The 72,089-nt window shown below is 40.8% G+C and overlaps 1 protein-coding gene and 1 non-coding gene across 2 annotated transcripts; both read right to left on the reverse strand.

The window, feature by feature from the left end:
• Positions 1 to 15,424: 15,424 nt before the first annotated feature.
• On the reverse strand, positions 15,425 to 15,498 carry Trnaa-ugc. The gene has a single exon. It is a non-coding gene; the product is annotated as a tRNA-Ala (tRNA).
• A 13,983-nt stretch (positions 15,499 to 29,481) lies between these two features.
• Positions 29,482 to 39,874, reverse strand: LOC121878976 (pre-mRNA-splicing factor CWC25-like). The gene is made up of 10 exons (XM_042385427.1): positions 39,796 to 39,874; positions 36,441 to 36,594; positions 35,681 to 35,704; positions 34,625 to 34,657; positions 33,756 to 33,984; positions 33,244 to 33,472; positions 32,753 to 33,010; positions 32,256 to 32,396; positions 31,698 to 31,838; positions 29,482 to 31,426 (listed from the first exon to the last, which is right to left on the reverse strand). The coding sequence occupies exons 2-10, from the start codon at positions 36,592 to 36,594 to the stop codon at positions 31,274 to 31,276; spliced, it is 1,362 nt and encodes a 453-aa protein (XP_042241361.1). The 5' UTR covers positions 39,796 to 39,874; the 3' UTR covers positions 29,482 to 31,273.
• Positions 39,875 to 72,089: the final 32,215 nt, after the last annotated feature.

Consider the following 72,089-nt stretch of genomic DNA (forward strand, 5'->3'; position numbering starts at 1 on the left):
TGTGTAAAGTCTTATTGAATTACACTTGCAAATTCTCTCATCAGTAATGTAACACAAATGGGAACTGTCCACCTCTGTTTCATCAGGCTGGTTCCACTCACACAGGATGTAGGATATTAGTCTGTCTGTCTCTCTCTCTCTCTCTCTGTCTATTTCTGTCTCTCTCTCTCTCTCTCTCTGTCTATTTCTGTCTTTTTGTCTGTTTATTTCATTATTTTAATTTTCCTCATCTCCCACTCCTACCCTTTATCTCAGTTTCCCCTCATATTAATATCAAATAAGAGAATGGATCACACAACAGCTGGCCATTAAAGAACTTCTTCCTCTTTGATGACATTGACTCTTGACTGTTTGGGATCGGGGTCTCGTGTGGTCGCCTGTCGTAAGAACCTGCAGGTAGAGGAGAAACATGCAGGCATAACACGCGTCCACGACATACAGTACAGGGAAGGCGGTCATGAACATTATCCATAATGTAAGAATGCTAGACCAAACTCCTTGTTGTAATGGTGCTTCTACTGCTGTGTGTTGGAGGGGGGTGGGAGGGTAGAGAAAAGGTGGGGGAAGGGAGGGGGAAGGGAGAGGAAGGGGAAGAGAAAAGGAGAGGGGGGAGGGAGGGTTATATAATGTGTGTTTGTATGTCTGTGTGCTATAATGCGTAATTATCCGTGCACTAATGAAGGTGATTATGTATGTAAGTGTGTGTGTGTGTGTGTGTAAGCGTAAACATGTGTAGATGCAACGTTGTGTGTGTGTGAGTATATTTACGTGTGTGTGTGTGTGTGTTGTGTACAGTATTTGTATTTGTTAGAACTCTTCCCCCCAGCCATGCTAATGAGCTCCCTGCCTCACGTCCCCTCCACCCACACCCACCGACAATATCTCACATTTCACCCAACCAATAACACACAGAAGCCATGAAACCACAAAAAAATCACTATTAATATTTCAGTTTAATCTACTATCTATATATAAATCCTGATTATATTCATTCTATATATAAAATAGTAAGTTACCTGTTAGTTAATGTTGATTAGATTAAGTTTGATAATTTACTTAAGGTATCGTTTTGTCCGCCGGGAACCCCTAGTCGACCCAGCTGTGATTGGGTACCTGATTTCAGTTGGGGAAGGAGAACCAGTTGAGTGCAGTGACGGCCATATTGTTTCCTTGTGCATGGGATGCTTAGGTTAGGTTAGGTTATATTGGGTTAATTAAGGTTGGATTAATTTAATTCCAGTTGCGCGATAACGAGGCACACAAGCGAACATGTAAAACACAATACTAACATGAGTACAACAGGCGAAGGAGGCGTGGTAGGGGTCGTCTTGCAACATTGACCCCCAGCTAAAAAACTTGAAAGCATAATGTTGTAAATTTTACCCGGAACCTTCCCTTGAAATTCAGAAGAGGAAAAGGAGTTGGATGTTAAACACAAACATAGTATTTTTACCTTCCTGGACACACACACACACACACACACACACACACACACACACACACACACACATATATCACTGTGGAGTTGAAAATTGTATAAAAAAAACATTGATAAAACACCTTTATCCCCTAAAAAAAAAAGTAAATCCGAATATAACTACTAAAATATTCAACACATAAAATACTACCACCAAGCAATTATTTTTTCCCTTTCAATTTGTCAAGATTTAATTTTTTTTTCATCTATTTTATCTTACAAGACAAAGTAACTTATTTCATATTTACTTCCTGTGTGGACAAACTCCTTTTATTACTTTCTGGGATTTATTTATCTTTTATTATATATTTTCTCTTGTGTTTACCGTCCCAAGAAATAAGAAATCCTCATTATACTCCCGAGACGTAATGACTATTTATAAAGTCTATGTACACTAATACTTTTAATACTTTTTTTGTATATATGATAAAAAAAAATAATCTGACATAAAAGACGATTTTTTTTTACAATTATGTGGAATAATATTGAAATGTAAATTTAATGTATTTTCAATAAATGTAAATGATAATGAACGAAATTTATTGGTAGAGTAAACTATGGTATTGATTTTTAGCCAAATATTACATTAATTAGAAAGAGTTTTAACCGCTTCATAACCTCACCTGACCTCACCTGACCTCACCTCACTTCACCTCTCCCCACCCCACCCCAGGCTAAGTTGTGCCCTCTATAGGAATTTATCATCCTGGTTTGTTTATCATCCGGAATCAAAACAAGGAAGTGAAAATCCATTTCCTGAAGTCTTACACTAAAAAAAATTGATAAATGATTAGCATAATTTTCATGGTTCGTGGTTCCTGGTGTGTCTTGTTTATTTGTCCAGAAGAAGAAGGAGATAAAGGAGAGATAAGGAAAATGAGATAAAGGTAGGAGGGAGAGATGAGGGAACTGAGATAAAGGTAGGAGGGAGAGATGAGAGAACTGAGATAAAGGTAGGAGTGAGAGATGAGAGAACTGAGATAAAGGTAGGAGTGAGAGATGAGAGAACTGAGATAAAGGTAGGAGGGAGAGATGAGAGAACTGAGATAAAGGTAGGAGGGAGAGAGAGATAAAGCAAAAAAAAAGAGTAGGAAAGAAAGATAATAATCTTGCGTTAAGTTCATTATTAATACTACAGTATAATCATTTATTGACATCATTCATCTCCTGTGTCTGTAACGCTGCCGAGTGGGATACAGTTTTTAATATCATGATGACGTTAGATCAGAGGCCAGAAAACATTGAACATCTTCACAATTTCTTCTATCTTAGGATGTTTATATCTCAATGTTTTACCTTAATTTATAAAAGAACAAAAAATTCCTATATTAACTGAAAACTTCATCAGGAACTTAATTTATCAAAGAATTATTAATAATCAGCATTGTCATTAAAAACTTAGCTTACTGATAGCTTCAATATATAGTGAGTCTTATTAGTATTAACAGTTATGATACTTATTAAAAAAATTATTTAAAATCACAAAATAAAAAAAAAATATATATATATAATCGCAAAAAAAAACAATCGCAAAGTCAAAAAGGTAAAGGTATTTAAATTCTCACCTGTTATATATTCTCTTTTAACACCTGTGTATTATTTATGACACCTGTAATTACTTCTAAATCCTCTCTGTTCTCTCGCTTGATTGAAATCTTTATTTTTATTTGTAGTTTCATGGTACAGTGAAACTTCTATTTAATGGATTATATACAGGTGAAAGTCCATTATATCAGGGGTCCGTTAGATGAGGATCCTCCATCTAATGATCTATATAGAGATTCAAGAACATTATATCGGGGGTCCGTTATATGTGAAATTTTCATGTAACGGATTCTATGAAGTGAAGTCCGTTATATGGAGGTTACACTGTGAATATATATTTTTTTTTTAATATTTGTGGATGTAACAGGTAGAGAGTTAATTGGTTTATTGCTTTTTGTGTTTTTTTTGTTTTTTTTTTGCTGTTTGTTTTCTTTTTGAGTTTTTTTTTCCAATAGGTGTGTGACAGTAGTTTTTTCCCTGGATTTTCACACCTTTTTCCTCCGTGCATTTTGTGGAAAAATTTGGAATGATTATTATTATGGCCGGATAATTCGTCAAGCGGATAAGTCGTCACCGGATAATAATATCTATTTTCGAGGCTATCAAGTCATAGTTAGTACCCGGCCTGAGAATATTATCACCCCCTATCTTCCTGGCCCTGTCACATGACCCTCTATCTTGGCCATGATCACTTCCTTGTAAGGCCATATTAGGGAGAGTAGAGCCATAAAGTATCATATTGGCTGAGGGAATATTAGGGAGAATTTTTTTGATATTTTAGTTGAGTTCTGCGACGCAAGAGTAATATTTTCATCCTTCACTGTGTGTGTGTGTGTGTGTGTGTGTGTGTGTGTGTGTGTGTGTGTGTGTGTTTTATTCTTTCATGACCCCAACATGTTATTAAGTTACAAGTTTGTCTCATAACCCACCAACCTGACTAAATATCTTGTTAGGTCACTTTAATTTAGTTGTGTCTATACCGTGTAAATATTGAGACACACACACACACACACACACACACACACACACACACACATGAGGTAGAACAAATATAACAAATACTCTTATTTTTTTTCTTCTTTAAACAACTCTTGGACGATAACACCAAATACAGCCAAGAGTCAGGTTAGGTAAGAAAAGTTTAGCGAACTTTGGTCAGCTATCTTACAGGGAAAAATCGTTGACGTCACCTTCAGCTCTTCTCTCTCACTGCTTGATGTTGATGAACCACACCGCTGACACCCCCCGCTGACGGTATCTATCATCGCTGGCACTTTACTTTAGGTTAGGTTAGGTTAGGTTAGGTTAGGTTAGGTTAGGTTAGTTTAGGTTAGGTTAGGTTAGGTTAGGTTAGGTTAGTTCTGGCGGTGATGTATTGTTATTTAAGTTTGTTTTAGGTGTCTTAAAGTTAATGTGGTTTATTTCCGTTGATATTATTATTATTAGTACAGTAAATCAGACTTGTCTCAATGAAGTAATGGATACAGTAAACCCTCTCAATAGCGGATATTCTCAATAAAAGAATCCTCCCAATAGTGGACAGGGCTTGCAAGAACTAGTCTGGTATTGGGAGTTTATTTTATTATTATAATTGTTTATTATTATTATTATTATTATTATTATTATTATTATTTTTATTATTATTATATTATTATATTATTATTGTTATTAGTTTTATTATAATTCTCGCTTTATATTGACATTTCCTTTGTTTTTTGTTGATTGGGGCGACGATGTTGTCATAAAAATAAACAGTTGTGTGGTGTAACCTTGGCAGAGTGTCACGAGGCGCTGCAGTGGCTTATTTGTTAATAATACCTGCGGTGCCTACATCACTGTCCCCGCTCAGGTGTATGACATTCTAGTGTGCAATATTCAGGATCTGCAACACTGAACATGGTCAGACTCAACTTTGCAATGCTGACTATGCAACGCGTATGGTAAAGTCACTATTTAGTCTGTTTTGTGAGTATGGTGGCCGCCGCCCGACAAAGCAAACGCTGCTGCAGAATGAAATGAAAAATGTGTAAAAACTGCATCGTGTTGTAGTTTTGAAGGTCCGGGGGGAAATAAAAAGTAAGACCTCCTGACAATATAACAATTAAAAAGTTGTGTTTGAGATAAAAAGAGATATGGATGCTTTTTTATTTTATTTATTTTTTTTAATTTTTTTTTATTTATCTTATTTTATTTTTTTTATTTTTTTTAATCGTTGATGAAAAAAAAATCGCACAGAAAACGAACACTCAGGAAGAAGAGACACACTTAAGTGACATTGGCCAGTTGACTTCAGTGATGTCCAAGCTGGCGTCCTCCTGAAGACCTGAACCCACCTTCCCTCCTCCTTCGCCTCCTTCTTGGACTGCACTAAATTTATGTGCTTCAATATCACTCCTCCTGTGAATAGAAAACTTTTTGAACGCCACATAAATTGTAACAGCAACTCGTAACTTAGCGTGGATGACAGAGAGGTCGAGGGAAAGTCTGCGTGTGGCAGAGATAGAGAGTAGAGGTAACGTTCGGGGTTTATTATTGTGTGGCGTAGAGAGAGATAAAGACATATAAGACAGACAGAATAGACAGAGAGAACAGACAGACAAACAGATGAATTGAAGACAGGCGGGCAGACAGAATGAGCAGACAGACAGACAGACAGATAGACAGAGAGGAGACAGAAACCTGCAAGAGGACGAAGGTTATATCAATACCAAGGTGCTGTCTCATTGGCTTGGCAGCATCCACCTCTAGCAGCAGCAGAATTTGAGCAACTTCAGTACCATCATTCCCGAGACAAGACTGTAATCCTAGCGTCCTCATCTCTTTAATTTGGTTCAACGAGATAAAGTTTGATCTATATTCACCTACCCCACACACACACACACACACACACACACACACACACACACACACACACGTCTGAAAAGAACCCTCCATGTTTGACTGTATGGATATTAGCGAACCGGAAATAAAGGAAATATGTATTGTATTAACACTTCATAATTGAGTTATCTTTATGGCAGTACTCTCTATATTTTTTTTAGTTATTCGCCTACAGAATTGAACATTATTTAACAATACTATAATTAAATAAACTGAATATTCTCGTGTTGAGTGTTAGGTGAGACTCATCCTCCAGTGAGTGTTAGGTGAGGCTCATCCTCCAGTGAGTGTTAGGTGAGGCTTATCCTCCAGTGAGTGTTAGGTGAGACTCCCCCTCCAGTGAGTGTTAGGTGAGGCTCATCCTCCAGTGAGTGTTAGGTGAGGCTTATCCTCCAGTGAGTGTTAGGTGAGACTCATCCTCCAGTGAGTATTAGGTGAGACTCATCCTCCAGTGAGTGTTAGGTGAGACTCATCTTCCAGTGAGTGTTAGGTGAGACTCATCCTCCAGTGAGTATTAGGTGAGACTCATCCTCCAGGCGAGTGTTAGCTGAACTTAAGCCTCCTGCAGTAATACTTCACTCCCTCTGCCAATTCAGACTAGTTCACTTTTATCAATATTGTCATAATAAATAATTTTAACTTTATACAAAACATATAAGTTCACCTTTTAACAACCTAGAATTGGCCATTAAGTCACTGTAAATACAACTACAACACTTGGGATAGTATACGAGGTCACCTACAACCATTACCACAACAACAACAACCAATTAGGTTCCTTTTATAATTCCATTTAATCATGACCACTTAATATATTTTCCACCTGAATTAACAAGAATTACAATGAAAAAAAAATGATAAACCAACACAAATAAATATAGTACTATTTTCTTTACGCCACAACAACAACATATTAATTAGTATCTAAATCCATGCAAATCCTTGAAACCTTTTATTTTGTTATTCATTGTTTACTTAGCAGTGAGTGAGTGAGTGAGTGTTGTTAACTGTCTTTGAGTATACAGCAGCTGCCACCCCCATCACCACTACTTTCTTGTACCTAACCCACCCCACTCACCCTACCTACACCACCATACCCACCCCACCCACCCCACCCTACCCACCCTACCCACCCACGACGCAGTAATATCTCTTCATTCTCCGACGAGTTACTTGTGAGATAACTTCAACTCAACAACGTTAGGTTAGGTTTGGTAAACATTTAGTGTATGGTTTGGTTAGGTTTAGGTTAGGTTCGGTTAGTAGAAGTAGAGCGGACGAACGAGTAGGGATGGATAGGTCTTGGTGTCTCAGTGACGGAGAAATTGCTCTGATATTTCCACTCGTATTAACTTAATTATCTGTAGATTTAGTGTTTTTGTTGTTATGTTGTTGGTATCGTTATTGTCCTCTACGGTGATGTGACAGGTCCAGCGGGTCTTGACGTATGATGGTTAATGCCTGAGTGACAACCATCCAATGTGTCACCAAATATTACACCAGAAATATTTCACACGTGGGAATTATTTATTTATTTACTTCTATTTTCAGTATTAACAGACATCTAATATCCCGAAAAAAAAAGTGTAAAAGAAGACCATTCAGGAAGTATATCTGTGAATATTCGGCAAAAATTTATTAATTAATTTGTATGGAGGGATTTTATCAGGTCTAATAATTTTCAACCAATGGCCATCGACCTCACGACCTCGGGAAATTGACAACCGAAAACGCTTATAGGATTCGTCACTTAATTTGTTGAATATAAATATGATGCTTAGGGGTATTGCTTATCATTATTCACATTAATATATTTCAATATTAATTAATCGCTTCAAAGACACTTTTCAATACCTTTGCAAGAGCTAATTAGTGGTATTGGCCAGGTATCGCGTCACTCGCCAGGTAATTTGATATTCAATAGTAAGTTTGTACAGGTAAAAATATAGTACTACTGATATAATAAATCGGAAAGTTAAAAAAAAAAAAGTATTTACGTGTTTCATGTGACATTAATGGCCGGCTTGCATCAGCTGTTGGACCAATATCATAGACGACACTTGATGGACAGGCTATGAGAGGCGTCCCCAGATATGTGGCACTGACAACCATATGAGAAATATCTTCTTTTTATTCCATTTAAATGAAGTTTGGGCTACAAGGGGTTTAAGGGGCTTACTTACTGTTGATTAAATTGACGTATCTATACAGGTAGGCCGTGGGAGTATAGTTTACCTGTGTGCCGAGACAATGGAGGTAAGGAACAATAGTAAACAGAAAGGCAACTTGACCTAGGATAGCTGTCAAGTCCTTATTACTAGGAGGGTCCTTTGCTTAGGCTCACACTTGGTCTTCTAATCGGTAACAATATATCCACAGGAATATGACTGAAATTATTACTGTATATCTAGCACTGAATAATACCACAAACATGTCTATTACAGCAGAATATTCCTCACAGCACCAACATTACAGAGTGTAGCTATATAACACATAACAGGCTGGACGTAATGAATTTTGTTCCCACCTGACGAGACCACACAACCACATACCAGACAGTTGTGGTTTTATCTCATTATTTCCTCTAGAATTCACATCAAACTGAAATACCTGGAAGCAAATAACTTGTAGCTGTGAGAGTTAACGTGTGTCTTTTTGGTGGGCGGGGGGTGGGGGACAGTGGGTGGGTGGGGGAAACAAGTGAACGGGAAAAACAAGCAGGTGGGCAGGGAAACTCAGCTGGTATGCGACTGGGAAACAAGTGATAATAAGCGCGTGTTAGCGAGTGTTTAACAGGACTGTGGCGTCATGTCGTGGCTGGCTGTCTGTCAGGTTGATGGGCAAATAACACACAGTTTACTTCACTTGTCTGTTAAACCAAGTAAAAAAAAAAAGTATAAGGCATTAATTTCCTTCAACAGTTAATTAGTTAGATTGTTTAGTTTTTGGTTAGTGATGACCTGAATGTGTATCTTTACCTAAAATAGCAATTATATGTATGTATACTTTCAGATAATAACAGGTGTGTATGTGTACTTACAAAATATAGCAGTTGTGCATGTATACTTCCATACTACAGTAGCTGTGTATGTATACCTCACCCAATAACTATGCATGTATACCTCACCCAATAACTATGCATGTATACCTCACCCAATAACTATGCATGTATACCTCACCCAATAACTATGCATGTATACCTCACCCAATAACTATGCATGTATACCTCACCCAATAACTATGCATGTATACCTCACCCAATAACTATGCATGTATACCTCACACAACAACATCTATACATACATTCCTCTATGAATTATTGTTTACTCTTCCTATTCCCAAATGTTAGACACAAAGAGAACAGAAATGTGTAATAATAATAATAATAATAATAATAATATGTAATAAGTATATCAGCCGGCTGTTACCTGTCATCTACATATTATTACTCACTAAATAGCCAATGACCTTTTAAAATAGAACAAGAGATAATTAGGTCACTGGGGTAGTTAATTACATGCATTTGTGACTAATTGGTCCAGGAATCTGAATAATAATAATGATAATTTTTCGTGATTTTTCCACATGAGTTATACGTGAAGTGGTGTTTAAATGCTTATACACACACACACACACGAGTCGTTACAGTCACACACACACACACACACACACACACACACACACACACACACACACGTCGTTACAGTCACATAAATTTACCACATAATTGTATTTTCTTTTCCTAGTGTTGTTATTTGTGTTTTGTTTCGTCATACTGGTAAAAAAAAAGTTACGTCAATGTTTGGTGGACGATATTAAAGGTGTGTAGTTGTTAGTAAGAAAGACTGGGGTTACTTCTCACTTCTCTCACCCTCTCTACCTTGTCACCTTCCCCTACATCATCCTCCCACCTCTCCCCTCTTCCCCCATCACCCCTCCTTTCCCCTTCCCTCTCCATTCCCCCATCACCTCACTCCCCCTTCCTCCTCCTCCTTTACCCTTCGGTTCTTCCTAAATTATAACACAGAAGTGGAACCATAACATCCAGGTTAACTATTAAAAATAACACCGAATCTTATAATTTAGATACATTTTTTATTTTAATTTCTTGGAGTATTAACCTAACAAAAATATATAATATCCTATTTTTTCATTTTGTTTTTATTCAGGCATTAGATATATAAAATAATCACTTGGATATGATGGTAAGTCCCAATGCTGGCGACACCTGGCATAACAGAACAGATACGCCAAATATTTACTGTTGAATGGTCAATTATCGAGTCTTTATGCCTACCTGGTTCTCCCACCCTCCTGCACTGAGGGTGAGGCTCGCTTACTAAATTCTGTAAAAAAAAAGAAAAAAAAAATAAGAAAAATGTAGAATGGTTGATTGAGTTGGTAATGAGACTTAATATCTGGCCGTAATGGAACCTTAGTTTAAATAGGTCCACCGCGCTTCGGGTGTTGTAATATATAGGGATTCGTCTTCATTGTAAAGTGTGTTTAGGGGTGGTACAATGTCTGTGTCTGTCTGTCTGTCTGTCTGTACCTGCTTGCCTGCCTTTCGGTTGATCTGTGCCTGTCTGTCTGTCTGTTAAGTCGTGTACATATAATGGACTATGCCCGTCAGATTGATGTCCGTTAAATGGAGGTTTTACCGTACCTTACACATACTTCATTCAAGAAAGATAACTACGAGATAGATGCAGTGAAACCTCTATTTAACGGACAACATAGAGATGAAAGTCCAATATATCGAGGGTTCATTAGATGTAAAACACCCCCCCCCCCCCTTTACGAACGGATTATATAGAGAGAGAAAAGTCCGTTATATGGAGGTAAAAGTCCGTTATATGGAGGATTCATTATTTGGAGATATCCTATTTCTCATTCATTCATTTTGGATAATCGTGAGGAAAGCCACTGAGGAAAATAAAAATTTCTACAAAAGAAGGAAAAAAAAAAGTTGACCTTACCAGTAAACAGAAAGTCATTAGTGAGAGAATTATTTTTGTTTTTCCTTTAATGCTACGAATTCTTTTTGACAAGCTGCTGCCACGAAGAAAACAATTATAAGCTGTAATAATTTTCTTTTCCTTTACACAATATTACAGATGTTTGAAGGAAAAAAAAATACTTAATCATATTTCATCGTCGTTTTCGTTATAATTTACGTGTTGTTGATGATGTGATATTTCGACTAAAATATTCACCCAAAAATCATCGTTTAAACTGTATATTTTTCTGCTATTAATGAGTATTTACTGGGCTAGAATAAGCGCTTAGAGACATTAGTTATTGAAATACAGAAATATATTATGAAATGTTAACATAATACAGTAATACATTATATAGCATAACATGAATTAAATTTAACATCGAGAAAGATTGATGTAATAGCTCTTCATTTCGAGGCTGGCCGAGTGATAGTTACACACACACACACACACACACACACACACACACACACGAATGATAACGTATTATACTGATGGGCAAATGATCCTTAACTTATAATTTGCAGGTAAACTCAGATAAACTCGCAGGTAAAGGTAAGATAAACTCGCAGGTAAACATCATTAATCATTTGAGTTGTGAATGTTTTACACAAACGACCCCAAAAGGACTATTAAAAACAACACCAATGGCATCATCATTATCATGGACAGAAAAAATGGTTTGCAATTACTGTTCTAAAACCTTACTGAGAAAAAACCTGGACCAACACAAAACGTGCGCACGATACCAATGCATTGAAATACTCCTCTGCAACTAATCAGGACATTAGAAATTTGTTTTCCGTCAAAACCATTGAATCCGAGAAAACACAGCAGGTGGAGACTGGACTTAAGGACGCTGGTAGAGATACAGCTGAGGACTCATCTCGGTTGTCTTTCAGTGCCAGTGCTAGCAAGGAATTAAAAACAGATGATGAAAGTCCCGATAAAGATAATTTAAAGACTATGCTGATCAGTTTGGATAAGTTCCTTGGTTGATTCAAATTCTCCAAAAGATGACCCTCATCGTACTGATCATACAAAGTTGTCCCTACAGCCCGATGAAGGAGGACTACCTAGACTTACATCCACACAGATATACTCCGAGTTTTTACCAGCTGCTGGATCAATTGACACAAATTGTCTCTTGTACCGTGTTTTGCTCTGACACCAGATGAAACTGGACTACAGTGCAGTACGTGTAGATCTATGAATCACTATGACTTTAATAATGACACTAAATTTACACCGAATGAAAAGATTCCATCTTAATTTTCCCATCTGAAAGAATCGCTTGGACAGCACTGTGATTCTAAAGGTCACGAGAAAAAACAGTTTTAACTTGTAAAATACAGTTCAGTGTGAAGAGAAAATTATTAATAAACAGGCACAAGAATGTGTTTATCAGCAGCTTATTTCACAAACAAAAAACGGTAATTCATATCGGTCTTATGAAGGACTCGTATGCCGCTGTTGGTGTCAAGAATCTCACTCATGGCTATTCTTACGTCCTATGTATGAGGTTGTTAAAAATAGTTTTGTATCATCTGTGACTGAATCTTCCTTACCATTTGGTCTGGTAGGTGGCAGCATCTCACAGAAAGACACTCATTATGGGCATCAGAATACCCGTTTGGGACATCAGTAATACTAATCAATATGTATACTTGCGACATAGGGCTGTTGGTGAAGGAACAGGGAAGTCTATGACTAGCCATGTGTTGACTGTTTGAAGAGTGTGGGGTTTACTTTGCCTTATATAAGAAACCATTCGAGTGGAATGGCCATGGGTGGCCAGTATACCTGTCTGTAAATTGACAGCTCACTGAACACTTCAGTGAGCTGTCAAATGCAGTTTACGAGCAATATGCAGAATGATTTTCAGACTCATACAGGTAGATGGGTGGGTGGATAGGATAGAGGGAGGGATTGATAAAATGGATGGATGGATGGATGGAGGGAAGGAGGAATAGGTTGATAAAATGGATGGATGGAGGGAGGAATAAAATAGAGGGATGGATGGACTAGATAGATAGATGGATAGCTGGATGAATGAATGATATCGTGGTAACTTGGACACCAATGATATGAATTCATAATCCCAAATCAATCTAGCCTTTACGTCCGGCTGTTAGAAGTGGTTCCTCCCTTAAATTACTTGTCAATAATTAGAAAGTATTGATATAACTACAAGGTAATTGGTGTATTAATGTTATATTTAGTCTTTGTTTCTTAATTACCAACAAGGGGGCGTAATTGTTGTAATGTGTGTGTGTGTGTGTGTGTGTGTGTTGATGGTTAAAATTTTAGTAATTATTTGCATTATACGTTTTTATAACAGAAAAAAAAATAGATTGGAATATATTTGAATGGAGATTTTTTTTTTCGTCGCGGTATAACAAAAGAACAACACCCAGATGTTATTTATTATCCGTCAAACAAAAACAAAAGATGTTATCGTACGTAAAAAAAAAACAAAAAAACAATTACAGTAAACTCATTGTAATATATATATCCCAATATGAAATAAAAGACTTAACTACATATTGAATTACTCATCCAATTCATTCTCTCTTATGTATAATTACGACAATTAATTACCATCATTATTAATTATCTTCAGAATAAAGGTTAATATATAGGAAATTATTTACAGATTGAATCACCTCATTTAAGTAATTCATTATTGAAATTACCCCTAAAGTGTCGAGTTACGAGTGATACAAATGTTCCTGAAATAACATCAAGTGGTATTTAAGTTGTATTTCTCTTCCACCTGTGTTAAGGCTATATAACCTAACCTAACCTAACCTAACCTTTCCTTTCCTAACGTAACCTGTACGTAACGTAACCTAACATAACATAACCGAACGTAACCTAACCTAACCTCTCCTCTGTCAAAGCTATATATGACAGCACATAATTTTACAATAATATATATGTGTGTGTGTCTGTCTGTCTGTGTGTGTGTGTGTGTGTGTGTGTGTGTGTGTGTGTGCGTGTGTGTGTGTGTCTGTGCGTGTGTGTGTGTGTCTGTGCGTGTGTGTAAATCCATGATATGTGCGTTAATGTGTTCAGTCATAAACTAATTTCACTACGTTTGATCAGCTGAATGTTTGTAATTATTATCGTAATTGCCAATTAAGTAGTGATATGATTTTTTTATAATTTTTTGTATTTTTTGTATTTTTTTTTTATGTAGGGGATAGTATGGGAAAGGGGTTAATATTTGGGTAATATTTTTGATATATTTTCTGCATTTTAACCCCAATTTGACGCGCGTGTGTGTGTGTGTGTGTGTGTGTGTGTGTGTGTGTGTGTGTGTGTGTGTGTGTGTGTGTGTGTGTGTGTGTGTGTGTGTGTGTGTGTGTGTGTGACATTCTGATTATGGTTAGGTTAGGTTATGAACAATTTGGTTATGAAAATCACGTAATTTATTTATAATTATTTATATTTCGTGCAAGTGTTGTGTCGCCCCACCTGATATCACACCACCTGATGTTGTTGCTGCCTGCTCCGTGTTGCTACCTGCTCCGTGTTGCTCCCTGCTCCGTGTTGCTACCTGCTCCGTGTTGCTCCCTGCTCCGTGTTGCTACCTGCTCCGTGTTGCTACCCGCTGCCGTGTGTTGCTACCTGCTCCGTGTTGCTCCCTGTTGCTCCGTGTTGCTACCTGCTCCGTGTTGCTCCTGCTCCGTGTTGCTACCTGCTCCGTGTTGCTGCCTGCTCCGTGTTGTTACCTGCTCCGTGTTGCTACCTGATCCGTGTTGCTGCTCCGTGTTCTCTCGTGAGGAAGATGACCAAGTACAGGTAGAAGGGTCACACACGTGTTCGCCACAGAACACGTGTATATTGTCATTATCTGAAGAGCTTAACCGTCAGCTTTAACTTAATATCTCCTTAATCAGCTTAAACACCAACTAAGCTTCATTTTTTAATTACATTCTAACTTTTTATTAAAATAGGGGACTTATTAGACAATATTAATGCAAGTATAGTTTCCTTGTGGTCTTGGGTGGCCCACATGCGAACCAATGACACTTTAAACATAACATAAGAACATAAGAATGGAGGAAACTACAGCGGGCCTATTGACCTCTAATGGGCAGTCCCATTTACACCCAACCCCTATCGCTCATATATCAATCCAACCTATGTCTGAAGCTATCCAGCGCCTAAATCTAAATTTGTCTAATTTAAAATCATTGTTACGAGTTCGCTCCTTTGTTTAGTCCAGACTTCCATTTATAAACCTGGATCATATCGCCCCTCACTCTACATCTCTCGAGGGTGTGCAAATTAAGATACTTTAAGGTGTAGAAGCTGTCGCCAACACAACAACCACACCCTGAGTTAAGGAGTTGCCTGACCGAGTGTCAAGGAATAATCCGAGAAGACCGGACAACTCGCCAGCTGCACTGGCTAACCATTACCCCGGAATACGATTCGCAAATCGATTAACATCCAGGTTCCATATTACTGCTGGGTAGACAGGCAAATGGCCGAATGAAACTTACCCATGGTTTCACCCTGCCCAGGGATCGAACCCGGGTCCGCTCGCTTGCAAGGCGAGCATGCTGACCATTACACCACAGATCGCCATACACAGTACACTATACCTGTCACATCATGATAATTACTGCACCTGTACTTTATTCCTAAATATGAACTTATACTCATATACCTGAAATAGCTTTGGGATTCTATTAATTAAGGTAACACCTGTGTGGTACTGTTGTTACCTGGGAATTAATATACCTGTGCATATAACACCATCCATCATCACTACATATAACACCATCCATCATCACTACATATAACACCATCCATCATCACTACATATAACACCATCCATCATCACTACATATAACACCATCCATCATCACTGCAACACCATCCATCCATCATCACTACAACACCATCCATCCATCATCACTACAACACCATCCATCCATCATCACTACAACACCATCCATCCATCATCACTACAACACCATCCATCCATCATCACTACAACACCATCCATCCATCATCACTACAACACCATCCATCCATCATCACTACAACACCATCCATCCATCATCACTACAGATCGGTAAAGTAGTTTCCGAGTTGCTCTTGCAGACACACCACACACACACAAACATACTTATTTAACTCACTATTGTAAATTTTCATGGTCAGTAAATTGGCATCACTTGTTCGCGGAGGTTAATAGCTGTAAAAAAAAACCCGTGTATATAACGTGTATATAACATGTATAAAACGTGTATAAAACTCATTGTGGTAATTCTATTGTGTTTTTTGTTTTTTGCGTCTGAAGTTAAATGGACTGGAAAGACTTGTTTATTTCCCTTATTGACACATATTCATATAAAGAATAAAATCATGTAATTGTCGGGAAAAAAAATAATTCGACCCGTAAATAATCGGTTTCATTAATTGGGGAAAAAATAAGAGAATCCGCCATGCTGTATGAATAATGTAATGAATCCTCCCTTTAACGGACTTTGATCTAAGGAATTTAGTCCGTTAAATGGAGGTTTCATGTAGAACAGAGCTCGATTTAACGTACTATCCTCCCCTGTTTAGTCCGTTATATAAAGGTTTCAGATACAAGAGAACTCTACCCTCTCCTCTCTAGTCCGTTATCTGGAGGTTTCACATCTAACGGACTTCAATTTACCAGATTGTCCTCCTTCTGTTTAGTACGTTATTCACACGTCCACGAAAATACCGTAAACATGGACTTGTAAAATACGGTCAAAATACATTATGTGTGACAACAATTCCTTTTATTTCCAAAGACTTTATTTTATTACACTGCATCTATTACCAATTGTCTTCCCGCAGCTTCCTCTCGTGACCAAGGCGGGAGGATCTGTTGAAAGAATTCTTTACTCAGTATCCATATCGTGAAGAAGCAAGTGAAGATGGCTGCCTTTCCTCTCCATCCCTCTCTCTTTCTCCTTCCCTCTCCTCTCCCTCTCCCCCTCTCCCTCTCTCCTCCACCTGCCTACTGCTGCGTCACCCATCTGTCAAGAGTGTGACGAGCTGAATCCCAACTGAGGGCGACGTCTCCACTCCATCTTGAAGAATCTCCCTTGACACATCGATCAAGACTCACTCGAGGCTGTGGCCGTCTATCACCCTCGTCAGTCTCCTGCTGGTGGCACTTCGGCTGAAAATCCCCGTCAGGAAAACTTATCAAATTAACTCCTTCTAATTATCTACAGGTTCGCATTTACTGGGAGGGGGGTAGGGGGGGGGCGGACCTTATAACCCTTTGAGGACGATGGTTTAACCCTTTAAGTATGATGATTTAACCCTTTGATGATGATGATGATTTAATTCTTTGACGACGATGGTTTAATCCTTTATGGACGATGGTTTAATCCTTTATGGACGATGGTTTAACCCTACCTATCCTTCCTCCCTACCTATCCTCCCTACCTGTCTTCTCTACCTGTTCTCCCTACGGCGCCGCTACCAGGTGTTCTATAACGTAATTACCGCCCCCTTGTTATTATAAGAGCCAGAGCCACATTAACATGGTAATAGGACTGTCCTCGACGAGTCCAGGCGTGACTACTGGAACCTCGCCTCACTGTTAGTAATTTAGTGAGAGAGAGAGAGAGAGAGAGAGAGAGAGAGAGAGAGAGAGAGAGAGAGAGAGAGAGAGAAAATGAATTATTCCAAACGGTAAAAGAAAGTTTTATTTTGTTTACGTGTTGTGTGTATAATGTAATTTTCCTTTTGTTTTATTTTGGTGCCTGTGTGTCATCCACCAACACACAACTCATCCACCTACACCACTCATCCACTAACATAAGTCATCCACCAACACCATTCATCCACCAACACACAAGTCATCCACCAACACCATTCATCCACCAACACACAAGTCATCCACCAACACACAAGTCATCCACCAACACACCACTCATCCACCAACACCATTCATCCACCAACACAAGTCATCCAAGTCATCCACCTAGTTACACTCATCACTTCTCAAAACTTGTGTGACCTCATAGTTTACGAGAGCAACAAAACTTAGTGAGGGCGGCAGCCGAGTCACCAACAGTAAGCAATATATTTGATGTTTCGACTGACTTTTATCTTGTGTGAGTTACGTTTAAAGGGTTCACTTGGAGGCAGGATCCTTTTTTGGGGGGTTAAAGGGTTTTGTTTTTAGGTGTATAAGGGGTTCTTTTTTGGGGGGGGGCGCTGTAAAGGAAGTAAGATGTACAGTACCAACGGGAGATATTCTTTCATTTATAGTATAAATGAAAGAATAGACGATCACTATACCATAAGTAGGAAACAAAAGAAGGCGATCCGGTACGTAAACAGAGACACAATGAGTATAGAGATCTTAGTATTCTTTCATCTATAGTATAGATGAAAGAATAATACGATCTCTATACCATAACCAGGAAACAAAAGAAAGGGGTGGTGGGGGGGGATTCGGTACATACACAAAAGACAATAAAAGTGAAAATATGTCAAGAGTGTTAGGGAGTAAAAGACGATAAAAGGATACAAGGAATACAACTTTATGAGGGTATAAATATTTCGGGTCAAGAGAGACAAGATCAAGGTGTATTGTCGTGTACCAACCCGGCCACCACCATAAAGATCCCAGCACCGTCGCCTAGTCAACAACACCACCACCACCAAGCCTCTGTGTAGCTATCTTTTCCCGCGTGACGTCATCTGTGTCTTAACCCCCCCTTCCCGCGTGACGTCATCTGTGTCTTAACCCCTCTTCACCTTAACCCCCGTCATCTGTGTCTTAACCCCCTCTTCCTGCGTGACGTCATCTGTGCCCCCTTCCTGCGTGACGTCATCTGTGTCTTAACCCCTCTTCCTGCGTGACGTCATCTGTGTCTTAACCCCTCTTCCTGCATCATCTGTGTCTAACCCCCTCTTCCCGCATGACGTCATCTGTGTCTTAACCCCCTCTTCCCGCGTGACGTCATCTGTGTCTTAACCCTCTCCCTGCATGTCTTCATCTGTGTCTCAATCCTTTTTCTTTAATATACCAGTTTCCCGGAAGAGTTGTGTCGGCTATTTTGAATATATATATATTTTTTTTAAATAGAAGCATCTTGGTAGGGTTCGTGAAAGCATCTTGGTAGGGTTCGTAAAAGCATCTTGGTAGGGTTCGTTAAAGCATCTTGGTAGGGTTCGTAGGGTCATCTTGGTAGGGTTCGTAAAAGCATCTTGGTAGGGTTCGTTAAAGCATCTTGGTAGGGTTCGTAAAAGCATCTTGGTAGGGTTCGTGAAAGCATCTTGGTAGGGTTCGTTAAAGCATCTTGGTAGGGTTCGTAGGGTCATCTTGGTAGGGTTCGTAGGGTCATCTTGGTAGGTTCGTTAAAGCATCTTGGTAGGGTTCGTTAAGCAGGTAGGTTCGTAGGGTCATTTTGGTAGGGTTCGTAAAAGCATCTTGGTAGGGTTCGTTAAAACATCTTGCATCTTGGTAGGGTTCGTAAAAGCATCTTGGTAGGGTTCGTTAAAGCATCTTGGTAGGGTTCGTAAAAGCATCTTGGTAGGGTTCGTTAAAGCATCTTGGTAGGGTTCGTTAAAGCATCTTGGTAGGGTTCGTAGGGTCATCTTGGTAGGGTTCGTAAAAGCATCTTGGTAGGGTTCGTTAAAGCATCTTGGTAGGGTTCGTTAAAGCATCTTGGTAGGGTTCGTAAAAGCATCTTGGTATGGTTCGTAAAAGCATTTTGTTAGTATTCGTGAAACAGTAGAAAAAGGCTCTTCGACAGAGGTTGTTCAACGACCGTATATATATATATATATATAATTCATTCCCGTTACATAAAACCCACAATACCTGAGCGCCCGCACTGCTCTCGTCTCTCCTAGTGGTGGAATTATTGCGAATATTTCAGGAGAGTTGAGCCGAGAGGGACATGTAGGAGGAGGCACGCTGGCGGCTGACTCTGACGTAACTCTTCTGGGATCTGTTGAATATTTTCTCGATGTGGCTTTTATTATCCAGGAGCATAGGGTATATACCTTGACCCACATACATACATACATACATACATAGACACACACACACACACACACACACACAATACATAATGAAAGAATAGTGTAAAGAATGAACTACAATTATCTGAGTTCCTTCAAGAAAAAACAGAAGAGAAAAACACGATGAGTAACTTTAAATACACTCCAATTCTCTTCTTTCCTTTGTGAGAAAACGAAAGAAAACAAAGGAGTCAAAGTTGGAACAGTGGCTGATCTAGTCATCAAGACGAAGAGTTTACAGTTGACATAAGAAGCTCTGAGAAGTAGGCGATACGTGTGTGTGGGTTGAGTGTAACTGTGTCATATAGTCCGTTAAAAGGGGGTGTCGCATATAACAGACTGGATATAACGGATTAATCTCATATATAGTCCTTTAGAAGGATTTTTTTTATTTAACGGACTACCCTCTGTCATATAGTTCGTTAGAAGGGAGTTTTATATTTAATGGACAATGGATCTAACGTACTAACCTCTCGCATATAGTCCGTTAAATAGAGGTTTTATATATAACGGACTATCCTCTCCTATATAGCCAGTTAAATAAAAGTTTCATATATAACTGACTACCTCCAGTCATATAGACCATTTACAAGAAACTTTTAATTTAACGGACTTTGGATCTAACGGACTAACCTCTCACATATAGTCCGGTAAATAGAGGTTTCACGGTAATAAAGGAATACCGTGGTTAACCTGTTTACCACCTCCGTCAGCGCCGGCGGGAGATACCGAGACACACGGTCTAATATATCTCGTGTTAAGAAAACCAACCTATCTTGTTCCAGGTAATGTGTCTTGTGGGCGAGAGAAACAGTGACTGTGTGTGTGTGTGTGTGTGTGTGTACCGTACGTTTGTGTGTGTGTGTGTGCGTGTGTGTGTGTGTGTCGTCGTCTCCCAGGTGCATCTTCGTCTCGCATTATTTACTTCTGATCTTTCTTTCTTTTGAAAATATAACGAAAAGATTTGACCTTTTATTTTTTCGTCGATCAGTCAAAGCGTTCTCTCTCTCGTAACTGGGAAATTAGTGGCTGTTCAGAGTGTGTGTGTGTGTGTGTGTGTGTGTACCGTACGTTTGTGTGTGTGTGTGTACCGTACGTTTGTGTGTACCGTATGTCTGTGTGTACCGTAAGTTTGTTGGAAATACCATGTCCTTGAACCAACCTATCTCGTTTTACTGAAGGCAAATCCTGTAGATATTTGCTGGACGTCACATAATTTATTTAAGTTATTTTAGAGGTTTGAAAATTAATCTGACAAAAATATTAAAAAAAAATCAATTTGGGAGGAAGGAAAGAAAGTGCTTGATGACCAGAGTATGTTGGGAAAAGTTATTGCCTCTGTAAACTGAAGAAAATTTTCCAAAAGATGGAAATTTTGACTCAGGGTGCATAAATTTAGTCGAAATGTTGTAAGTTATCAAAAGGAAAATTAAAGTCCTTCCTCAGAGAAATTAATGAAACTTTTGTGGAATGAAACAAAAAATCTTTATCTTTCTGAAAAACAAAAAACAAACGCAAGAATACAATTTTTTGGACAAGAAATCTAAAATCTTCTTACACGTTCGTCAATTTTTTGGGGGGATGATTTTGTAATGTTGTGAAATAAGAAGATTGACGGAAGAGTCGGACATAATTTTATCTCGCATCAAAGTAATTAAAAAATATATATAATATTTTTTTATTAGTTTTTTAATTTGCACTCAGTGAGAAGTGTAAAGGTGAGAGAAAATTAAATTAAGGGATGATTAGGCCCCTGCTTATATCACCTGAAGTTTAACCATCCAACCAAACCTAACCTAACCTAACCTAACCTAACTCCTCAGGCAGCCTTAGGTTTTTAAATCATCAGGAATAATAAGCTTGGGGGGTTGATCTTCACATGTATGTACGTATGTATGTATGTAACTAATGTATGTAATGTATGTATGTATGTAAATAATGTATGTATGTATGTATTACACCCATCATCTCTGAACCTTCACTCTTTAAAATAATAATAATAATAATAACAATAATAATAATAATAATAAAAACCCCTATGGTTAAAAAAATTAAAAAAATCCTAAAGTGAATTTTATTTTCCATTCGCGAGAGACGATTGGTTCAACATCTCCTACTACAAATGTATATAACTCGGTATTGACAGCGGTTAATTAAAAAGAACCTCCCACGAAATATATAATAAAAAATAACTCAAATTATTTACTATGAAAAAAAAATTAGTTCACTGAATTATTTTTATCATATTTTGTTCAAGTTTAGTATAAAATAATATTGTTTTTCTTTATTTTTTTAATGTGAGATGAAGAACTTTTATTACTGAATATCTGTTGTTTTTGTCGAGTAAATTTCGTGTATGTTATTGTGTGTGTGTGATGTTTTCTTTTGTTTTATTGCTTTTGTTGTTATTATTAGTAGTATTAAGAGTATTATTATTGTTGTAATCTTTATTATTATTATTATTATTATTATTATAATTATTATTATTATTATTATTATTATTATTGTAAGTAGAAATAGTCGTAGTTTAAAATGAAAAGAGGAAAGGTAGAGGAGAAGAGAAAGAATAAAAGAGAGAGAGAGAGAGAGAGAGAATAACAATAGAGAATAATACAGAGAATGAGAGAGAGAGAGAGAGAGAGAGAGAGAGCGCGCATGTAGTATAAAGCCATTAAATATTGAACAACAAAAATAACAGCAAAAGAACCCATAACCATTAAGACCCACTCTCTCCCCCTCCCCCCTCCCCCCATACTCCCCAACCCCTCCTCCCCCGTCCTAAAACTTGACCCTCGAGGCTGACTACAACACCTTAGGGACGGTATATGTAAATAGTTAATAGACCTGAACCATCACCCTCAAACCCCCTTTACTATCTAGCTGAGTGTTATGGCCCTTATAACAGTGGTACCTCTATTTAACGGACTATATAGGAGAATATAGTCCGTTATATCGAGGTCCGTTAGCTGTGACACCTCCATATAAACGGTGTATATGAGATAGTATCGTTCATTATATCGAGATCCGTTAGCTGAGAAACCTCTATATAACGGACTATACCAATTAGATTTGATGTCCGTTAAATGGAGGTTTTACCGTAAAAGAAGAAAAAGAAATGGGCGATAAAAGGGGAAAACGAAAGTAAAAGAAGAGATTGTACAGTTGTTTCCCCTCGGTAGTCGATTCTTGTGTTGTATTGTCGTGGTAACTATTATTACTGCCTGGAGCATCACCATGGTAACCACACACCATCACCATTGTAACCACACAGTATCACCATGGTAACCACACAGTATCACCATGGTAACCACACAGCCTCACCATGGTAACCACACAGCATCACCATGGTAACCACACAGCATCACCATGGTAACCACACAGCATCACCATGGTAACCACACAGTATCACCATGGTAACCACACAGCCTCACCATGGTAACCACACAGCATCACCATGGTAACCACACAGTCACCATGGTACCACACAGCATCACCATGGTAACCACACAGCATCACCATGGTAACCACACAGTATCACCATGGTAACCACACAGCCTCACCATGGTAACCACACAGCCTCACCATGGTAACCACACAGCCTCACCATGGTCAACCCACACAGGTAACCACACAGCATCACCATGGTAACCACACAGTATCACCATGGTAACCACACAGCATCACCATGGTAACCACACAGCATCACCATGGTAACCACACACCATCACCATTGTAACCACACAGTATCACCATGGTAACCACACAGTATCACCATGGTAACCACACAGTATCACCATGGTAACCACACAGCATCACCATGGTAACCACAGGTAACCACACAGTATCACCATGGTAACCACACAGTCACCATGGTAACCATTACATCGTGACATTAATCATGTTTCCCTTGGTTAGTGGCGTAGTTTTCTGGGGGCCATTATGTAGAGTCATAACACGTAAGAGTACCCCACTAGGGTCTTGTGTGGCCACTAGGGTCTTGTGTGGCCACTAGGGTCTTGTGTGGCCACTAAGGTCTTGTGTGGCCACTAAGGTCTTGTGTGGCCACTAAGGTCTTGTGTGGCCACTAAGGTCTTGTGTGGCCACTAAGGTCTTGTGTGGCCACTTGGGTCTTGTGTGGCCACCTATACACACATCTAACTCCTCTTTATCTTTCAGTCTTCCTCTGTCTTGTTTGTTCTCTTGTTTTAGTTTGTATTTTCAGTTTTTTTCGTCGATTTCTTTATTTCCTTATTTTTCTTGCTTTATTTGTTTAATTTTCTTGTTTTATTTGTTCTTCTTTAATATTTTTGTTTATTTTTCATTTTTGTTTCTCTTTTATTTACTCTTTACTCGTTTTATTTATTTAATCAGTGAAGCCTCTATTTAACGGACATCAATCTGAAGGACATAGTCCGTTATATGGAGGTTTCACATTCTAATGGACTCTCGATATAACGGACTACACTCTCCCATATAGTCCGTTAAATAAGTCTCACTGTAATAACAATAGCTTTGGTAATTTGTAATCCTCTTATCCACTACGCAATCACAGTAAAGCTCCAGTGTGTGTGTGTGTGTGTGTGTGTGTGTGTGTGTGTGGCAGCAGCCATACACAGCGCCACGGTGTAGGAGGATGTCAGCTATAGCTTCTGTCTCCTCCTCCTGCTGGTGCTCTTGTTGACAGTGTGAGTCTTAGCTTGAGCGGCTTTACCTCCCAGCTGTAGAGCGTGTGTTGTGCCTCGTGACTATAACAGGATATCTGAGGATGTGTGGTGCTTCTGATATCCTGCTTCCTCTCTCCTTCCCTCCCTCACTTCCTCCTTCAACTCGTCCTTCATCTCGTCTTTCCCTCTCATTCTCCCCCACCCTCCCCCCCTCCTTCCCTTTCACCTTCCCTCCCTCCCTTTAATCCTGTCTCCTTCCCTCCTTTTAACCCACCCTCTCTCCTTAACCCACCCTCCCTCCCTCTCTCCTTAACCCACCCACCCACCCTCCCTCCCTCCCTCCATCTCCCGACCGACCTAATATTTTCACCCATATATGGGACAGGGTAGGATGTCTAGTGCCTGTACCGACAGACAATAACTAACCCATGTCACAACCCTAACACACTATTAGCTTACCTAGGCGGTCAGCCCACCCTCTCTTACCTCCTCCTAAATTTCTTCAATTTCCGAACTATAACTTTCTTCCCCCACCTCTAATCTTATTTCACCCTCCTTTCCCTAAAAAAAATAAATAAATAAATAAAAAAAATCGTCAGCGTCATTCAACAGGCCGCCACCCCTCTTGGGCCTCTCACACACCGACACCTATACCACCCAACCTCTTTCAGGGCGGCTTCCATAGAGCTCCCCTTCGCACGATTTGATCAGGTCTCGCTGGCTGGGTGGGTGGCTGGGTGAAAGAGGAAATGGTATACTGAGGGATAACTGAATGATTATTTGATCTTGTCCTATACCTCTCTCCTAATCCCTTATCATCTCTCTCTCTCTCTCTCTCTCTCTCTCAATACAATTTCACCGCCGCCATCTTTACGTAGCGTCTTTTATACGTACTAATTAAATATGTCTTAACATCTCAGACGGTATAAGAGAACGAATGAGTGACTCCAAAACACAGTTATGTAATTAATTGTGTTGCACCGGATGTTTATTTGCTCACATTAGTTCATAATCCCGTTTCTTGTTTCCATTTGGACGACCTTTCCTGAGAGACACTTGACTGACTGCGGAGATAAGCAAAGAGAAGCTTTAGTAAGAGACAACAATCTTCTCAGGGCTGACATGTGAGGGGGGCGGTCACGTGGCCACACCTGTAGGACACACACACACGACCTGGTGCTTCTCAGAGTAAGACAGAGGGGGATTTGTTTTGCTTCGGTGATAGAGATGTTTTGAGTTGTGGAGAGCGAGTGTGTGTAGGGAGGGAGAGGTGGGTGGATAGTGACGGGGGTAGGGAGAGAGTTGTTGGTATTGACTGGAGGGGGGAGGGGAGTGTTGGTATTGACGGGGGAGGGAGAGAGTTGTTGGTATTGACTGGAGGGAGGAGGGGAGTGTTGGTATTGACGGGGGAGGGAGAGAGTTGTTGGTATTGACTGGAGGAGGAGGGGTGTTGGTATTGACGGGGGTAGGGAGAGAGTTGTTGGTATTGTGGGTATTGACTTGTTGGTATTGGGGGGGAGGTTGGTATTGACGGGGGAGGGAGGATTGTAGGCAATGACGAGAGTGTGTAAAAACTCACCTGTTGCTCCATTCCCTTCACCCCCACACACCCTCACCCCACGCCCCCACACACCCTCACCCTACACACCTCACCCCCGCACCCTCACCCCACACCCCCGCACCCTCACCCTACACACCCTCAACCCCGTACCCCCACCCCCACACACCGTTAATAATTATGAAGCAGTTGTCGTCAGCACCTGAGTGTCACCGCACGCGTCAGTAACTTCACAATAAGAGCTCCATGACAAACCTTCTAACGTGTGTTTGTTGAGCACAAGATATAAACATAATAAATTATACAGAATTATGTATATCTCTCCGTAAAGTAACCCAAAAAATATTACTACTGTATAAATGTGAGTCTTGAGGAGCGTGGTACTTGGTCTGTGTGTGGTATAAACATTACAGAGGAAGAGTAAAGTTTCAGATATAGTGTTGAAAACAGCTTCTGTCTTTATTTACCGTTTTTTCGTTTTAATTTACCGTTTTGTGATTTAATTTACCTCTCTGTTGTTGATAAGTTTACCATTCATTATCCTGTGTTAGTACAGGAAGAAACTGGCGCTCACTGAACTCTGGGAAACTAGAACGAAAGCCAAGTATTTTTTTTTTTAAGTTTTTCTTCCAACAAAAATTCAATAAAATATTTCATTAGGATACGGAGTAAAAAAAAATTGTATTCCTTGAAAGAATTGGTTTGTTATATATCTGTCTCTAATAAACAAACGATCATGTGATGTTTGACGATACTGTAATCGCTTTTTAAAAGACAAAGTATATTTTAGTATAGTCCTCCTTACACTATATCGTATGTTGTATTAGAGAAAATGATTTTTCTTGAGGGATAACTTGAATATTTTCCTATTTTATGTGTTAAAATGAGTGATTGATTGATTGATGTGTTTAGAATTTATAGTTCCATCAGTTTTGACAAAGTGATCTCCATAGAGGTTAGTTCTCACTAATAATAACTAATAATAATATTTATTCCATTAAATTGTCGTACAGGTTTACAATTAGATAGGTATGTGTATAAACTATGCCAGCATACTGTTCAGCATGAATATAGACAGTGTTAGGTATACGGTAACAAGACGTACAATCTTTATAAATATAGTTTTGTATTAATATATTTATGTATGAAATATTAAATGCGAGAGAAGTTTAATAATTTCTACGATGTTTTCTTATACGTAGATTATTAGCGTTGTTTTGGCTGTATCTATTGATGTTGCGTCTGTAGCCATTGATGTTGCGTCTGTAGCCATTGATGTTGCGTCTGTAGCCATTGATGTTGCGTCTGTAGCCATTGATGTTGCGTCTGTAGCCATTGATGTTGCGTCTGTATGTTGCGTCTGTAGCCATGTCTGTAGCCATTGATGTTGCGTCTGTAGCCATTAATGTTGCGTCTGTAGCCATGATGTTGCGTCTGTAGCCATTGATGTTGCGTCTGTAGCCATTGATGTTGCGTCTGTAGCCACTGATGTTGCGTCTGTAGCCATTGATGTTGCGTCTGTAACCTGTGATGTTACGTCTGTAGCCATTGATGTTGCGTCTGTAGCCACTGATGCGTCTGTATCTGATGTTGCGTCTGTAGCCACATGTGTTACGTCTGTAGCCATTGATGTGTAGCCATTGATGTTGCGTCTGTAGCCATTGATGTTACGTCTGTAGCTATTGATGTTGCGTCTGTAGCCATTGATGTTGCGTCTGTAGCCATTGATGTTAGCGATGTTGCGTGTAGCCATTGATGTTGCGTCTGTAGCCAATGATGTTGCGTCTGTAGCCCATTGATGTTGCGTCTGTAGCCACATTGATGTTGCGTCTGTAGCCATTGATGTTGCGTCTGTAGCCATTGATGTTGCGTCTGTAGCCATTGATGTTGCGTCTGTAGCCATTGATGTTGCGTCTGTAGCCATTGATGTTACGTCTGTAGCCATTGATGTTACGTCTGTAGCCATTGATGTTGCGTCTGTACCCATTGATGTTGCGTCTCTACCCATTCAGAAATTTACAAAACATGACTGTAAAAGGACATCTGAGTGGTGGTCACGGTTTAACTGAATATATAAAACTGTCAACACCAGGATTATGTAGTTTACCCTTAAAACCTGAAAACCATTATTATTCACGTTTTCTTTGACATTTTGTGACTTATATGGTTAACTGTACTAAATGTATAAGAGGTTTTTATTGACGATTACTTTACTTTTACTGTTTGTAACTTTCCATATCAGGAAACGAACGGGAAGGATAAGGCTATTTTTGTATTATTTCAACGCTATTTTACATATATTTTTAGAAACTTCAGAGTGGCCATAAACCTTTATATTAAACCTAACCTAACCTAACCTACTTTCAGTATAGTTTTGCTATCTTATGATGGTAAACAACTCCTTAAATGAAACAGATTTTTTTTACCCCCTATATGAATTGATTTCCATTAAATTAGAGCAATAAAAACAAAATATTTCCTATTTGGCAAAAACTTCAGCTTAATTGGCGATTAACTCTGTTTAGTATCACACACACACACACACACACACACACACACACACAGTCACACACACAGACACACACAGACACACACACACACACACACACACACACACAGACACACACAGACACACACACACACACACACACACAGACACACACACACACACACACACACACACACACACACACACACACACACACACACACACACACAGACACACACACACACACACACACACACAGACACACAGACACACACACACACGAACATTTTCTTTATATATACATAGACAACTTATTATGCCTACATAGGGAAAATTACAACGCTCTGGTTGGTCGAATATCATCATAACTTTATTAAATATTGCTCTGATTGGTGAAATTTCATGATAATTTTGACAGTAAATAGTCTGATTGGCTCATTCCCATGCTGGTATTCCCAAGAGAAAATGTTACTGTCAGATTCAGAGTTATTGTGATAAGACTTTTATATCTTCCCTATGTGAGATAATTTGAGTATCTATATATGGAGATGAATACCCCATACTTTATATACATGTACTAGTGTATATCTTTCTTTATTTGTTCATTAATTTGCGAGTTGAAAGAAAATGAAGGTAATTCGTATAATGGCCAGTTAGGGGCGGGGTGGATACAGTATACTGAAGATTATGCCTTAACCCTTTGAGGACGATTGTTTAACCCTCTAAAACTCACAGGATTAACTTAGATAGCCATTCACAACTGAGAGGGATGAGGGCGCCCCAGGTGAGGAGGTGAGGATTGAGTAAAAAAAAAAAAAGACGGATTCTTAGCCTAAAGTTTATTAATAATACATCAATAAGTTAATAACTTAAATAAATAAGTGCGAGAACCAGCTCGCTGTGGGCTGCAATTATTATGATGTTTGTGGGGCAAGAGACATTGTATCATCACATCACTGTATCGTCAAGCGAGTAAGACGAAGTAGGTGGCAGACCGTGAGCGTCAAGAGTCCAAAGGTGGCGTCCACATCAGCTCTCCTTCACACCCATCCATCACCACAGTCAGTTATACACCCGCGGCCACGAGTACCCGAGTCTTCACAACGTCCAGGGCCGTTTTGACCAGGTCTTCAGGTCTTCAACATAGAGAGAATCCTTGGCCGGCTGTCTGGTATTCGCGAGCCACCATAGACGAGTCTTTGGGTCTTCAGCATTAAAGACCTTCCAAGTCATTATTTGGTCAGACCGTCAGGCATCCATAGTCTCCTAAGTCGAAGACGACGCCAACCTGGTCTCCAAGGCCATGAAGGAGAAGAGAACGAGTCTCCACGGCTGATGGTGATGGTGGCAGGAGCTGAGGAGGACGTCACGGGAGGAAGTCATAAGGGAAACTCAGTTCCTCGCCAGTGGTCGTCAACTCTCGATGTCAAGTCCAGCTAAAGACACCCCAGACGTGCACTTCTGAGGAACCTTCAACTGTCTTCATTTTTTTTAATTTTTTTTTATTTTTGTAGTATAAAATATAGATGCATTATGTGGAGAGTAATAACAAAAAGGGGACGTACTTTATAAAACGAGAAACATGTGCTAAAATAACAGGGGAATGAGGGTAAGGATTTTGATAATGAATGTAGTGATAAATCAAAGCATCACTATTACAACAGGAGGACCTCAATCGTCAACCAGAGGAGGACAGATTACCATAAGCATCATGTGGCAAGAAGGAACTCATTACACTGTGAAGGCTAACAAAGGGGACAGAATAGATCCTTCTACTCTAAATCAAATAACAAAGAGCATTACAGTAAAGGGGGTTTAAGTCCTTATACCTTGGAGGTAATTTGTGACAAGGAAGAGGAGGAAGAAGAAGAAGAAGAGGTCATTGATGGGGTAACAATAAAAATGAACGGATTTACTGTATGACCCATTGAGAACGGAACAAAAATATACCCTGAGAAGCTGTTTACATCAATATATCATCAATCAGTATGTGTCAATATCAACATCAACTGGGTCCTTATAGTGAGCAGAAGTTGTCGTAACCATAACATCAATAGCCGTCTGAGCGAGGAACCACAGGGGTAGTATCGAGTGTACGGTATTGTTGACGGGAAAATTAACATTATCAAACACATAGACTATCATCCAAATACGATATACAAAGCTTATGTACTGAAAATTCTGAATTGTTTTATTTAGGGAGCAGGGAAGGGAAGGGAAGGGAAGGGTGTGAGTTGGCGACTTATGAAACGGAATTTATACTTTCACTTATTTTTTTTTTTACGTGAAATTTGAAGCAATATTTTTTTAAGTAAATTTTGGAGTAAGGGCATTTTTCTATGTGGAATTTAGAATACCGAGCATTTACATCATAAACTTTGATGTAGCGAGAATCTATGAGGAATTGGAACTGAAAATTTACTATACGTAGACAAAAAAAAAATCGTTAATATGAAAATAATCTATAAATTTACATCCTTGTGGTAGCCAATGAAAAAATATTCTTTACTTTAACCAATGAAAATGACGTTGACCAATGAATTTCTTTCGCTGCCTGTATCAACCAATGATCTCCCGTGCTTGTGGTTCCTGCTTCAGTTAAGGTCAGTCAAACAGTTAGTTGGAGTTGGGGCTGCCGACAGAGAGGACGTCCCTAATGGCCTGTTTAAGCTTCTTCGTGGCAACGGGCGTCACCTTGCCAATTGACTTCTCCATAAAGTTATTATCGTCCCTGTCAGACCTGGTTTCTTTACTCAGCGACCCGTCAACCTGAAGAAGTAGAAGGAGGAGGAACACCCCACGGGGAAAATTTTGATTAATTCAGTGTTGTATGAATCACCTAGTACACTATCTCCACTAATCCCTTCACTACAGGAACGCCACTTTTAATATATTATTCAGCTCATAGGAGATTACACCATATACACAAGGGGCTAATAGACTAACCCCATTAATTACTGAGACAGACAAAATGGGAAATAGACAGATTGACCCCCCACCCCCCAACCCCCCCCCCACCAAAAAAGAAGACAGAACTTACGGTAACAATAGCGGGTTTTGCCACGTGTAATTTAGTCACTTTCGCTGTCCCATCAGCTGATACAAAGATATGCATTCGACCCTTGAGTGATGGGGAGGTTGCCTTGGCGTTGCGGGTGATGGCATCCTTACCGAAGCCGAACTGCAGAGAAAAGGAAATGATAAAAAGGTTTATATATTTATTTATTTTTTTATCTGTAATTCACCTGCAGTATAATTTACCGTAATTAACTTGTCCTCAATACAGTATACACATCTGTGATATTCTGTATATGGAATTCTTAGGTGTCGAGTGTATGATACAAGTGAACGTAACGAGTGAACGTAACAAGTGAACGTAACAAGTGAACGTAACAAGGGGACATAACAAGTGAACGTAACAAGTGGGTGTTATAAATGAACGTAATAAGTGAACAAAAGTGAACATTACAAGTGAACATAACAAATGGACGATACAAAATGAACGTAACAATAGACGTTACAAGTGAAAGTAACAAGTAAGTAAATTTAACCAATGAACGTAAGTGATAAAATGAACAAAAAGATGAACGTCACATACCTTCCTGGTTAACTTAAGATCGACGGGTCCAAGGGTGAACATGGAACGTATCTCCTTTCCGTTCTTCTTGTTCACCACCTTCACGTCCCCGTCACGACGCAGGGTAGCGATGCCGTTCACGGAGGCGCGGGAAGTACGTACCTGGTAGAACGACCGGAAGTAATTAGGTGGTTCGTGTGTGTGTCTACCTTGTTACTTATTTGACTGTGTCTGTCTGTCTGATAAGTTCCCTGTCTGTCTGTCTGCTTATTTGACTGTGTCTGTCTGTGTGATAAGTTCCCTGTCTGTCTGTCTGGTTGTCTGTCTGATAAGTTCCCTGTCTGTCTGTCTGTCTGTAGCTACTTCCTATTTGATTTTTTGTTTACTGATCTATTTGTCTACGGAGGTGTCTGTCTGCCTGTCTATTTGCCTGCCTAACCTGTCTGTCTGTCTGTCTGTCTGTCTACCAAGCTGGATATCTATCTACCCAGACTTACATAAGGTACTGCATTCCTTACCTTGTTCTTGTTCTTGTTCTTGTTGTTCTTCTTGTTCTTCTTCCCACCATCATTGCCCTCTTCCTCCTTCTTACCCTTGTTTTTGTTCTTGTTCTTCTTGTTCCTCCCTTTCTTGTTCCTCTTGTTCTTCCCCCCTCCCTCCTTGGTCTTCTTATTCTTGCTCCTGCGAGGGGTTGAGGCAGCCACGCCCTGACGGGAAGTCTCAATGTCTTCTTCAGCGACTTCTTCGTCAACCATTGCTTTCCCTTCACGGTCACTCTGAAACAGTGGACACCCTGTATTATTGTTCGGGGGGAAAATTTGTTGTAAGGGAAAAAAATAATTATCGTTTGGGAAAATATTATCGTAAGGGAAAATTTGTGGGGGGGGGAGGGGGAGGGAATTATTATTGTATGGGAAGAAAAAAAATTGTCACATGGAAAAAAAAAAGTCCTCAAAAGGTTTAAGTGAGAAACTTTCAAAAATAACAACAATGAAGTAACAATTCTTACCCCTTCCACCTCCTCTACTTCTTCCTCCTCCTCAGCTATTGGGGCTTCTCTCTTCTCCCGTCCTTCCTCAACCTCTACTGCGGCCACATCCTCGGCCACATCCTCGGTCACATCCTCGTCTTCGGCTTCACCAAGATCGAGGTCCTTAGGGTGTCTTTTGCCCATCCTCCCCTTCTTATTCTTCCTTTCATTCCTCTTTCCTCCTCCTTCCTTCTTCTGCCCTTTCTTCCTGAGGTAACAGAAGAGGACTAGTTAGTGATTGCGAGGAATACTAAGTGTGATTTATCGTATTGTTGTGATTTTATTTTGATTATGATTATTGTTATTGTTTTTTTTTTACTATATTCATCATCATTTATATTCTATTTGTTTTGAAAATTATTATATTTATTTGTATTTGTTTGTCAGTCGTATTGTGACTTTCTTTCTGACCCTCTCTCTCTTTCACACACACACACAGACACACACACACACACACACACACACACACACACACACACACACACACTTACTTATTTCCTCCCTTCTTGGACTTGCCGCCCTTTCTACTCTTGCCCTTTCCACCCTTGCCCTTTTCACTCTTGCCTCCCTTGTCCCTCTTCTTCGTCAGACCAATGATCAGGGGATCGAACTTTGACCTCGAGTAGGAGTTGAGCCGCCGGTGGAAGGTGTCGATGAAGTTGTTAAACTTAGTTAAGTCTTCGGGTGTGGTGGGGTCCTCGTTCCCTTCTATTTTGGCACCTGTGGGAGATAAGAGGGTCTCAGACATACATACATACATACATACATACATACATTCATATCTACATACTTACATATCTACATACATGCATATCTACTTACATACTTATCTACTGACATACAGTACATATCTACTTACCTACATACGCATCTACTTACATACATACATACATACATACATACATTCATATCTACATACTTACATATCTACATACATGCATATCTACTTACATACATACACACACACACACACACCCACATAGATACATACATATCTACTTACATACATACATACATACATACATACTTACATACATACTCATTAGGGGCCCGATAGTACTGGGAAAAGAAGAAAAAGAGAACAAATAAGATAAAAAAGAAGAAAAACACAAGAAAACAATAAACCATGAGAAAAACCAAACACTTAAATCCAATAAACCAAGACGATAGAGGAAGAAGAAAACCAAACCAAACAAGATAAAGAATCATGGTTAACAGACAAAAAATTATGATAAACCAAGTAAATAAAAACATTGATAAACTAGGGAAGAGAGAGAGAGAGAGAGAGAGAGAGAGAGAGAGAGAGAGAGAGAGAGAGAGAGAGAGAGAGAGAGAGAGAGAGAGAGGAACTAAAACTTACGGGCTTCTCTATCGACGCCTTCTTCATCGTCACCTGTGAGAGAGAGAGAGAGAAAGAGACTTGGTTTAGGTCTTTCATGCAAGGGGCAGTAGACACCTGGCGTTACCAGGTGGAGGGAGTAGTGGCAGGGAGGAGGAGGAGGGAGTGGGTTCAGGGAGCAGAGGGAGGTAGTAGGGAGAGGGAGGAAATAGATGTAAGGTGGGGGGGAGGAGGGAGCAGGGAGAGGAAATAGGTGGAGGCAGGGGGAAGGGTCAGGGTAAGGGAATAAGGGAATGGGAGGGAAGGGGAAGAAAGGGGAAGGAAGTCAGTGAAGGGTGTTAAAATTTCTCACTTAGATGTGATAACTCCATCTTACGAACTCTAGACAGATGAAATATCCGTTATATTGAAGGTTCGTTATATGTGGAATTACCTACTTAACGGATTATATGGAGAGAGAAGTCCGTTATATGGAGGTTTCACTATAATCAAAACAAATACATGCGGAGTATAACAAGTAAGAACAAAAAAGTTGAAACCGTAGATTGAGGTAACAATAGTATCACTTTTAGTAGTCAGAAAACTTTTATAAGTAACTAGCGAACACTTTCTTACTGAAATTCCTCTAGAAAAGTGTCTTATAAGTATTTAGATCGTAAGTCATTAGAAAACATTTGTTATTACATTGGGGTTTCTTTTTTAATCACTAAGACCAATGGTTTCTAATTCACAATAAACATTTGGGTTCTAAGTCACTCAAGAACGATATTTAATTAAGTTACTAAAATATAGCTGGCATTTTAAATCACTAGAGAACTATTTTTGTTTTACTAGATCTAATTACCCTTTAAATAACTAGAAAACGATTGGTTTCTCAGTCAATGGTAAACAAATGGTTTCTAAGTTAAATTTTTTTTACCTTTTTAATAACTAGAAAACAAATTAATCTAAATTACTAAAGAACAACTGTTTTCTAATTGACTATAGAATGGATGGATATAACTCGGTAGAGAACAAATGGTATCTAATTATCTCTGAATATCTGTGTTTTAAGTCATTAGAAAACACGAGACTTACCCTCAGCTGTCGTTTCTTCCTCATCTGTGGAAAGAAAACACAAAGATTAATAAATATAATAAGTAAAAACCTGGATAAATACGTCTGTACCCATATTAGAAGCCGTGGGTTTCTATTACTGAATGTTTAGGTATAATTATTAGAGACCAAATTAGATATTGGAACTGTATTGTGTCAGTAATAAAAAGATAGTTACGCCTCTCTCTCTCTCTCTCTCTCTCTCTCTCTCTCTCTCTCTCTCTCTCTCTCTCTCTCTCTCTCTCTCTCTCTCTCTGTCGTCAGTTTCATGTTACTTTATATAAGGAAAATCACAGGTAAATAAATACAGAGAGAGAGAGAGAGAGATAATGAGAGAAAGAGTACTAGAGAATAAGTGAGAGAGAGCTAAAGAGCTAAAGAGAGAGTGAGGAAAGAGCTCTAGAATAGAGAAAGAAAGATAGAGAAAGCTAAAGAAAAGGAGTTATAGAGCTATAGGTAAATAAAGAAAGAAAGATAAAATAAAGAGAAAAACAAAGAGAGAGAGAGAGAGAGAGAGAGAGAGAGAGAGAGAGAGAGAGAGAGAGAGAGAGAGAGATATGTTTTTACCCGGCACAAGCAGTTGAACTCGACTGACCAGGTACACTATACCGTCCAAGGAGTACCGCTCAGTGACCTGCTTCCGTGTACGTGAGTCTCTCTCTCTCTCTCTCTCTCTTTTTATCTGTCTGTCTTTCTCGTTCTCTCTACCTCTATTTCTGTGTGTCTGTCTGCCTCAACTTACTAAAGAGTCCAGTAAGTAAAGCAGGGAGGTCAATGTTGTCTAAGTCGTCGACCTCTACCACCTGATCTTCCTTTTCGTCCGTCACCTCCTCGGCTGTGACTCCGGCGATCAGCAACGCCAGACACGCCAGGCTGGCGAACAAGAAGCGACGCATCTGGAAAGAAAACGGGGATAATGTTATAAATTTATGAGGGGGAGGTTATGAGGGGAGGTTATGAGGGGGGGTTATGAGGGGGGAGGTTATGAGGGGGAGTTGTACGGGAAGATATTGGGTAAGAAAGGTACTTTTAGGAACCTTTGTGAATATACCATTGTATATTATATAAAATGAGCCAATTAGACACGTTTTCACATCACCATATTAGAACACAATTTAACTTAGGACCATTCAAGACTTCTCATTGGTTAAAAAGAACCAACCAATCAGATGTGTTCTAACTTATTTGCAGGGAAATTAAACTTACGAATGTTTCAGAATCGAGTAAACACGGAGTTATGATAAGAGTTCATTGATCATAAGAACTAATATGAATAAAAATACCAGTCTTGTGTTTGTGTTTTCTGGTATATTAACTGTCAGGGTCATAAACCACAACACGTTAAATAATATATTTCAAGTAAGTACAATACCAAAAAAAATTTCGTTGTAATATATGTAAGATGTGAATTACACGAAAGCGCTTGGGAACTCCGTGTTTTCTTCTTTCCTTGTTGTTATCAGCATATACCTGGATCAAGCGCACCACAACTACTGTTAGATATGAGGCAAATTATTCATTGTAAATTTACTAAAAAATTTAAATACGTAAAAGAGGAAAATGAGTTTATGTCTATTTTAAGCCATTTAGAATATTGAGTAAAAAACAATTATTTCTTATCGCTTCGTATTTATTTTGTATTTCAACTCTCAATATACCGAAGTTGTTTTAATATTGTGTGAGGTTTAATCCACGCAAGTTCACAGTCAGGGCAATGTGAATTAACCCGGGTAGAGGCAGCAGCGGAGGTGAAAACTGTGAACGCGTTAGTGTGGTTTATTTTATGAAGACATATGTGAGGTAGACAGTTCTTAGCGATACTTGGAAAGTTTCTTAACCCTGATGATGTTTTTGACCTCCTGATCCCATTTAGTGGACAACTTCAGCTCCACCAACCTCGATATTAATATTGTTATTATTATCCACTCTGTATCTGTATTTTTCTGGCTAAATAAACTGTTACAATATTTTCTTTCATATTTTATATTAGAAAGTTGCAATTTTTTTATTTATTTTTTTATTTTCTAACTAATATAGGGTAATTATTTTTTTCTCGAGAAACCTAAATTATTATTATATTTTTGAATGTGTAATAAATCAGCAGGAATAATGTTTGATAATTATGATGAATATTTTTTATCAAACTTTATATCTACTGATTCCTGTTTTAATATATAGTAATTATATAAGGTTATCGAATAAAGATATATGACCCTTTATAATATAGGCTTACTGAATATGATTCCTCAAGATTAATAAGCCATTTTAGTTGTTCAGCTGGCAAGAGATAACCAATGAGAGACCTTTTCTCCCTCCCTCCCCCTCCTTCTCAGCCAATCAGCTACGTTAAAGCGTCGTCTGAGGAAGCATTCATTATAGAACGAAATAATATATAAGAGGAAGAATATAATGAATGCCAAATAGTCTAAGTAAATAGAGCAACGGTGAAATAAATGAGGTGTCAGGAGCAATCTGTCCATGTTGTTATGTTCCGTTATGCCCCGACTCATGGGTCATCCCAAAGGCAAAACTTCAATGCCTCTTCACCTCCTCCTCCTTCCCTCAAATTATGCCACGTTTATGTCTTTCCCCGCCATTTTTGTACCACTCATCATACCCTCAGTATTATTTTATCCATTTATTTTCGTTTTTTTTTTTTTTGGTAGTGAGTCGATGGGAGTAAATCGTTAGGTATTATTCCATCCAGACTTGAATTCAAATTTTGCTCGCTTATTTAGTTTGTTAGTATTTACTTTTAACATAATTGGTCTTGGTAACTTTCCATCATTGACCGTCTTTCCGTTTAGGGTTGTATTTTTTTTTACGAGCTGATGTTATCACTAGTCTCCGTTTTCTGTCGCGCCATACAATATCCACTACCATCCAACCGCCACCACACGCCGACCTAGACAATATCCAACATCTTGGTGGTGTTAGATATGGTTCTCGGACTGTTGACAATATCCACCACTATCCACCATCGCTCTAAACGCCTTGACAACATCCGCTAGTATCCAAGATCATAATTGACTTGACAGAAATCGTATCGAATCCGGATTGTGTTTCACGAACGGTTTAATATCTATCCACTTGGCAAAGACCCTGACAGTATCCACAACTATCCAGGCACTAGTGGAAAGATATCCATATTCGCCGAAAGTAAGAAAGATTAGTATCCAATATTGTTTACGAATGGATTAATGAATGGATTATGACCCCCATTCAGAACGAAACATAATCCACCTGGGTTCAAGAACGAATCGTGCGCATCCATATTCACTGATCTTATCCAAGAACCTAAGAGTATGATACATTTTATATCCATATCCAGGAGAGGGCGACAAGATCCACGAGAATCCAAGACTGTAGTGGTTGGATATGATCTTTGTACAGCTGTTGATATCCATAAGTTATCCAAGAATGGTTAGTTAAGATCTCCAAGAACCCGACAATATCCACGAAGTCATCGGTTGGATATGATCCCCGAGAACCCGACAATATCCACGTAGTCATCGGTTGGATATGATCCCCGAGAACCCGACAATATCCACGAAGTCAGCGGTTGGATATGATCCCTGAGAACCCGACAATATCCACGAAGTCATCGGTTGGATATGATCCCCGAGAACCCGACAATATCCACGAAGACAGTGGTTGGATATGATCCCCGGGAACCCGACAATATCCACCATCACCCTCGAACGGATAATATCCCTCAAAACCCGACAATATCCACAAACGGATCACACACAAATCTATCAAAATTTCAGTGATAATGTGAACCAACTTTCAAAAAACTTTGTTGTATGGCAATATCCACTAGTATCCGCAACTGGCCACACATATATCCACCAAAAAGACGAGAATAATATGATAAAATATCCAAGTACTTCAACAATATCCGCCAGTATCCAAGACCGCAGCTATGATTCCTCAATCGACGATCATATCCATCCTTGAAGGTATGATATAGTAATCCCTTTAGCCGCGACCATATCCACGTATATCCACGAACGGCTCACACACACACATTCGTATTCACTTAAAAAAAACATATGACAAAATCCATGGTAGCAGCAGCAACAACCTGTACGCACCTTCTCACTCCGGGACCTGTGATCAACTAAAGCTATTCACCCCGGACCCACGTTATATACGCTGACCTAGACACTGTGAAACTCATTCTTGGCCGACAAACCTGTTGGTAATGAGGTCATGTCTACCAGGAACAGTTAGGTCGGCGGCGGTGGCTGGTGGTGATGGATGATGATGGTGGATATGGTCGGTGGTGGTGATGGTGGATATGGTCGCTGGTGGTGATGGTGTATATGGTCGCTGGTAGTGATGGTGGATATGGTCGGTGATGGTGGATATGGTCGCTGGTGGTGATGGTGTATATGGTCGCTGGTGGTGATGGTTGATATGGTCGCTGGTAGTGATGGTGTATATGGTCGCTGGTGGTGATGGTGATATGGTCGATGGTGATATGGTCGCTGGTGGTGATGGTGATGGTCGGTGGTGATGGTGATGGTGCTGGTGGTGATATGGTCGCTGGTGGTGATGGTGATATGGTCGCCGGTATGATGGTATAGGTCGCTGGTAGTGATGGTGATATGGTCGCTGGTAGTGATGGTGATATGGTCGCTGGTGGTGATGATGGTGGATATGGTCGGCGAATAGTGGTAGTGATGGTGGATATGGTCGCTGGTGATGTGATATGGTCGATATGGTCGCTGGTAGTGATGTGGTGGATATGGTCGCTGGTAGTGATGGTGATGGTCGTTGGTGGTGATGGTGGATATGGTCGCTGGTGGTGATGGTGGATATGGTCGCTGGTAGTGATGGTGGATATGGTCGATGGTGGTGATGGTGGATATGGTCGCTGGTGGATATGGTAGCTGGTGGTGATGGTGGATATGGTCGCTGGTAGTGATGGTGGATATGGTCGATGGTGGTGATGGTGGATATGGTCGCTGGTGGATATGGTAGCTGGTGGTGATGGTGGATATGGTCGCTGGTAGTGATGGTGGATATGGTCGCTGGTAGTGATGGTGGATATGGTCGTTGGTGGTGATGGTGGATATGGTCGCTGGTAGTGATGGTGGATGTGGTCGCTGGTAGACATGGTCGCTGGCAGATGTGTTTCTCAGGTTCCGGTAGACAGCCAGCCGGGGTCGTGACGCTCGTAATCAAGGAAGAATGTTCATGAGTTTCCTACCCCTCCTTTCCTCCCCCTCCTTCCCTCCCCCTCCTTCCTTCCCCCACCTCCCCCCCTTTCCATCCCCTCATGCCTGCCCCTCCCCTTCCCTTCTTTCTCTCCCTTCCTTCCCTCCCTCCCTCCCCTCTTCATTCCTTCCCCCTCCTTTCTTCCCCCCATCCTCTCCTTCTTCCCCTTCCTCCCTACCTCCCTTCTTTCTTCTCTTCAATTCTATTTCCTGTTTTTTCTTCATTCTTCGTCTATTGTCGGATTTTCTTTTCTCTTTCAATCTTTTCGTTACTTTTCAGGATTTTTTGGCATTTTTTTTTAGTTAGTATTTTTTGGCGGTATTTTGTAATCGTGTGTTTTCTAAGTGGATATTTTTGGTGTGTGTTTTCTAAGTGGATTTTATTGTTTATTTTGTGTGTTTCCTCACGTACACACTCATATCCACACCCACGTACATATCCACACAACTTACATATCCACACCAATGTATAGTACATATCTCCACCTCACATACACAACCATATCCACATCCACGTCCACAACCCAAATCCACGTACACGCCTAATAATACTACGAACATGCCTAAATCCACATATACACAGCCACATACCCACGTACACAGCCCCAACTCACATACATAACCAAATCCACGTCGTACACAGTTTCATCCACGTCGTACACAGCTTCATCCACGTACACAGCTTCACCCACTTATACATCCAGGTCCAAGTTAAAGCGGTAGGAGGAGAGTGACCAAATATTAGCAACTGGCACGAACCAACTCAGCTCAAGTTTTTCTCGGTTCTTTAAGGTTCAATTGGCAGATGTTCTCCAAACTAGTTACGATCAGTTATGGAACAGCGCGGAATACAATGTCATTCTTCTTCTTTTATTTATTAAGTGATGAAATTCGCCTTGTTTTAAATTTATATTGTGTTTTGTGACAGAGTTTTAGTGTGTGTGTGTGTGTGTGTGTGTGTGTCCTGTTGACCATTGATAAAATTATCTTTGAATGAAATGAAATTGATGTTGACGGTAAATTATATACAATGCTTCATTCTGCTCACAGTCAGGACGAGTCACGGAGTTTATGTGGAGTGGAAAAAATAATCTAGTTGGTCATGACTGGAAAATTACATAACGATGAGAATACATACATGCATACATACATACATTCATACATTCATACATACATACATACATACATACATACATACATACATACATACATACATACACACATATACATACATACATACATACATACATACATACATACATACATTCATAGATAGATACATACATACATACATACAGTACATACATTCATACATATATACATACATACCAACTGGTCAAGTACAGCTACAGACAATAGTCCCTGGACACTGTTGACAACATCAGTGTCAAGGACGTAAGAATTTTTAACATTTAATGAGTACATTTTATTTTGTCTTTGATAGAATGATTATATTATTTACAAGTTATTATCGTGATGTAATTTATAATGGAAACAAACTCAGTCTATGACCCACAAATGTCAGGTGCTATAAACCTAACCTAACCTAACCTAACCTAACCTAATCTAACCTAACCTAATCTAACCTAACCTAACCTAATCTAACCTAACCTAACCTAACCTAACCTCAATACAACTAAAACTAACCTAAAAAGAGTCCACCTACTTTTCGATATCTCTCCTATTCTCTCAACTTCAGGCCATGATGACGTCAGACAGGTAAAAACAAGACCAACTACCTACAGTACCTACCTACCTACCTACCCAACCTGCGTACCTACTTAACCTAACCTACCTACCTACCCACCCACCCACCCACCCACCCTGACTCTACTATATACTCACCTGTAACACAAAACACTCCAATACCTACATTCTTCCATCCTCTCATTCCATCCATTAAGAGTTTGCTGAAGACTGACTAACAAGGTAACAAAAACTAATCTTACCTGCCTCAATAATTGTACTCTGCTGTAACACACAAGATTACAGTTAATACAGGGTACATACCATCACATACCATCTTTCTTTCTTTTGTTTATTATGAGAGCGTATCCAATATGGCTGACAGACCGGAAATGACGTTATAGTAATGTAGAGTGACATTTCATTGACGTACTGGAAATTAAGTATCATGGACAGTCTTGTTATGTATATCCGGTATTTTTCACATGGTCGGTATGTAAATAAGGTGGAGGAAAGGGGGTCTCTCTCTCTCTCTCTCTCTCTCTCTCGCTGACCGTACGTACGTAACCTCATTCCTCGCTGTCTCAACCACGTCCGTATTTGTCCGTTGTGCGTGGTCTTGGATCCATGACAAGGAGGGATGGGGAGGGGAGAGGGGCGAAGGGGGAGGGGTGAGGAGGGGGGTAAAATTGGCTGATATCGTATGTACAATAATCATTAATTATTTCACAGTTAGCCTCTGACGGATGCTCCCACACACATGACCGTATTGAGAAAGCATTTAACAAACCCCAACAAAAAAAATAACAATAACAAACAAAAAATAACAAGTTTTATTGTATTTAACTGCATTAATAAACTCAACAATACATTAATGTATTTTTTTAAGGTTAAACGATATATTTTATGGTATTAAGTCTTCCTTAATCACCAATACAGTCACTTTCTCAATATTTCTTTGTAACAAAAAAAATCACGCAATATTTTCTTGCAATAATAACAGTACAGTGAAAACCTCTATTTAACGGACTATATGGTAAAGAAAGTCCGTTATATCGAGGGTGTGTTAGATGTGAAACCTCCATCTAACGGACTACAAGGGGGAGAAAAATTCGTTATATCAAGGGACTATTAGATAATAAACTCCCCATCAAACTGATTACCTGGAAAGACAAAAATCCGTTATATCAAGGTTTCATTAAGTATCACCCTATTTTATCAACACTAACAAATAACAACAGCTAAAAATAACAAGAATTACCATGTATCGTAACAATAGTTCAGTCACATGACCCAGAATGCATCTCTCTCTCTCTCTCGGTCAGCTGTGGTTTGGACACGACGTCACCAGAATGCCCAATGTAGTAGGATCGTTCTCTGAGTAAGGGGCTAGGAGAGGCAGCCCGTGTTCGTTGAGCTGGTGGCCTGCTTCCCTCCATCTCTCTACCGTGGGGTCCTGAGGGGGAGGGAAAGATAGGTGACATTGTGGTGAAAATTTTTTAAACATTCCCCCAATACTTTTCAGAAATATGTTAATAATTTTTGCTGTGTATGAATATCGAGTTGGATTTGTATAATGAATGTATGATATGTTAAAAATGACGGTAAATTTGTCAGAAACGGTGGATTTTTTTTTTTCATGGTAGATTAATTTGGTTCAAAGTGTTTAGATATATGTAGTGATTCGGTTTATAAATATTAACCCAAGAATATTTGCAAATGCTAATAACAATAAAATGTGACCGTGTGTATGTGGGGGGGGGAGGGGTGGAGGATGAATGTGGATGTATGTGTGGGTGTGTGTGGGTGTGAGTGGGTATAGGTGTTAGAGGCGGAGGTGCAAGAGCGAAAGCCCGAGGAGTGGGTCAGAGATCGTGAGGCTGTGGTCACCTGCCCGGATCATCCTCCCACACACACACACAGAGGGAACTCGTCCTTCTGCAAGAGAGGGAGAGGAAGAGGGAGAAGGAGAGGGAGGATAAGAGGAGGAGATCGAAAGGGAAAATACAATAATTAATGATAATAGAAGAAGAACAATACATGATAATATACACACACACACACACACACACACACACATCATTCCCACTGTGTGTTCACCGCCCCTAAACCTTATCTTCTCCAAGCTGTGTTCATCCACGTATGCAGGAGGGAGGCTGCACCTTCATTATAAATGCCATGAAGAGCAAGACACATGACCCAATACCACTTACTGCACGACCGTATGCTATAAAGGTTCCAACACCGTTATCCTGATGTTATTTCTCGTATCCTGTTGAGAGTGTTCTAGAATCTATAAAAATTACTTGAGTTTAAGTTTTGGGTCTATGAGAGTAATGATGTTATTGCGATGTTCATTTGATTTTATAAGGATAGAAAAGGAGGTAATTATCGTTCTTTCTCGTCTAGAATGTATAAATATGGCAGGTGTTTGGTTTAGGAGTTTATGAATAATGACGTGTGTGTCTGTCTGTCTGACTCTTCTCATTTTATCGTAACTTTTGTTTCTTCATTTATTTTGTCAACTGAACAACAAAGAATATGTTAAAGAAAGGTAGAGATAGGAAGGAGAGAAAAACAGTGATAGACATAAAGAAAGTGAGAGAGAAAAAAGAAAGCGAGAGATAGAGAAAGAGAAAACACGAAAGAGAGTGACAGAGAGAGAGAGAGAGAGAGAGAGACAGAAGCAGAGAAAATTTAAAGGTTAATATAGATTTATCCCACGTATATCTTCAAGATCGACCTCCACGTGTTAGAGCAATGAGTTTTTCACCCTTACGGTCATATGTGTGTTGTTAGCCTTTCACCCTCGGACGGTTGGGTCAGTGTGCCGTTATGTGATCGGTGAAAGCTGCGACCCTTCCCGTTCAACCATTCTTATATTTTTGATGTTCCTATTTTTTTTAAAGATTCTGTTAATCCTCTGCTGTTTTAAGATCCTATTTATCCTCTGCTGTTGTTAAAATTCTTGCTGTTAATGTTGTTTGGATTTCTGTTGCTATTAAGATTATTACTAGCCTGCTGTTGATGCTGTTAATGATTCTGCTAGTGGTCTACTACTGCTGTTGATATTATTTAAGAACCTGTTACTCTCCAGCTGCTATTAAAATTTCAAATAGTTTACTGATGCTGTTTAGGATTCTGCTAGTCTTCTGCTGCTATTAAGATTATTACTAGTCCGCTGCGGGTTGTTACTGTTGCCGTTATTACTGTTACTATAAGTCTGTTGTTGCTGTCATTACCGTAGTCAAGTCTATTCATTGTGGGTCAATTTCCTCACCAAACAAAGCCTGGAAGATTTGAGAAGCCGGATGTTATGTTCTGCTGGGAATTACAGTAGGAAAGCTTTGTGTGGTAGAGGTAGGGGGAGGTTCCTTGGAGGTTATGTAGTGTGTGGTAGAGGTAGGGGGAGGGTGTGTGGTAGAGGTAGGGGAGGTTCCTTGGAGGTTATGTAGTGTGTGGTAGAGGTAGGGGGAGGTTATGTGGTGTGGTAGGGGTAGGGGGAGGTTCCTTGGAGGTTATGTGTTGTGTAGTAGAGGTAGGGGAGGTTCTTGGAGGTTGGTGTGTGGTGTGTGGTAGGGTGAGGTTCCTTGGAGGTTATGTAGTGTGGAGGTAGGGGGAGGTTCCTTGAGGTTGGTGTAGTGTTGGTAGAGGTAGGGGAGGTTCTTGGAGGTTATGTAGTGTGTGGTAGAGGTTCTTGGAGGTTATGTAGTGTGTGGTAGAGGTAGGGGGAGGTTCCTTGGAGGTTATGTAGTGTGTGTAGGGGAGGTTCCTTTGGAGGTTATGTGTGTGTGGTAGAGTGTAGGGGGGGTTCTTTGGAGGTTATGTAGTGTGTTGGGTAGGGAGGTTTTGGAGGGTGTGTAGTGTGTGGTAGAGGTAGGGGGAGGTTCCTTGGAGGTTATGTAGTGTGTGGTAGAGGTAGGGGAGGTTCCTTGGAGGTTATGTAGTGTGTGGTAGAGGTAGGGGAGGTTCCTTGGAGGTTATGTAGTGTGTGGTAGAGAGGTAGATACATTGCTATTTTCTGTGGTATGGGTTTATTAAGGTAGCGAAAGACGTCTTAAACCTTTGACGACGATGGTTTAACCCTTCATGACTCAGAGGGTTTAACCGAGTCAGTGTTACCACATATGTGTGTTGGAGGACTATATATGGTAGTAGATGGAGAACTGTCTGTTAATGTACTGTTGTTATTCTTTTGTTATTGTTGTTATTATTGTTGTCACTGTAGTTATTATTATTATTATTATTATTATTATTATTATTATTGTTGTTATTATTGTTGTCACTGTAGTTATTATTATTATTATTATTATTATTATTATTATTATTGTTGTTATTATTGTTGTCACTGTAGTTATTATTATTATTATTATTATTATTATTATTATTATTGTTGTTATTATTGTTGTCACTGTAGTTATTATTATTATTGTTGTTGTTGTTGTTGTTGTTGTTGTTGTTGTTGTGTACCCACTGGTGTTACGCTTGACATGATCAAGGTCGTTGACACTGGTTGAGACTTTCACAATGATTGTTCTTCCTCCTCTTCCTCTTCTCTGTTCTTCGTTTTCTCTTTCTTCTTCTTCCTTTTCTTCTTCGTTCTTTTTTTCCTCTTCCTCTTGTTTTCTTCTTCGTCCTCTAATTTCTTCTTTTTCGCTTTCTTCCCTGAGTAAATTATTTATTGCCATATGTAAAACACACACACACACACACACACACACACACACACACACACACACACACACATTCAACACCAATGTGAGTGGATGGCGGAACCTGTGACTGACTAAAGGTCCATGAGAGAGAGAGAGAGAGAGAGAGAGAGAGAGAGAGAGAGAGAGAGAGAGAGAGTAACCATTACATAGTCTTCACTAACAAAAAAAATACATTTTTAATCATAGGTCAACAGAAGTTCCTCTTCCCATCCCTCCTCCTCTTCCCCCCCTCCTCTCCCTCCCTCTCCTCCCTCCCACTCTCCCTACCCTCCCTCCCTCCCATCCCCTCTCCTACTCCCTCCCTCGCCCAATGTGACCTCACTCTATATCATCTCATTTCCTTATCTAATCAGTTAGCTGTGAAAAAGTGACTGTTACTAGAAAGATGTTGTATTGTTATGTTAACGATAAGACAACAATGGGGGTGGTGGAGGCTTATGTGTCTGTCTCTGTCTGTGTGTGTGTGTCTGTCTTTCTGTCTGTCTGTCTGTCTGTGTGTGTCTCTGTCTGTCTGTCTGTCTGTCTGTCTGTGTGTGTGTCTGTCTGTCTGTCTGTCTGTCTGTCTCACAATAAAAAACATCCTATCAACTAAATAAATCGTATATATTTCTCTCTCCTCTTGGATGACAACTCACTATATCATATATAAGAGACAGGTAGGTAGGTAGTAATTACAGGTGTCACGTAAGAGCATTTTTCTCACTTGATTGTTTCAGTAAAGACCCCACAGGTAATGTTTTCATGCAGTGAATACATGAGTTTAAGTTGATTTTTTTTTTAATTAAGGTACAGGAAAATATATTTTAATTTATTTTGTTTTATTTATATTTTATTTTGTTATGTTATGCAATGCTAATGCTATGTTAATGTTATGTTATGCTATGCTAATGCTATGTTAATGTTATGTTATGCTATGCTATACCCCAACCATATTAGGTAAGATCCTATATGAATATTCAAGGGAGCAACAGTACTAATATATCCAAGCTTACTGTGCATTGTGTCTGGTCAATATCTCCCTGTAGGGGGGGAAGGAAAATGAGAGAGAAGGGAAATGAGGAATGTAAAGAGAGAAGTAGAGAACAGACAGACAGACACAAAGAGAGAGAGAGAGAGAGACAGACAGACAGAGACAAAGAGAATGAGAGAGAGAGAAAAATCTGGGTGAACACAAGTATTGATAAGAACGTTGTTTCATGTCCGCTCAAGACCACTGACCCTCACTGTACGTTGACCTGACTTACTGCTGAAACATGCGAGTAATTTCCTGTTTCTTTAAGTAAGCTTTCTCTCTTTCTCTCCCCATTCGTTTATCATCTCTTTCTCGCTGTTTAATCAATTCCAATATGGTAGAGTTTATAAATTGCTTAGGCCTAAAAAAAAAAATGCAAAATAAATTAATCCCGTGTTGCCATGACAGGTGTGAGCCCCACCTGCCATGCCTACGGTTTACCTGGCCCCACCCCATCCCAGACCCGCCCCTATGGCTGCTGCGAGAACACTGCTGATATATTAACATAACAATGAGATAAAACGCAGTAATAAAAAAGAAGACTTACGAGGAGATGAACACTGATGGAATGGTTATTGTGGGTAAATTTCTACGACTTTGTGAAAAATTGGATAGACGATTACCGTGTCATATTTTTTTACGGTGATTTTTTTTTTATGATTTTCTGTAAAAAAAAATGTGATTGGCAGAGAAATTAAAGACTTTTTTTGTCTTTCATTGAATATATATTGAAATTAGTATAACGGACCGATATTTTTTTTTCTCATGGGTTTATGTGATTTTGAAAAAAAAGAAAGATTTTGTCAAAGAAATTATCATTGCCATAATAATGATACTGACAATTATTATTATTATTAGTAGTAGTAGTAGTAATAGTAGTAGTATCATTAACATCATTACTATCTTTGTGTTGTAGCTTAATAAACCAGTTAGATACTTACTTATACTTTCATTTAACGGAGAAATTAAACCTGAGAACGTTTGAGAATCCATCTTTACGTCAAAACTTATATAAAACACTAAAACCTTCCCCATATTCATCATTTATGGCCTCCCAAAAAATCGACCTTAAGAATCTTTGAAAATCTGTTTTTTATCGTAAGTGAAGTGAACTGGCAATAACACTTCATATACCATCAATAAAACCAAAAACAAATTACCTTAAGAATCTTTAAGAAAGTTGAGCCAAAGCCTAACACACCTGTACACATCGTAGGCCTATTGATAATATATTCAAAAAAATTCCCCTGGCCTACAACACCGCCTGGCTGATGACCTGAGAGAGATAAGTTTCTCAGCGTCTGCCGTCCAGGACTTGAGGATAACTGGCAGCTCTAAACAAGGTAGACACTCCAGGTAAAATAGTTATGTGTTGAGGAAGTGTGAGAGGGGAGGGGTGTGAGGGGTGAGGGGGTGAGGTGTGTGAGCAGTGAGGAATGTGAGGTGGGTAAGAGATGTGAGGAGTATGAGGGGTGTAAGGTTGTGAAGTGTGAGGGGTATGAGGGATGAGTTTTATGAGGAGAGTATCTGTGATGATCAAGTAACATTCATCACATTATTTTAGGAGACGAATGTGATGTCACGTTGTTATAATTTCAAGTTATTGTATATTTCTGTGAGAGAGAGAGAGAGAGAGAGAGAGAGAGAGAGAGAGAGAGAGACCTGTAGTGTGTGTTATATATAATGTAGTTACACTTATCTTAATATGTAGTGAAAATAAATAATAACAAAAGAATATAATTATCTAGAGGGTTAAATCATCGTTAAAAGGGTTAAATCATCGTCGTCAAAGGGTTAAATCATCGTCGTCAAAGGGTTAAATCATCGTCGTCAAAGGGTTAAATCATCGTCGTCAAAGGGTTAAATCGATCAATGTGTTAAATAATCGTCAAAGGGTTAAATCATCGTCGTCAAAGGGTTAAATCATCGTCGTCAAAGGGTTAAATCATCGTTAAAAGGGTTAAATCATCGTCGTCAGGTTAAATCATCGTTAAAGGGTTAAATCATCGTCGTCAGGGTTAAATCATCGTCGTCAAAGGGTTAAATCATCGTTAAAAGGGTTAAATCATCGTCGTCAAGCGGGTTAACCATCGTTAAAAGGGTTAAATATTGTCGTCATTAAATCATCGTTAAAAGGGTTAAATCATCGTCGCTCAGCGGTTAAATCATCGTCGTCAAAGGGTTAAATCATCGTCGTCAAAGGCTAAATCATCGTCGTCAAGGTTAAATTGTCGATGTCAATGTGTTAAATAATCGTCGTCAAAGGGTTAAATCATTGTCGTCAAAGGGTTAAATAATCGTCGTCAAAGGGTTAAATCATCGTCGTCAAAGGGTTAAATCATCGTCGTCAAAGGGTTAAATCATCGTCGTCAAAGGGTTAAATCATCGTCGTCAAAGGGTTAAATTGTCAATGTCAATGTGTTAAATAATCGTCCTTAAATGGTTAAGTAAATAAATACTTGAAAGAAACGAAATTAGTTAATATTTCCGACATTCTTCCCTGAAATATTCCCCTAAAATGGACATTCTTCCCTGAAATATTCCCCTAAAATGGACATTCTTCCTCGAAATATTCCCCTAAAATGGACATTCTTCCTCGAAATATTCCCCTAAAATGGACAATCTTCCCTGAAATATTCCCCCAAATATAGAAATTCCTCCCTGTACATTTCCTCGTGGTCGTACTCAAAATGGAGGCCGCTGCCCTGAGGAAATGATTCTAATCAAACTGGTTCCAGGTAAACTGTCGGCGAGTCGTTATGCTTTTTGCTTGTACTGTTAAACTACTATGAGGCCCTTCAACGCTTGTGGTTATCTCTCTCTCTCTCTCTCTCTCTCTCTCTCTCTCTCTCTCTCTATTTTCTTTATCCTCCCTTCCGCCCTTTCCTGTCCCTCCTCTCCCCCTCACCCTTCCTCCCTCTTTTATCTCCCTTCCTCTTCAATCTTCCTCCTCTTCCCTACCCCACTTCTTTCTACCTTCCCCGACCCTTCATCCCTTCCCCCTTCCTCCCCTTCCCTCAACGTTCCATTATACCCATCAAAAGGACAGCGTAAGGATAAAGAACCGAATTTTAAGTAGACGGGCACAAGAGAGAGAGAGAGAGAGAGAGAGAGAGAGAGAGAGAGAGAGAGAGAGAGAGAGAGAGACTAATTAACGCTACATACAGGTAGGGTTACTGTGTGAAAGAACTGAACAGGTATTGGCTTCAAGCAAACTGGTGGGCCTACTCTGAAAGACAGGTTGGCGGCCACTTCCACCCGTCTGTACCAGTACCTACCACTATCTACCAGTACCTACCACTATCTACCAGTACCTACCACCATCTACCAGCCCCTACCACCATAACCTACCAGCTCCTACCACCACCATCACCCTAACCTACCACCACTGCTACCACCATTACCTACCACCACTACCACCACCATTATCTACCAGCCCCTACAATCATCTACCAGCCCCTGCCACCACTCGTACCACCACCAGCAATGACTGGATAAGTGCCCATCCCTTATATAAACCAGACACTGGATAACATCTTACTCTCTCTCTCTTTCTTGAAACACCATTTTCAATACCCTTTGGAACCCCCTTAAAAGCCCCTTAGGAATTGACCCCTTAGATGGACCATTAAACACCCTCCTTAGGCCTCCCAGCCCCTTACACCCCCACCTGCCAACAGATACCCCTAGACACTCATCTCTGGCCCACACACACCCCCTACACACCCATGACTCGCCCACACACACACCTTACACACCACTTGGCTCGCCCACACACACACACGCCACCCTTGACTCGCCCACACACAAACCCCTTACACACATGACTCGCCACACACACACACCCCTACACACCCATGACTCGCCCCACACCCCTTACACCGCGGCTCACCCACCCACACCGCAGCTCGCCCACACACACACCCCTACACCCATGACTCGCCCCTACACACCCTACACACCCATGACTCGCCCACACCCTTACACACCGCAGCTCGCCCCTTACACCGCAGCTCGCCCATGACTCAGCACTTCTACACCATGACTCATACACCCCCTACACACCGCGGCTCGCCCACACACCCCCCCCTACACACCCATGACTCGCCCATGACTCAGCACCCCACTATTAGGTTATCAGCTTGGCGTCCTGACTACCCAGCCGGCCTACACTGGGTGACTCGGTGAGGCAGTATTAGCAAATTAACTCTCATTTACCTCAATTTATTTCACCCTCTGACGCTAGTTGTGTGTACGGTAAAACCTCCATATAACGGACTTCTCTCTCTTCATATAATTCATTAGATAGAGGGGTCATATCTAATGGTCCCTCGATATAACGGATTTTTTTCTCCATATAGTCCGTTAAATAGAGGTTTCACTGTATGTGCATATAATATTAATTACTGTAAATATGTTTTATGTATGTGTACATCTTTGTGTGTACCTATGTACGTATGTTCTTTTGTTTATATAGTGTTTATATATTCGTTATAATAGATTCTAATCGTGTGTGTGTATAGACGATTGAAGTTGACAACCTTAGTACCTATAGATTTCAAGTCTGACCAGCGATCGTTTTTTATGACATTATTATGATAGGGGATTGGAATGCCTTATATAACGCTGCTGAAATAATATAGGGGATTGGAATGTGTCTATAGCGCTACCGTAATAATAGATCGAATTGGCTTTGATTCTTATAGGACTAATATAGTTACATAGCGGCTATTAATGTCATATATATATAGTGCTGCGTTGATAAATTATATATAAGCTCTTATAACGCCGTCACATAAGGGAGCGTTGCGACTTAGTAATAGATAATATAAGCGTTATATAGGATTCAGAACGCGGGTATAATATAAGATGTATATATTAAGTTATTAATATAGCATAAGACGTTTATGGTTCAAGTCAACTGTCCACTATCCACACAGAAAACGTCCACTATTCACACAGAAAACATCCACTATCCACACAGAAAACATCCACTATCCACACAGAAAACATCCACTATCCACACAGAAAACATCCACTATCCACACAGAAAACATCCACTATCCACACAGAAAACATCCACTATCCACACAGAAAACATCCACTATCCACACAGAAAACATCCACTATCCACACAGAAAACATCCACTATCCACACAGAAAACGTGCTCCTCGGTCCTAAAAGAGAAGAGAAGGTGGAGGTGGGGGTGGTTGGCGGGGCCCCCGCACGGTGCAGTGGTCACCTGCCCAGCTGGCGTCATCAACTTTCTACACCCTACTCTACTTACTGTCAACCAACCGGAAACACCGCCTCTGTACCCTGCTGATGGCTCATACTGGAGAGAGAGAGAGAGAGAGAGAGAGAGAGAGAGAGAGAGGTTCATCTCCTTGCCGTACCACGAATTAATTATGTACGCCCACACACGATAGCGTCTCTCTCTCTCTCTCTCTCTCTCTCTCTCTCTCTCTTCTCTCTCTCTCTCTCTCTCTCTCTCTCAACACGTCATCCCACTCACTTTACCTCAAGATGACCTTTCAACTTGTACTAATGACTTCCTTACACAAGTGTGGCCTGACTCGTGCATTCATGGTGATTCTCTCTCTTTCTTACACACACACACACACACACACACACACACACACACACTCACACACACACACACACACACACACACACACACACACACACACACACACACACACACACACACACACACACACACGCGCGCGCGGCACTAGGTTGCGCATATATGATTGTTTGTATAAAGTGTTAGAGAGTAACTGAGACAGAATGAGAAAGACAAACGGACCTAGAGAGAGAGAGAGAGAGAGAGAGAGAGAGAGAGAGAGAGGTTCGTAATTATACTCTTCTCCCTAATTATATCGTTTACCTGAGATCGTCATGAATAAATGGGCCTTTGTGTTGCTTTTCATATTCTCTCTCTCTCTCTCTCTCTCTCTCTCTCTCTCTCTCTCTCTCTCTCTCTCTCTCTCTCTCTCTCTCTCTCTCTCTCTCTCTCTCTCTCTCTCTCTCCTCCCATCCCTGTTTCTCTTTCTTTCTCTCCCTCTCTCCGTTTCCTGTCCCTTTTATTCTCTTCACTCTCTCTCTCTCTCTCTCTCTCTCTCTCTCGGGTTCAGCGATTCCCTGAAAACAGAGAGAGAAAAAGAGAGTCACGTTTAGATACAATTATGTACTATTTATCTAGCACTAATCATCATGTATTTTATCAACGGAGCTTTGGTTTCCGCTAAGCCCCACATGTTGCACCACAAACACTCACACTACTTATTTTCTTTCCCACGTTCGATATTTTTGCTTTTAATGTTTTTTTTTTGTTGTTTTTAATTAATATTGTGGTTGTTGATGGAAATATATGTATAGAGGGAGATATACATATGATAGTATACATTATAATATATATATATATATATATATACGTACAATATACAATATATATTCATACATTAATGTATTCACCCAAATATATATTATACATACATACATACATTGACAAACACTCCCCTCCTCCCACACCCCAACAAACTCCCCCCGGTACACACACACACACACACACACACACACACACACACACACCATTTTCACAGGTCAATGCTTCATGGTTCTATCCTCAGAGGTATAATGAAAGGTTAGCTAGCGTGTGTCTGTCAGTGAGTACAGTTACGGGCTAAATTACCTGAACACTTGGTAATAACTGTCATGTATTTTAATTGTCTTATATATAATTGCTTTATATCTTCTTATGTTCTTTCATCATTGCTCATTATGTCAGAACTACAAAATTGACCAAAAAAATTTCATTACTGCAAATAAAAATAAAAATCTGGGTGACATATGTTAAGACTTCTCTCGTCTCTTGACTATTTTTCTCTGTTTATTTTTTGTCTCGGGGTTCCTATCCTTCCTCCCTTGTTGTCTCTCTCACTTTACCTCATTTTGCCCTCATTTCCTGTCTCATTTATACTAAAGTAGCGAGATTTTTACAACGAGGAATGACAGAAAATGACTTGAATTTTGCTTATATTCAGTGCAAATTTGTGATATTTTTACTTGTGTTGGTAAATATCCGTGTGGCTGGAGGGGTTCTTGAACTACGAATCCGTCTACCAGTAATGGAGGGAACAATGAATCCACGAACGGTTTATGGTTATGACAACAAGAGAGACTTGGGCTAATTCTATTGACAGTCAGGCCGCTGGGGTATTTTTTTCTTTTATTAATGTTGAAAAAATTAACAATTATCTGCAGGCAAGAATACATTTGATAAATCAGTGTTTATTTTGTGTTTTGAATAAATTGTATAATATTTTATTGTGGAAACGAATGTATTATTCTTATCGTCGTAATTACACACACACACACACACACACACACACACACCGGTGGTACTTGGAAGACATAAAAGTCGTTTATTCTTTCATTATATAAATATACAACTATTAGAGGTTGTTCCACCATCTCACATCCTCCAACATAAAAAAAAATTTACTTTACTTCAATTCTGAATAATCTGTCAAGAAATGTTCTTCCCTTACGTAAAATAAAAAAGCGTTAAACTATCATGTACACACAAACGGACGCAGACGACCACACATACATACACACACGAGGTTTTATACACATGCACACAAATACTCTTACACATAAACATACACACGCACATGAGAACTCTTACACACACACACACACACACACACACGAACACGAAAATTTAACTAAACGTATCAAAATCCACAACATCCGCCGCTACAGTAAACAAATGCTACTAGGTCATGTGTAGCCCGTGGCTCTGGTGTGACCCTCCAGAGTCATATGTTCTTCTCCTCTTCCTCTCTTCCTTCTTCATCTTTTTTATTCATCCTCCTCTTTCTTCTCCACCTCCTTCTCCCCCTCCCCCCCCTTAACTTCTTCCGTCTCTATTCCTTCTCCTCTTCCCTTCTCCCTCTTCCTCGTCTCTTCCTCTTCCGTCACCTCTTTCCCACGGACTAGCTCGGAATGATAATATCCCTTGACCACCACCCAGTTACTAGGGTTTCTGGTCTACCGCCGCCAGATCATATCCTACACACACACACACACACACACACACACACACACACACACACACACACACACCTCAACATACCACCATATCCGTCATATTCCACTGAAATTTTAGGGGCACTACAGTGACATGAGACATCAATCGGTACGGGTGAGATTCATCCTCTTGAAGACCAGCTTTATCGACCGTATGATACAAAGCTATTAGTACCATATTTGGTGGTCAGTGAATACATCTAGTTAAGGTAGAGTCTCAGTGTAATTAGTCTCTCCTAGCTGGTGATACGTCAAGAGTCTCAGTGTAATTAGTCTCTCCTAGCTGGTGATACGTCAAGAGTCTCAGTGTAATTAGTCTCTCCTAGCTGGTGATACGTCAAGAGTCTCAGTGTAATTAGTCTCTCCTAGCTGGTGATACGTCAAGAGTCTCAGTGTAATTAGTCTCTCCTAGCTGGTGATACGTCAAGAGTCTCAGTGTAATTTTAATGTTATTCTCAGCGTTATTTTTAGTCTTTTAACTTATAACAACTTCCTGGGGGCAATTATCTCACCCGTAACTATCAGGAGCGGTCACCGTGCGAACCTTTAAAAATGTGTAACATAAACACTTAATAACGGAGAGAAACTATCACTTTGGTGTAGGAATCACGCCTCTATGATCCGAGGAGTTAAGGTGCGAGCATTGTCTATTTATATCTCAGGTACTGCCCCTTGGTTACGCTTGTGGGAAGGGAGGTGGTGGAGGAAGGGGGGAGCGGATGGGAGGGGTTGAGAGGGAATGGGGGTGCGGGAGAGGTGTGAGGGGAATGGGAGGTGCAGGAGGTGCAGGAGAGGTGTGTGGGAAATGGGGAGGTGCAGGAGAGTGTGAGGGGAATGGAGAGGTGTGAGAATGGGAGGTGCGGGAGAGGGGCTGGGAGGGAAAGGGAGAAGTACTGAAAGATGGGGTAAAGAAGGGGTGAGGGAGGGAAAGGGACGGAAGGGGGAGAGAGGGAAAGGGAGGGAGGGGGAAGAAAAGGGTAGCAGAAATTCACTCACACGAGTTCGAGCCAGAGAGAGGGACGGTTTTCTGTGTATCGTAGCCAGGGTTCAGGGGGACCGACACTTTGGTAATTCAGAGGACAACGACCCTCATTAACTCATAATTAGAAACACCTGTGACGAACTATAATACTAATAATTTAAACCGGTTAGCTGAGTTTGCTTTCCTGTATGACTAACCCGACACAACATAGTTTAGTTTCGGGTTTTATTCTTACACGATTTTTATTTAACAACTTCCGTGTTGAGCGAAAAATTGCTAAGTTTGGAATATTTTATTTTATTTATTTATTAATATTTTTTGACATTGAGAAAGCACCTGTGTGTAATCCTGTACCCCAACCTGGAGTTATTATCAAATATACACAATATAAACCTGATTAAATTGGTGAAACTGAGGTCACGGGGTCAAAGGAGCATTGAATTTATAATATTATTACTACGTTTCACCGTCTAAGGTCTTGAAGCTCGTAAGAAGGTCAGTAATTACACTAATTCATATGAAAGGTTAGGATTGGATAGGTTAGGATAGGATAGAATAGGATAGGATAGGATACGTGGGATACGCCCTATTGGAGGATCACGGTGAAGGGCAGTTCCGGCTCGTCCAGTGTGGCTCGCTTTTCCTCTCTGACACCAAAACGCAATTCACCACTATTGAGTTGGAGCTGTTGGCTGTGGTTTGGGCGATGTCCAAGTGCAGGTTTTACCTCATAGGCCTGCAACACTTTCACCTAGTGACCGACCATCGCCCGCTCGTTCCGATCCTCAACCACTACACGCTTGACGCTGTTGAGAACCCTCGCCTCCAGCGTCTGAAGGAGAAGCTCTCGGCGTACTTCTTCACAGCAGTGTGGCGTGCCGGTAAGGAGCTCTGCATCCCTGATGCCTTATCCCGCTCTCCTGTCAGCCGCCCTACTCCAGAAGACCATGTGCTCGACGCCGACCTCGCTCTTTCCGTCAGGACTGTGGTCACCCTACACGCCGTCCAAGCCCTTCGTTCGGACCTGTCACCAGATGACGACAAGGCAATGGTGGACCTTCGAACAGCGGCTCGAGATGACCCTTCTTACGTTTGACTCGTCGAGTGTGTGAGGAATGGATTCCCTAGCAACCGCTACGACTTTCACAAGACCCTGCTCCCGTATTGAAAACTCCGCGATGAACTCTACTGCGACGGGGACCTTGTTCTGTACGGAGCACGTGAGTTGTCCCTGCTGCATCACGTCCCCACGCCTTGGCTCGCCTTCACGACAGTCACCGTGGAGCTGAGGCCACCAAACGACGTGCACGACAGACTGTGTTCTGGCCCGGCATCGACTCCGACGTCTCCAATGTTGTCCGTGCGTGTGAGCCCTGCCAAGTATTACAACCCAGCCAGCAGCAGGAACCCTTCACGAGTGACGACAACCCCACCCGCCCATTTGAGTCTGTGTCGGCCGACTTTTTCTGTGTATCAGGAAAGCCCTTCCTTGTTATCGTCGACCGTCTCTCTGGTTGGCCGGTTGTCATCAAGTGCGGTAATGACACGACGTCTGCCGCCACCATCTGCAAGTTCCGCCACTACTTCCGTGACGTGGGCGTTCCTGTGCGCCTGCGAACCGACGGAGGGCCTCAGTTCACAAGCCGGGACTTTGCTGTGTTCCTTGACCGATGGGGAGTCCGGCATGTGTTGTCATCGCCCCATTACCCGCAGTCCAACGGCCACGCTGAGGCTGCTGTCAAATCCCTGAAGCACCTCATCCTTAAGGTGGCCCCTTCTGGGAATATTGACTGCGAGGCCTTCGACCGGGGTCTTCTGAACTCCCCAACAAACCTAACTACACCGGACGCTCCCCTGCCCAGGTTTTGTATGGACGCCCCCTTCGTTTTTGTGTCCCTGCTCACCCTCAATCCTTCTCCAAGGAGTGGCAGGCCAAGACAGAGGATTGTGATCGCCGAGCCGCCGAACGTGTTCATGATGTCGTCGCCCGCTACAATGACCACGCCCGTTCTCTACCCAGGTTGAGTGTCGGCACCCAAGTCCGTGTTCAGGACCCGACCTCCCTACGTTGGGACAAAGTGGGCGTAGTCATGGGTCTCGGTAGGTCACGTGTGTGGTGGAGGAACTGCCGTTTTCTCCGCCCCGTAACAACGCCTTCTGTTGACCCCGCCACCAGTGTTGAGTCCCATACCCTTCCCAGTGATCAAGTCCCTCGACGCTCAGAATGGATCCAAAAGAAAAGGTCCGCTCAAGACTTTGCTATGAGCGTATAAGGGGGGGGGAGGTGTATGTATATTATGTATGTATATTATGTATGTGCTCCATTTATATACACTATTTATTCAGCCTAGCTAGCAGCGTGTGGCAATGTATTTACCATGTCCCACACGCTTAATTAATGTGCCTGGCGACATATGGGAGCTGTAATGTATCACTTGCCACATGTCGCCTAGAGGCTAGTTGACCCCCATACAGAGTAAGGAGCGCCGCCTCGCTGTGGGCAGTCCCGTTTACACCCAACCCCTATTGCTCATATAAGCATCCAACCTATGTTTGAAGCTATTCAGCGTATTCGAGTTAATGATGATATTTGGTAACTTGTTCCATTCATCCACTACTCTGTTTCCAAACCAGTGTTTACCTATTTCACGCCTAAATCTAAATTTGTCTAATTTAAAACCATTGTTACGAGTTCGCTCCTGGTTGGATAGTTTGAGTACCTTTGTAATGTCCCCTTTGTTTCGCCCTGCCTTCCACTTATACACCTCTATCAGGTCGCCCCTCGCTCTACGTCTCTCGAGGGAGTGCATCATAAGATGCTTTAACCTGTCTCCATACTCTAGGTTCCTAATGCCCTGGACGTGTCTGCTGTTCAACACCTCAGCTTACATGATCTACGTGTGTAAACATTAATCTGTATGTTCACTGTATGTTCCTTCACCTTTCTCTAATGAAGGCTTTTGTTAAACCACCAATGTGTGTAATAAGTCATTTGTGTCCAATGTATATTTTCAGCCTTCGGGCTGCAAACTTTTTCAATAAACCGTTTATTATTATTACACCTGACACATTACCCACGCCACACACCCCAACACACCTGACACATTACCCACGGCACACACACCCCAACACACCTGACACATTACCCACGGCACACACACCTCAACACACCTGACACATTACCCGGCTTTTGCACACACCCAACACACCTTACACATTACCCACCACCCCCCAACACACCCCACATTACCCGCAACACCCCAACACACCTCACATTACCGCAACACACCCCAACACACCTCACACATTACCCACGGCACACACACACCCCAACACACCTCACACATTACCCACGCCACACACACCCCAACACACCTGACACATTACCCACGCCACACACACCCCAACACACCCAGTTGGATTACTATCTACTACTGTGTTAAATTCACCATCTAAAAGAGAGGTACTGGGGGCACTTATGATACTGTACACACGCCAGGGAGGAGAGGGAAGGAGAGGAAGAGGATAAGGAAGTAGGGAGGAGGAGAAGGAAGGAGAGGGGGCGGGGGAAGAGGAGGGAGAGGATAAGGAGGAAGTGGAGGCGGGAAAAGGAAGAGGAGAGAGAAATTCACCACCAAAGAAGTGTATTGTCTTAACCTCACACCACTGTAGGAATTGTGTGTACGACCTATTGTGTGTACGACCTATTGTGTGTAGGACCTATTGTGTGTAGGACCTATTGTGTGTACGACCTATTGTGTGTACGACCTATTGTGTGTACGACCTATTGTGTGTACGACCTATTGTGTGTACGACCTATTGTGTGTACGACCTATTGTGTGTACGACCTATTGTGTGTACGACCTATTGTGTGTACGAACTATTAAATATACCACCTATTGAGTGTACGATCTATTGCATATACGACCCCTGATGACTTTCCCACAAGGTGTCAAAGGTAATACGTTTCCCAAGACCTTGAAGACCTGTAACTAATGATCTGTTCCTGTTATGAGGCGGTAATTTAGAGCAGCACTAAATAGTATGGGAAAGACTGGTGATGGGAGTGTACTGGTGACGTTGTTGTTGATGATGATTTCCGCCTGGCGTAACTTACTGCCTGGCGTAACTTTCTGCCTGGCGTAACTTACTGCCTGGCGTAACTTACTGCCTGGCGTAACTTTCAGGAGGGGAGACTTCTAGTAGCTGCCAAGTGAGGGAGGAAAAACCCCTAAGAACCTTTGAGAATCATAACTTAAGTGAGTTAGTTAGGTTAGGTTTTTTAGGTCAGTTTAGTTTAGGTTAGGTTAGGTTATGTTAGGTTAGGTTAGGTTCAAACCTCCTGAGAACAGTGGATTCGTCTGTTGATTAGCGTGTTTTGCCCGTTGAGTACGATGATTCAGAACTTTGAATACGATGACTTAGTCCCTTGAGTACGATGACTTAGTCCCCTGAGTACGATGACTTAGTCCCCTGAGTACGATGACTTAGTCCCTTGAGTATGATGACTTAAACCATTGAGTATGATGACTTAAATCCTTGCGTAACATAACTGATTGAGTATGATTACTTAACCCCTTGAGTACAATAACAACCACTAACGTGATTTAACCCCTTTATTAAGAATGATTTAACTCTAGTCTTAAGTCATTGTACTCACGGGGTTAAGTCATCGTACTCTGGGGTTAAGTCATTGTACTCTAGGGTTAAGCCATCGTACTGTAGGGTTAAGTTATCGTACTCTATGGGGTGATTTATTGTACTCTCTCTCTCTCTCTCTCTCTCTCTCTCTCTCTCTCTCTCTCTCTCTCTCTCTCTCTCTCTCTCTCTCTCTCTCTCTCTCTCTCTCTCTCTCTCTCTCTCTCTCTCTCTCTCTCTCTCTCTTTCCTGACGCTAGATGATTCGCTCTCTTCTTTGTCAGCAGCTGTGCCTCTTGTCAGCAGCGTCAGCGTCGTAGTCTCCTCTTCTTCCTCACACTGAGACATAAATAAGTAGGTCGGGCGTAGGTTCTGAACACCGGCCACGTCCGCCCCTGGAGGTTGTCTACTTAATACGGTCATCACAGGGTAAAAAATGGCGAGAGTGCATCCGTGCGTAGAGTACCATCAACCCCTGTGTTGAGTACCATCAGCCCCTGTGTTGAGTACCATCAGCCACCCTGTGTTGAATACCCTCAGCCTCTGTGTTGAGTACCATCATCCACCCTGTGTTGAGTACCATCAGCCACCCTGTGTTGAGTACCATCATCCACCCTGTGTTGAGTACCATCAGCCACCCTGTGTTGAGTACCCTCAGCCACCCTGTGTTGAGTACCATCAACTCTTACTGAGTACCACCATCTCTCAGACTTATAAAACTTGGTGGTAAGAGTTATACCTCGTAAACCTCGGGGCTGTAACCATGAACCCTGCCACTGACCACTGCAGCTCTTCATTAGGCATTCAGCGCAAGTTTAGCTGACCCAAATATTGCAGACACCTACCACAGTACTACCTCTCTCTCTCTCTCTCTCTCTCTCTCTCTCTCTCTCTCTCTCTCTCTCTCTCTCTCTCTCTCTCTCTCTCTCTCTCTGCTTGTCTCTCTCCTTTATTATTATCTCTCTCCTCTCTCATTCTTTCTCTCTCTCTCAATTCTCTACTTACCTGTATCTCTCTCTCTCTCTCTCTCTCTCTCTCTCTCTCTTGCCAGGCCGACGCACCGGGCAAGTCGTTTCATGCTTGCGGCCACAGGCAGAGGTCAGGGACCTCAAGGTGGGGTAGGGAAAAGACAGTAACACAGACAGACAGACAGAGTGAGAAGGGGGAGTATAGAAAGTCACACTAGTAAACAGACAGATTACATACAGGAAATGATACAAACAAACATATATAGAGAGAGAAAGAAATAGACAGACAGACAGACAGACAGACAGACAGAATGGGTAACAAGTAAGACATCTTCTCCAAACCTTAACTCCTCAAGATCAATGCTCTCGCTGTCGCTTTCAAACCCAATAAAAAAAATACTCCACTTTTTTTTTGGGGGGGACTCATAGAAAATTCGAGTCGAGACAAAACCTCATCGATGGCCCCCAAAAAAGGTGGTTAGTATTAGTGTGAGATAATAGACCCCCTAAAAAAAAAGCTGGACCCTCCTTCAGGAAAAAAGTCTATTCAAGGAGGAAAAAAAAAGGAAACAAAATCAAGAGAAAAAGAAGAATTGCAAGGTCGTGTCATGTCGCCTTGACCTTGCTTGCATTTATTCCCTGCAGTATAGCGATGCAATGGATTATACGAGGTAGTATTGTTGCCTTTGTGTGTGTGTGTGTGTGTGCGTGTGAGTGTGCGTGTGTGTGTGTGCGTGTGTGTGTGTGTGTGTTTTCTGTCATTAATTGTATGGAGGTCTGGGTGCCTATTAGCTTGCCCCCCCCTCTCTCTCTCTCTCTCTCTCTCTCTCTCTCTCTCTCTCTCAGGTATAAGGTAACTATCACCTTATACGCTTGCCTCTCACTGATACGACCCTAATACTGCTTATACCTTATACGTGTTGATTTTGAATTCACAGGAAAATACTTGTGTATAAAGATTGTATTTTTTTTTTTACTCTCATTTGATATTTACTGTCATAACCACTATCACCAGTACTACCACCATTATAACCACTATTACCACCATTGTCATCACTACTACTACCACCATTATTACTACTAGTACTACCACCACCGTCAACACTACTAACACCATTATCACTATACTACCACCATCATTACCCACTACTGTCACCATTATTACCACTACAACCACCATCACCACCACTACCACCATCACCACCACTACCACCATCATCAGTATTACCACAACAACTAAAATTAACCATGTATATTATTATTATTATTATTATTATTATTATTATTATTATTATTATTATTATTATTATTATTATTATTATTATTATTATTATTATTATTATTATTATTGTAGTAGAGGTGAAGGAACTGAGAGAGAGAGAGAGAGAGAGAGAGAGGCAGGAAGTCTAGCCTGTGTGAGGAACCTGTTAATGTGGTCAGGTGCAGCCACCTTAACTGACCCTTCTACTCTCTCTCTCTCTCTCTCTCTCTCTCTCTCTTACTGTAATCTGTGCGTTCTTCCACTACAAAATTAATAATAATAATATATTCGTACATGAGTCACACACACACACACACACACCTGTCGAAGACATCAAACATGATAAGAAATAATTATTGCTACATTTTATGAAACAGGATGTGAAGATTTCTCTCACACTCCCTCACACTCCTTCACACACTCCTCCTCACACACACTCCTTCCACACTCCTTCACACTCCTTCACACTCCTTCACACTCCTTCACACACTCCTTCACTCCTTCTTACACACACTCCTTCACACTCCTTCACACACTCTCTCTCACACAATTTAAATACGTTCTCACATGACTCCTAAAAAAAAAAAATAACGTCAGATCCTCTAAGAATCCACCTGTATGCGCCATAGTTTCAGTGAGTCAGTCAGTAGATCTTTTCTGACATAACAACGAAGAAGAAAAAATCGTATAAACATTTCAGACTCCATCTTAAGTGTCAGGAACATATGCTTCCACACATCCGAGGAGACTGAATGTAATTTTTCGTGCCGGCCATTTATGGATTCATGTTATGTTCTGCTCACATATAAGACATAATCACTTATTCATGGTAAATTGAATAGTAAATGATTTGGCTGTGAGTATTAGAGGAACATTAAGAGGCGTGATGGGTATGTATAGAAGAGTGGTGGTCACGTGTGTGTGTGTGTGTACCTCCATATGCTCTGTGTATGTATTTATGTGTACATGTATCTATGTAGACTCTTTTTTTTCTACACAACAATAGCTCAGTGAAGATGACAGAAAGACCACAACAACGAGACACATTCATCTAACGAAAAACTTACGTCAGTCCTCGGTCCCTTACGAGACAGACAGACAGAAACAGAGTCGGCCAGCCAGTAACATAAACATACGCTAACAACAAGTTTATTCATATATGGTCTGAAAGGGGAGTTGTTATGCAAATACAGGTAAAAAAGGGGGCCGACATTTCGCCTTTGTAAGAGGAATTACTATAGTTACCCCCTAAAGAAAATGGGGATTATGGTAGGGTAGACTAGGATAGGTATGTGGTGTGTGACTCTCTCTCTCTCTCTCTCTCTCTCTCTCTGTATCCAGGGGTGGTCGCTATACATCCAACACACTAACCCCTACAACTGGACTCTTAACCCCTTTATAGTAACCTCACACACTATAACCTGATACTCCACCCATCCCCTGGAACGGATTTCCTAATCCGTCTTAAACAACCCCCTGTACTGTGAGAGAGAGAGAGAGGAGGCAGATAGAAATAGAGATAAACAAAGAGAGACTGAGGAAGAGAGAGAGAGAGAGAGAGAGAGAGAGAGAGAGAGAGAGAGAGGGAGTGATAGAGAGACAGAGACATAGAGAGAGAGAGAGAGAGAGAGAGAGAGAGATAGAAACAGAGATAAACAAAGAGAGAGAGGACAGAACCCCAGACGTGAATTCACATGTAAACAAGTTAGTCGTGTTGACATCACAGCGGAGACAACCAATAACAAGGTGACTGTGTAGTGGCTGTTGTCCTCTCTCTCTCCACCATTACTCTTCCCCTTCCCTTCATCCTCCTCCTCCTCTCCTCTTTCATCCTTCCCATTCCCTCCCTTCCTCCTCCCCATCTTCCTCCTTCTGCTGCTCCTCCTCCTCCCCATCTTCCTCCTTCTTGCTGCCCTCCTCCTCCCCATCTTCCTCCGTCTTGCTGCTCCTCCTCCTCCCCATCTTCCTCCTTCTTCCCTGCTCCTCCTCCTCCTCCTTCCCGCTCCTCCTCCTCCCCATTCCTCCTTGGGCCAACATAACTCAGCGGACAAGACCTGAATATTCTTTATTGTCTGGGTTGCCAGAAGTCCGTCCGTGAGACTGGCAGACAGACAGACAGACAGACAGACAGCAAGAGAGACAGACAGACAAAGAGAAACAGACAGACAGACAGACAATTATTGCCAATTTAACCATCACCATTGTCACATCTACAGTTGAGGGGAAATTCAATGCATGAACCTCTTAGAATCTATATTTGTGTCGTAGTTTAACCCTTTGAAGACTAACGGCTAAATCATCGTCATCAAAGGGTTAAACCATCCTCCTCAAAGGGTTAAATTGTTCTCAACGAGTTAAACCATCGTTATTAAAGTGTTAGATATTGCTCAAAGTGTTAAATCATCGTCTTCAAAGGGTTAAATCGTCGTCTTCAAAGGGTTAAATCGTCGTCTTCAAAGGGTTAAATCATCATCTTCAAAGGGTTAAATCATCATCTTCAAAGGGTTAAATCATCATCTTCAAAGGGTTAAATCATCATCTTCAAAGGATTAAATCATCATTTTCAAAGGGTTAAATCATCATCTTCAAAGGGTTAAATCATCATCTTCAAAGGGTTAAATCATCATCTTCAAAGGGTTAAATCATCATCTTCAAAGGGTTAAATCATCATCTTCAAAGGGTTAAATCATCATCTTCAAAGGGTTAAATCGTTCTCAGAAGGTTGAGTGAAACAGTTCATTACAGAGCCACATCACCAGTCAGACTACCAATAGAAAAACATAACATACGACCCCTTTAACACCCCCCCCCTAACCTAACTTGGCTCAATGCCCGTTAATGACATACCACAAAGAACAATGGTAGAGGAGGACCAATCAGCTCTCGTCGTACCCCCATAGGTGTGGGTTATGCCTCTTGATGATGGCATAGAATAGATGGAAGTCATAAATCATAGTTGTAGACGACCCAGGGGGTAACGTACGGTAGGTAATCATAGCCCGAGTCTTGCCCCCTACACGACTGAAAGAATCACAACCATAATCACAGCTTATTCAAAAGACGTCAATTTCTATAGACCTTATCTGCTTAATGTCTGTCTGTCTGTCTGTCTGTCTCTTTTGCTTGGGGTTAGAGTATAGCATTGTCATCACCCTCCTCCCTAATCATCCTACATCGCAAACTACAACAGAGATATACACTGCCGCCTGGAATCTTAGAACATAGCTAGACCTAATAATACCTCTACCTGTCGTGTATGATTAGTATTTGGCTATTATACCTGTCAAGGGGATTGGGAGAGGTGAGGGAAGGGATTAGGGAAAGTATTATAGAGATGTTATGCTAATGTGAATGTTTGCTGCGTAGGAGTGTAGTGGAGGTGTGTTTAGCGGGTTGATTAGAGGGAGAGGTAAATGTACAGGTAGGTTCATGCATACTCTCTCTCTCTCTCTCTCTCTCTCTCTCTCTCTCTCTCTCAGCCGTATCATTATCCTGCCATCTATATCCAGGTCCAGACGTTTACTCACACCCACCCTCTTCCCCTTCCACCCCACCTGCTGACCCTCCCCTCTCTCCCTCCTTCCCCTGACCTCCTGACCCTCCTTCCCTCCTCCGACCAGCTGACACTTTATCCCTCCCCCGACCAGGTGATAATCCCTTCCTCCTTCCTCCGACCTGCTGACTCTCCCCCCCCCCAAGCCCCTGACCTGCTGACCCTCTCCCCTTCCTCCTCGACTTGCTGACCCAGCGTCCCTCAGCCCCTCCCCAGGGCAGGTGGTTATGTGTGGCCAGAGTGGGAGGAACTGGAGTCAGGGAGGAGGTATCTATCTGTCCTGCTAAACTTTCTCCTGAAATGAAACGCTGAGACCGTCTCTAGAATCAGGTCAAGTTTCCTTTTCTTTTATATTTCAACAATAGAAGCGTCTATAAATGGAACAGAAACTAGAGAAATATCTATAGTAGGTGCCTGTTGTCACCCTCCCCATAACCACCTGGAGGATGGTTAAACCCTTGGAAGTAGGTTAAAGGTGTTGTGTATCTTTCTTCCTCCTCAGGGGATTTTTCCTCCAAACCTGATCACAGAAGACTTATGACAGGGGCAACAGCTTAAAGACAGTGCCTTCTGGCTAACACAGACCTGGAATGAGTTTGACTGGTTAGAGGCTCTGAAAGAGGTCGAGTTGAATGTTTGTGTAAAGTCACTCAAAAAAAAAACTATCTCAACTTGAAGGGGGTCGATAAATAACATAATGAACACTACGACTCCTGTTGTCTCGGTAGGGTTGTCAAAATCCTTCGTCCGTTGTGTCATATTGTCTAGCACAATTTTTGTAAGGATAGTTTTTTGGTGATCGACTGTACCATCGTAAATGTTTTTTCTTTAAGACGATCAGAGAAGAAGACAAGATGAATGTTTACAGTGAAACCTCTATTTAACGGACTATATGCGAGAAATTAATCCGTTATATTAAAGTCCGTTAAATATCAAACTTCCTTCTAACGGACTGTATTTACGAGGTTAATTCATTATTCTCCAAGGCAATCAGCGAAGAACACACACACACACACACACACACACACACACACACACACACACACACACACACACACACACACACACACACACACACACACATAGCTTAATAGAAGACATCTGTGTAAGAATATCGATATGATTTTATATCAGTACATGACGATAGAAAAAACACATACTATTGGACAAAAAAGAAATTATAGTACCTGTTTGTGTGTGGGTCTTGGAAAAAAAAAGTACCCCGTTATTTTTTCTCCCTCATGAACAGATCGTAAAGGCATATAGATAATTATTGTGTAGCGGTCCATAGACACACTAACATAGACGCACTAACATAGACACACTAACATAGACATACTAACATAGACACACTAAACAATTGGTATAAAAGTGTTTAGGGAATCCTGGAACCTTCTGGGGCTACTGTAGGGTGTTAATGATGTGTTGGAGTCGTGGTTTAACTTTTTGAGTCCTGGAGGGTTAAAATCATCGTAATTAAAGGTTTAAACTAGTGTCCTCAAAGGGTTAAAACATAATCTTCAATGGGTTAAAACATCATCTTCAAAGGGTTCAAACATCATCTTCAAAGGGTTAAAACATCATCTTTAAAGGGTTCAAACATCATCTCCTCAAAGGTAGTTGATGTAGTTCTTGAAAATGGTGATTTCTCCTTCATACTCGTAAGAACCAGGTGACCAAAAGACTGCCTAGAACCTGTACACGAGGGACGAAGGCAAGGTTCTTCACTATCTGGAACAACCTTAAGAACCACGAAGGAACAAGCAGGTTCCTTACGGTCTAGAAATGAACCCTCGAGTCCTGCACAGAATTAGGGGAACGGGTTTCTTTGGGGGGGGGGGAGGGAGGGGATGAGAACACTCGGTACGTCAGATACCAGAACTGGATTGTAAGTTACGTTGTTGGGTTTAATTATCTCGGTAATCTGAAACTACCTACTGGGATTTTGTTCTGTGGGGATTTTGTTTGGGGGATTTTGTTTATTGGGATTTTCTACAGTAGGGTTTTTGTTTGGGGGGGATTTATTTATTTATATTTAGTTTTTATTTATTGAGGGAATTTGTTCAGTAGGGATTTATTTCCACAGGTTTTTTTTTCAATGGTGGTTTTTGTTCATTTGGGATTTTTGGCTTGTGATTTATTTTCTCACACAAAATATGTTTTTTTCCTCATCTGTGATTTTCTTTTGTGGGATTTTTATTTCTAGTAGGATTTATTTTTCTCTGGGATTTTTTCCAAGTTTTTTCCTCAAGTGGGATTTTTATTTCTAGTAGGATTTATTTCCAGACTCTTTTTTCCAGTAAAATTAATTTTTTCTACGTAAGATTTTTTTTTCCTAATTAGGTTTTGTTATAGTGGGATTTTATTTCCACTTGGATTTATTTATTTTTTCTGTGGGATTTTGTAATAGTGAGTTTTATCCAGTGGGATTTAACAGGTGAAGGTAGAGATGGTGAGGGGATGGTGAGGGGGAGGCGGGGATGGTGAGGCGGAGATGGTGAAGGGGAGGCGGGGATGGTGAGGAGGAGGCGGGGATGGTGAGGAGGAGGCGGCACCATTAAATAGAACATTGGGCCATTTATCTCTACCTGGTGATCTTAGGACAGACAGACAGACGGAGGGAGGGGTCCTTACATTAATTTTTTCCTTCATCAATTTAATAAACTATCGAGAACAACTAAAGTCTCTGCATAATATAGACGCCATTTTATTTACCATCACAGTATCGTAGCTTAAGTCAGATACATTCTCTCATTAAACCGACAAACTTAAAAAAATAATAAAAACTTACGATTTGTTTTTAAGAATATATCTCTCTGTCGTAGCTTAAGTGAAGGACGCTATAGTGAGACCTCTATATAACGGACTATATGGGAGATTACAGTCCATTATATCAAGGTTCGTTAGATATGAAACCTCTATATAACAAACTGCATGAGAGATTATAGTCCAATATATCGAGGTCACTTAGATGTTAAACCTCCATATAAGAGACCATACCTGTTAGATTGAAGTCCTTTATATACAGGTTTCACTTTATGTCATCGTGTTAGGAGAAATAATACTTGACGTAAGACTCTTTGAGGATGAGAAGCCAGCACCTGAAGTATCTGTGTTGGTGGTACTGGTAAGACTGAGGTAGCGTCGGTGGGCGGGCGGGGGGGGGGGGGGGGGGGGGGGGGGGGGGCTTCCAGGTAGAGGTGGATGGGCGGAGCTTACTGTGGGTGGTGGTATTTATAGCTCTGGTGGATATTATCCTTGCCCTGTATGTGTTGGATATGGTCCTGTGTGTGTGTTAGATATGATCGTGTGTGTGTGTGTGTGTGTGTTGAATATGATCGTGTGTGTGTGTGTGTGTGTGTGTTGAATATGATCGTGTGTGTGTGTGTATGTCGTGTGTGTGTGTGTGTGTTGAATATGATCGTGTGTGTGTGTGTGTGTGTGTGTTGAATATGATCGTGTGTGTGTGTGTGTATACGTTTGTATGAGGGATATGGTCGTGTGTGTGTGTGTGTGTGTGTGTGTGTGTGTGTGTGTGTGTGTGTGTGTGTCTGTGATGGATATGGTCTCTTTTGTGTGGTCGTGTGCTAAAATGGATAGGGGATTCTGGCTGTCGGTTGGGAGACAGAGATAGATAGAGAGTGATGGATGGAGAGAGAGAGAGAGAGAGAGAGAGAGAGAGAGAGAGAGAGAGAGAGAGAGAGAGAGAGAGAGAGAGAGAGAGAGACTCACTCCCACTAGGAAACAAAAGAACAGGCGTCAATGGTCCAGTCTTACTAATATACAGCCGCCATATTCATTTTCCTCATATTACATATTATTATTATTATTATTATTATTATTATATATATATTATTATTATTATTATTATTATTATTATTATTATTATTATTATTATTATTATTATTATTATTATTTTTTTATACCATCCCTTAAGTAAGAGTCCTGGACCCAACCTCACGTGTCGGCCGAGGAGAGACGAAAAATAAAAAAATCGTCCGAAAGGTTTAAGAATTTCCTTCCAATTAGTATCATACATTTCATATCACCTTTAGGAAACGAACGAAGTCAATTGAAAATAAGACCTAAACTGAAGGCTCATTTATGGACTAATCAACGTATGTCTTCAGTTAACCAATGAGAAAAGACCTGTCTGACTCTGAGTGACCTTTCCCGCCCGCCCGCCCGCCCGCCCGCCTGTCCGCCCGCCCGCCCGTCCGCCCATACAGCTACATAAAGAAAAGATCCATTAAT

Source organism: Homarus americanus, unplaced genomic scaffold (genome assembly GCF_018991925.1).
Source record: "Homarus americanus isolate GMGI-L3 unplaced genomic scaffold, GMGI_Hamer_2.0 scaffold4060, whole genome shotgun sequence".
NCBI lineage: Eukaryota > Metazoa > Arthropoda > Malacostraca > Decapoda > Nephropidae > Homarus > Homarus americanus.

Bases quoted from the DNA above. Each gene is read 5' to 3' on its own strand.
- LOC121878976 (XM_042385427.1), bottom strand. From the start codon at position 36,594: ATGCGTCGCTTCTTGTTCGCCAGCCTGGCGTGTCTGGCGTTGCTGATC. The intron at 33,011-33,243 runs GTAAGAATTGTT...CCACTGTTTCAG, and splicing joins AAGTAGAGGAGGTGGAAGGG to AGTGACCGTGAAGGGAAAGC. The intron at 31,427-31,697 runs GTAAGTTCTGTC...CTACTTCTTCAG, and splicing joins CAAAACCCGCTATTGTTACC to GTTGACGGGTCGCTGAGTAA.